The 72,089-nt window shown below is 39.3% G+C and overlaps 1 protein-coding gene across 1 annotated transcript; it reads right to left on the bottom strand.

The window, feature by feature from the left end:
* Positions 1-22,533: 22,533 nt before the first annotated feature.
* On the bottom strand, positions 22,534-52,086 carry SPRYD7 (SPRY domain containing 7). The gene is made up of 5 exons (XM_027856902.1): positions 51,968-52,086; positions 48,383-48,499; positions 42,758-42,924; positions 38,297-38,399; positions 22,534-23,670 (listed from the first exon to the last, which is right to left on the bottom strand). The coding sequence occupies exons 1-5, from the start codon at positions 52,071-52,073 to the stop codon at positions 23,573-23,575; spliced, it is 591 nt and encodes a 196-aa protein (XP_027712703.1). The 5' UTR covers positions 52,074-52,086; the 3' UTR covers positions 22,534-23,572.
* Positions 52,087-72,089: the final 20,003 nt, after the last annotated feature.

The following is a 72,089-nucleotide window of genomic DNA, read 5'->3' as shown; positions in this document are numbered from 1 at the left end:
GTAGATCAGAGGAATGTTATGTTACCACACCACGAATACAATCTGGAAAATAAATCTGCAGAGGTATTTGAGGGAGATTCTTGAAGCTCTGCTTCAAAATAGATGGATTGTTTCGGATTGAATCCTGAGGAGTAATCGTGACAACTTTCATGGTCAGATGCTGGAGAGCATCTGGAGAGCCTCAGCTCTGTATAGAGAATCAACTCTGTCACCTTACAATCCAACATTATGTTTGGATTACCAATGTTGGCCCGTGTGTGTGTGTGTGTGTGTGTGTGTGTGTGTGTGTGTGTGTGTGTGTGTGTGTTTCATTTATAATGCACTTTATCTATCTTATTTTAATATCAGTGATAATATAATTATTTAATTAAGGATTCCTCATTTAGCCAGCATCATTATTATTATGGGGAAATGTAGAAGCTGATCTATTAAGATTGCATCTGAAGTAGGAAAGAAAATAGCATAGGTCATTTAAGGATGCTTATTTTTATTTGCAGATAAGGTGATTTTGAAGGTCCATACAAAGGTAATTTACCTGGGTCAGAAGCATGTTGTCATGTCACCATACCATGAATGCAATAAATCAACGAAGGCATATTTGAAGTTCAGCTTCAAAATAAATGGATGTCGAGGATTGCATTGTGAGAGATAACTGGAGCAACTGGACATAACAGAATCTTTATCTTTCAACAGTCAAGATGCTTAACATTCTAAAGAGCCTCGGCTCTGTATCTTACTTCATGTATCATCAAGTCTAGTCCCTTTCAGCCCAATAATGTAGGCCCTCATTTTTATGTGTTTGTGTGTGTATTTGTTGGTAATATGTTCATGAATATGAGTGGTTGATACACAATGCAAAATAAATCAACATAGCTTCTTGAGGGAATTTCTTGCTGTTCAGACTTAAACTAAAGGGATATTTGCAAAGCATTATATTCTGAAAGTAATTCTGGAAATGGACATAACATAATCTTGGATGGACCTTTACAGTCAGACACTTCACATTCTAATGGACCTATGCTCTGTATATATGAAATCTGGATCTGTACTGTCTAACCAACAATGTTGAGGTGGCAATGATGTTTTCTGTGGGGGAGGGGGGTGTCTATTTGTGTGGATATTTAATGTATGAATCCCAACCACCATACTAAATAAAACATGTAGTTCCTTGAGGGAATTTCTCCATGTCCAGAACCAGAAAATGGAATACTTGGGATTAAATCCTGAGTGAACTCGGGCAATTAGACATGGCTGGCCTGAGTACTTTCCTTAAAATTGAGGTTCTGGAAGGACACTGGCCAATCTTAGAGGAAGAGGCTGCAGGGGCAGCAGATATTGCTAGTGTGAGAGAACTCAAGGGACTGAAGTGAATTTCCAGGATGTCAGGAGTAGTCTAGAGTAAAGAGATATTGACTATTTTGATTGATAGAGTTTTTATTAATAGCATTCATTTAAAAAAAATTGAGTTCCAAATTCTCTCTCTTTCTTGCCTCTCCTCCATCCATGGAGAAGGCAAGCAATATGATAGGTACCCACACAAAACATCGCCATATTAGCCATTGAACTGTAGAGTTTAAATACAACCTAGCTTGGGCTTATTCTAGGATGTTTGTTGCTAAACTTGTTCTCAAAACATTTCCAACGATCAGAGCTCATTAGGCCCAAGTGACCTAGATAATCCATGTCAGCACTCAGTGTGCTGATGATGGACTGGCCAGCATGACTTTAATGTTGGACAGGCAGACACATGAAGGATCCAAGGCCTCTCCACCAACACAAGTTGCAGCTAATCAGTGATGTAGTAGGAGAATACAAGGAGTTCCTGATGCCAAAATATGTTATTCACCGACCTGATCAGAGTCATCACATAGCCTAGTATTAAACATAAGAGACCAGGTATTCATGACTACAAATCTAGACAATTTCACTAACATATGCTCCCTCCCTCATTATGCTGCTAAGTGGGGACAACAATGATCATGCCACTATGATACATAGGAAGGGGGAGTTGGTATAGAAGCAGCTAGGTGGCACTGCAGTGGATCGAGCACTGGCTCCCCCCAGAGCCCGGGACACTTGAGTTTAAAGTAAAGCTTCAGATAACTTACCACCTGTGTGACCCTGGGCAAGTTACTTAACCCCTGTTTACCTCAGTTTCCTCATATGTAAAATAGAGATGATAATAGCACCTACCTCTCAAGGTTATGACAATCCAATGAGATAGAAATGCATGGCCCAGCAAGGACGTGAGAAGCACTATATATACATTTCTTCTTCTACTTATCATCATCATCATCATCACCATCACTATCATCATCACACCACAGTGATCTTTGAAGAGCCTTTCTGATCTTCATTCCTACAAATCGTCCCTTGAAGACATGGAGTAAATTTTGCTATTCAGAACAAAATGATTAAATTTTATCAAAAAATAAAACACCTCAAATCTCCTATTTGTTTCCATAATGAATATTTAGAACTATAGATGCCTTCATTTAAGGGCATATTAGCGTACCACCCCCAATTTGTACCTCTGTCTTAGTCATTCAACCTTGTTTTTTTTTTTTTATTTTCCCTATAATCTAAGCGACCAAACTTTGAAGAAAAAGGTACGTGGTTTGCTGCTGTTTTATATTCTTCATGGTATTTGTTAATGTTTTTATTATTATTATTATTATTGTGGCACCATTATTGGAATTATTAACTAGTCTAGCCATTCTGGAAAGCAATTTATAACTATGCCCAAAAAGCTATTAAATTAAGCATACCTTTTGACCCAGTGATACACCACTAGGTCTATACTCCCAAAAAGATCAAAGGAAAAGGAGAAGGACCCACATACACAAAGATATTTATGGCAGCTCTTTTTATGGGTCCAAAGAAGTGGAAATTAATACGGTATCTGTCGATTGGGGAATGGTTAAATCAGTTGTAGTATATGAATGTGATGTTGTTTGTTATTGTTGTTGTTTTGTCCTTTGTTCTGGAAGAGGACCAATGACATCAGGAAGGTGATGCCATGACTTGCAAGTGAATTGGATTTCAGTAAGGCAGGGCTGTGCAAGGTCACCAGCTTTACTTTCTCCTCCAGAGCCATGTGGGTCCAGAGGCAAGATATAGATTAGGATGACTAGAGATGGCCCCAGATGCAGTGACATCATTGGCCTTTTTAATGAGACATTGGCCTTTTTAAGCTAAGGTCTTTCCCAGGTTTCAGTTCATCTGAGGCCAAATGCCCATTCAGTAATTAAGGCTAGGTAAGAAATGAGGCAAAAAATGGCCTTTTTTACTTAGTCAAAAAAAAATCAATCTTAGAGGGGAAGACCCCTGAGAGTTTCTGGCCAAAACAGAAACAATTGCTATTTATGCTCACTCTGATCCATCAAGCCCAAATAACGATCTGGGACCTATTGTTGACTATCAGTGAGAGCCAGAATGATTTGGGTTTAAGGAAGGGTCCTCAAAAAGAAATTTGGCCTGAAAACCTGAAGATATCTTTGAAGTTTCAGTGATCAAAATTTATATTCCTTTGGGTGGAGCACCTGCAGATAAAGGTATGATTTTGATGGTATCCTATTGTACTGTAAGAAATGATGAAGGGAATTATTTCAGAGAAACCTGGGAAGACTTACATGACCTGATTCAGAGTGAACAGAAGCAGGAGAACAATCCTGCAATAACAACACAATTGTAAATACATACATACAAATCATATTGTACTTATATATTACATTTATAATTACAATAATATTGTAAAGACAGTTTGAAAGGTTTAGGAACTCTGAACAACACAGTGACCAATCACTATTCTGTAGGACTCAAGATGAAACATGTTGCCCAACTTCTGATAGAAGTCATGGACTCATAGTATAGGTTGAGACATTTTTTGGACACAGTAGATGTGGGAATTGGTTTTGCTTAATCATACATGTTTGTAACAGGGGTTTTGTTTTTCTTGCTTTCTCAAAGTGGGAGGAGAAAAAGGGAGGTTAGAGGGAGAGAATTTGTAATTGAAAGTATTTTTAAAAATTTAATTATAGTTACAGTATATTTAAAGAGTTAGCTCTAGAAAGGAGATTGAATAACTGGCAAAAGGTCTCTTTAAAAGATGGTGGTGTATATCAGAGAGCAGATGGACCTGAAATGGTTGTTATGGAAATAGCTAGATATAAATTTTATTTTTCACTGTACCCAGTTAAGTTACCAATCAGGATGGAAGCAGGAACCAGGTAGGAACCCCTACCCAAACAGAAGAAAACAAAAATAGGTAAAGACTTAGCTGGTGGGGAGCTATGTTTAGTTGGGAAACACTCTTGAAAAGACTTTGCATCGAAATGTGATTTTATTAGAGGTAGATAACACCATATAATTCTTCCTTCTTTCTTTATGAGGCAAGAAAGATCATAAGGAAGTGAAAGGAAATATAGGTGACAAAAAATACCAGGAAGGCCATGTTAGGCTGTCCCTTTCATTAACTTTACTAGCCTAAGCAGGATCAAATGCCAAATGGGAGAATCACACTGTGTGTGCGCTGAGGTCCTTACACCATGAAAGACCCTAGAAACCAGGGCTGACTGAGGCAGTAGCAGACTCAAGTCTCCCATCTCACAACATACACTCATGAGTAGGATGGCTGTGGAATTGCCTGCACTATTTACATTGTTCTCTACCTACTGGATTCAACTACCATCTCTGACACACTCCAGCTGCATGACTGTGGGTAAATCACTTATCTTCCTAGTACTGTATGCAGCTAAAACTCATCACTTTAGAGATGGATAATAGGGAGTTTCCTATATCAATGAAATCACACCCTATCCCTATTTAAACTGTTACCCTCTGTTTCTGTCTCTTTTCTTTCTCTCTGTCTCCTTCCCTCCCTTCTCTCTCTTTTCTCTCTTCTCCTCTCCTCTCTCTTCCCTTCCCTCCCTCCCAGATGCAAGTATGATGTGATGGCATTGTATTAGTTAAATAAAGAGATGATACTGTCATAAAGAGATTGTATTGTCAACTTGCTGATGAATAGAAACATGTAAGACAGCTCATTCTCCATATCTCTTTTTTTTTCAGCCAAAGACAAAGTTTATTAGAACATCCGCCATATTGGCCAGACTCTTAAGGAATCTGAACATTGGTGAGCTCTTGGCTAAATTATAAGAATCTGAGTCTTTGGCTAGATTCTAAGAATCTGAGCACCTTAATGGAGACCAGATGAACCTTATACACAGAGAGACTCTGGGAGGGATCTAGGAGTAGCCAAGTAGTTTGGGGTGACTGGAAGAGGAAGTCTAAGGAAGATGGGAGTGGCCAGTAAATTGGGGTGAACAGAAAGCCTGGGACCTGGATCATGTGGCCTAGGGAGAATGGAGTCTTGATAGGATTAAGGGTGGGAAGTAGCCAGGGACAACTGGGAGGTAACAGAAAAGAATTGAGATATTGGGCTTAGCCACAAAGAAAGGCCAGTTGATAGGATTATCACCCCAGGTGAACACTAGAGATTTGGCCAAGTGAGAAAGTCCAGGATTTTTCCTTTTTGGGGGTCCCGATCCCAAAGACATAGTCTTTTAGGGGTTCAGATCCCAACCCCATCATTCCCCCCTCAAAGAAATGGGACCCAAATTCTTTTGGGGTAAGGGACGAAGGTCTTGGCTTCTGAAACTGCTTCCTGCTGGCAAGGTACGTAGAGCTGTCCCTGCCTCACAAAAGTCCCAAAGAGGACCAAAAGTCCCAAAGAGGTTCACTGGAACCGAGTACAGGCTGCATCCAGGGGATGATGGGGGGACATTGGCAGGTACCCTCTGTTTGCTACCAACTGTAGGTGAATGGCCTATAGTCTGGAAGACACAAATCTGACAGAAAAGACTTCAGGGTCCAGATGTAGGGAGAAGTAAAAAGGTAAGAGACCCTTTAAAATCATTTACATCTCAAATTCAAATTTGTCCTGTGTAAAAAGTGAATCATTAGAGATTATTTCTATATACTTGCAAATTCTCAGCAAGCCATAACCCAAACAAGCTTTTTGGCAAGTTTATACATTAAAACAATAACCAACAATAGCCAAATTATTTTAGCAGAAACCAAATTTTGAAAAGTTGCTTGACATAACTGATATAAAAAGTTCACCAATTTGACACTTGAAACAAACCCATTACTAATTAGGTGACTTCAATTTTGTTAAATGCATTTCCAAATTACTTTACACAAAGAATCAACATCTCATCATTTACAGTTAACACTACAACTTTAAAAGTGCGTGCTTAGCCAAGTTCAAAGGCTAGCTTCTTTACTTGGAGCAGGATGTGCTGAACCTGGGTGATGCTTCCAGGCAAAGGTTGCCCCAGAGCCCAAGGCCATTGCCAGGGGGGCCTAAGCTGTAGCTACTGCCCCTCCCCCTTCCTTTCTTTCACCAGGTGGAGGAGGGTGAAGTCAAAGGTGGAGGGGAGGGTGAAACTCTCTTCTCCTATGAGAGAGATTAACAGATACCCTCTTGACTCAAGGGAAGGGAGTGGGAGAAGGGAGTGACCGGGGTTGTAAGGTGGTGATTCAAAACTCCTTAATGATTGATCACAAAACCTCCAGAATTTGCTAAGATGTTTTTATCTGTTCTAACATTTCCCTGTAGCCTCCTTGAAGGAGGATTCAGGGGTGTAGAGGGAAGGGAGTAAGTAAGGGAACCAAAAAGCAACTGCAGTTTTCCCAATTCCCTAGTTCTGAGAGAATAGACAGAATTGGGCATACACTTCCAGATAGGGCGTCTATCCTTGTCCTCTATTCTGTCGAAGATGTACCCAGGTCCATGGCCTCAAACCGAACCAGTGGACTGAGAGCGTCAGGCTGAGTGCGAGACAGCCTTATAACTGTCTGCCTAAAAAGCACCTCCAACCCTTCCTAGTTGCTTGGAGAGCAACCCCAACTGCAGAGCAAGAAATAAGGTGGGGGAGGCTTACATACCCTTCAATCTTGGTTGGAGAAGAACTTGGGGTTAGGTAGCTTCCCTGTATGGGCCAGCGAAATGTCACGGTTTAGGGGTGCTGGGACTCCAAAATCACGACATGCAGGTCCTGCCCGAAAGAATTCAACCCAAGCCTTCTTTCAGTCAAAGACAGAGTTTATTAAAACATCCATCATATTGGCCAGATTCTTAAGGAATCTGAACATTAGTCAGCTATTGGCTAGATTATAAGAATCTTAGCCCATATCGCTTAGAATAGTGTTTCTCAGACCAAACTATAATGCAGTACAATACCTAAAGTGTCTACCATGGATCTTGCCACCTTCTGATGTCTCAGCCCTGCTGAGTATGGAAGGAGTATGATATAGGAAGAAGGAGAAGAAGGGGAAGTCAAAAGTTAGTTTTTTATTTTTTCAATTTACAAGTAAAGATCTCTTGTGGTAAACATTTTGTAAACTTATAAAACTTTTCTGTAGGCCAAAGGTTGGGAGTTACTCTTAAGGCACTTAATCAATGCCTTTTTGTTGGTGTCATTTATGATAATTATTAGAGTGTAACAGGGGGATGGGAGCCCTATTCTTAAAGCATGCAGAACTGCTATTAGAGGGAAATACTTTGTAATTTCTGTTTTTACATCTTCTTGGCAAGTGCCTTTCTAAAAATTAATTAATGTTAATCAATTAAGCTAATTTATGTTAATTGGTTAAATGATACTGGGTATCATGGGAGGGTATTGATGATATAAGGAAGATACTAACTATAACAAGCAATTGATATTGGAGAGAACTCACCAGAATGGGGATTTGAGCTAATGGCGTTAGAGAAAGAATTCCCTCACTTTGTTTTTGTTTTATTCAAATTTATTTATTTTTAGTTTTCAACATTCACTTCCATAAGATTTTGAGTTTTAAATTTTCTCCCCCTCCCATTTCTTCTCTCCCACCCACCCCCAGACAGCGTACATCCCATATAGGCTCTACATATACATTCATATTAAGCATATTTTCCCATTAGTCATGATTGTAAAGAACAATTAGAACTAATGGGAGGAACCATGAGAATGGAGCAATAAAACAAGACAACAATGGAAAAGGAAAGCAAACAGCATGCTTCCATCTGCATTCAGACTCCATATTTCTTTCTCTGGGTGTGGATAGCAATTTCCATCATGAATCTTTTGGAGCTGTCTTAGATTCTTGTGCTGCTGTGAAGTGCCAAGTCTATCAAAGTCAGTCATCCCATGATGTGGCTGTTACTGTTGCAAAGCTCTCCTGGTTCTGCTCATTTCACTCTTCGATCAGTTCATCTAAGTTTTTCCAAGTTTTTTTGAATTCTGCCTGCTCATCATTTCTTATAGCACAATAGTATTCCATTACATTCATATACCACATCTTGTTCAGCCATTTCCCAATTGATGGACATCCCCTCAATTTCCAATTCTTTGCCACCACAAAAAGAGCAGCTATAAATATTTTTGTACATGTGGGTCCTTTTCCCATTTTTATAATCTCTTTGAGACACAGACCTAGAAGTGGTATTGCTGGGTCAAAGGGTATATACACACAATTTTATAGCCCTTTGGACATAGCCCCAAATTGCTCTCCAAAATGGTTGGGTCATTTCACAACTCTACCAGCAATGTATTAGTGTTCCAATTTTCCCATATCTCCAACATTTGTCACTGTCCTGTTTTATCATGTTAGCTAATCAGATAGGTGTGATGTGGTACCTCAGAGTCATTTTGATTTGCATTTTTCTAATCAATAGTGATTTAGAACATTTTTTCATATGACTATAGATAGCCTTAGTTTCTTCCTCTGAGAACTGCCTGTTCATACCCTTTGACCATTTATCAGCTGGGGAGAAAGAATCCTCTAACTTTTGAAGCTCAAAGACTCCGCCTGATCTAACACTTCTTTAACTAAGTACAGGAAAGAACAAACCAAAGAGGCAAAGAAGAAAGGCCCACGTTCATAGACCTGAGGCCATTCCTCACCAGGAGGATTATGGCATGCCTTCCTCACAGGAACCAGCCAGGCAGAAAAAGAAGGTTTGGGTTGCCTCAAAGAAGTCTTCAATCATCCTCTCAACAGCCAACCCCAAAGGTCACTCTTCCCCACAGAGGTAAGGAGACCAAAACCAGTCAGAATGCTCAGAATTAGGGAGTAGAGGCCTTCCACTGCGCATCATTATACCTTCCTAGAAGCGGGTTCCCCAGCTTCATCCAGGCAGGCTGACAATAAGCAGAACACATTGTGCGTACACAATACTCCAGCGACTGGGCTCCCACTAGTCAGTCTCCTTGTTACAGTAGGATCCTAGATTTAGAAGCAGAAGGGACCTTAGATTTATCTAATCCAACCCCTCATCCCTTATGTTATGAAAAAACTGAGACCTAGGAGGGGTAAGGGCCTTGTCTAAGATCATACTATTGAGGTCTACAGGTTTAGGGGTACTGGGACCCCAAAATATCGAGAGCAAGAGATGTGGGTCCTGCCCAAAAGAATTTGACCCAAGCCTTCTTTCAGCCAGAGACAAGGTTTATTAAAGATCTACCATATTGGCCAGAGTCTTAAGGAATCTGAACATTTGTGAGCTGTTGGCTAGGTTCTTAAGGAATCTGAACACCTTAATGGAGACAAGATGGATCTCACGTACAGAAAGACTGTGGGAGGGATCTAGGAAGGATCTTGATGGGAGTGACTGGGAGGATGAGAATGGGGTCTAGATAGGGTCAAGGGTGGGAAGTAGCCAGGGGCCATAGGAGGTAAAACAATGGAGGGCTAGGCTAGGTTAAGGGTAACAGAGAATTGGGAGATTGGGTATAGGCCGGTTGATAGGAATATATCTGGCAGGGGACTGCCAGAGACATCCATGATCAAGTGGGAGAATTCAAGGAGAATCCCTTAGACAAATGGGACCCAAATTCTTTTTGGGATAAGGGGCAAAGGTCTCGGCTTGGGCCCATACTCCATCAATACCAATAATAAGTATCAGAGTTAGGAATAGGACACAGGTCCACGGGTTCTAGAAACAGTGTTCTTTCCACTGTACCATGCTGGAGCCAGAGCATAAAGGGCTTTAAATGCCAAACCAAAGTGTTTACTTTATATCCTAGAGGCTGTAAGAAACTAACCCTTCCTGACCAAGTCTATCTACTACACTACATAGCCTCTCTATATTGTGATGCAGTTGATATAATATTAAAAAAAAAAACACTTAAAAATGTAAGTGCCTTATGGTAAAAGATTAGCTTATTTACTTTGATTCCAAGATAATAACAACAACAACAATAATAATAATAATAACTAACATTTATGTAGTGCTTATGTGTCAGGTACTGTTAAGTGCTTTACAATTATTATCTCATTTGATCCTCACAATAACCTTGGGATGCAGGTGTTATTGTTATCTCCATTTTATAGATGAAGAAACTGAGGCAGACCGAAGTTAAGTAACTTGCCCAGGGTCACATAACTAGTAAGTATCTGAGGACAGTTTTGAACTCAGATCTTCATAACTGCAGGCCTGGTGGCTAGGCACCTACGCTACCCCAAAGATGTCTGTATGGCTCTGATGCTTCAGTGACATAAGCATCAAGTGACTGAAAGTGTAGACTCTGATGACTGCCAAGTTGTTTAACTTGGTCTTTTGAGACTTGGGATATTGTGCTATACTGTTGTCAGATAAAAAAAACAAAACAAAAACTTTTTTCCTTTTATGTAATCAATTTTGATTTAGTTACTAAAGGAATGCTGCTTTATTCTTTTAAAAAAACCAAACTCAGTGATGGGATTTAAATACATTTCTGTGATGGCACCATGTATGACCCACTCAGTCTAATGTAGCTAATGCTATTCTATTCACAAGCCAGCCTGTGGGTGGTGATACCCAGAGCAGGGTAAGAGAGAGATGTCCTGGTAAAGAGAAACTGTCAAACTGAAGTACTTTCATTCCCATCTACACTGAAGATGGGTCTGCAAATAGTAGGTTCTTAATTAATGCTTGTTTAATTGAATAGAACTGATCTTGATGTCCTACATGATGCAATTTCTGTCCAGGAAGAAGGGAATACTTTTGAGCATTACTTGAAGGAGGAAAATGTGGACTAAGAACCTTAGAGTTTGAAGGGATTTTCTGAACTCATCTAGGCCAACCTAGATCTGAAGCATGGCTCCCCACCCTAAAATGTCAATGGGCAGATGTGTAGCCTCCACTGGATCACCTCCAGTGACAGGGAAATCATTACACCTCAAGGAAATCCATTCCATTCTTGAACAGCTCTGGTTGTTAAGAGGTTGCATGGAGCAATGGAAAGGATGCTGGATTTGGAGACAAAGCACCTGATCTGTGGTGTGACAGATGAGGCAGTGTGGTATAATATACAGAGCCCTGGCTCTGCAGTCAAAGGACCTGGGTTCAAATCCCATCTCTGAAACTGACTGCCGGTGTGACCTCAACCAAGTTACTTAACTTCCCTTGATGGGCCTCAGTCTTCTCATCCACAAGATGAGAGTAGACTGGATGAGGTACCGAGGTCCCTTCCAGCTCGAGTTCTGTGACCCTGAATTCTACTGACCCCAGATCTGCCTCGTTGGAGCTTCTAGGCTTGTTGGCCTTGGTTCACCGGCTCGAATGGGCCAGCCATTCTGTCTCTTCCCTTTCCTTTTTCTAATGCTGAGGAAGTCTTTTTAAGTCATACAAAAGGGGCCACGATTACGTGTAATCGTGGCCCCCTTTGTTCATTTTAGGACTTTTCACACTTCTAGCATTTAAGGACATGTTGAGATACTTGGACTGTGAGAAGTGGGAGAGCGAACATTCAGTCCTCCTAATCAGGCTGCGCATCTCAAAATAGCCCTTCCCCGTTCTGAACTTCTCAGCATGAAAGAGCCAGTGCTTGACGAGTCTCCCGGTAGAGATGGAAAAGCGTTTGGCACAAATTGGGAACACAAGGTTTTTATCATGCACATCAAGTTCTTGTCCCCGCTACCACTGTGAATCCTTTTTACTTACTCCTTTTTTTTAATCTTAGTTATTTGGAAGCCCTTTCTGTCAGTGAGTTGTTCAGCCAGGTTCAGTCTGTATTGATATTGTACTCACTTCTCCATAAGTTAGGCATCTTTCTTTTACTCCCTTAAGGGGGAAAACATATTCACATATTCTCATTCTCTCTCTCTTTCTCTCTCTCTGTTTCTCTGTCTCTATTTTCCCCTCTCTCATCCCTCCTCTCCTCCTTCCCCCTCTCCCTCCTCCCCTCCCCCCTCTCTCTTCCCCTCCCTCCTTCTCTCTCCCTTCCTCCTTCCCTCACCCCACTTCCCTCTCACCCTTATGAGGCAGCATGGCATAGTGGGTAGAGAACTAACATTGGAGACAACAAAACCTGGGTTCCAAGTTCCGGTCCTGCTTCTGCCTCTGGTTGTGTGACTCTAGTCAAGTCACTTAAATCTTTCAGTGCTTTGAGCAACTCTCTAAGAGAGAAAGTGTCCACGTGCATTTGGCAGAGAAAGTTTCTTCACCAAGGAGTTCCTTATACTAGTAAAGTAACAAGGTCCAGCCAGTCACTATCCTATACTCCCTTAAGGGATAGATGATAGATAGAATAAGCAAGCACATATACATCTACACATACATTAATGATTGTTAATTTAATGATCATTAAATATAATTAGTGATTGTTAATTTGAGCTTATAAAAACATAATTTATTTAAAAGGAAAAAGCATGGTATTGGGGATAGTGTATATACAAAATACACAAACACATGTATATATCACATACAGATATGTATAAACATGCATGTGTATATATCCCATATATATACTACCCCTCACTGTACATATACACATGTGAGTATATTACATATACACTATCCCAAATCCAGTACTTCTTCTTTTCAGATTTTTTTATTGTGAGCTTAAATTAACAATCATTAATGAACATAAATATTCCAATACACAAAGAACAACAAAAAAGCATTGTATATATGAAATCACGGACTTCTGATATATATAGCTTTTTTTCTAAGTATATATTAAATTGAACAAAATTCCCCTCTTTGTCTTGCCTCCTAAACCTCTTTTTGTTTTCTTCTGTACACCAAATATGTGTATATATGTATATGTGTACATACATTTGGGCATGTGTGTGCATGCATACGTACATATATAAAACAATCTGATAACCTGGGCTGGGGACAATTTCTGTTTCAAGTAATTGGATTGAATTAGGCACACTTAGCATGTATAATGGCTTGAACTTATGGTCAAATAGAAGCATTAAATCTGTAGCAAATACTGAGGTCAGTCTGGGCCATAAGAAGTGAGGTGCTTGTGGCTCTTGGCTACCACTGGTTGGCCTGCACTGACATCCATTCAATGGAAGTGAAATCTCTGTCTGCAGTTATAGGTTGACGCACTCCATTTTCTGCTGCTCCTGAAACCTCTGGGCTATGAGTGTGCAGTGTGGCTTCCCTTTTTTTTTACCTTGAGGAAAATGTACCAAAAAGATTTATTGTTTTAATAACAGTTAAAGGGCTTGAAACTCAATAAAGTAAAAACCATGTTAACAGTGATTATCCTCAGTGCTGTCCATCTGCTTTATTACCTGCACACTGACACTGTACATTGGCCATAATTGACATAGCTGTGTAATGATTTCACAGCCTCTACTTGGATTCCTTTCCCAGAGAAAAATCACAAATAATACAACAAAACCACCATCATCTACAAAACTAAATACTCTTCCAGTTGCTTTTTCTCTTGTTTTAGCCTTTCCTATTTCCCTAGAGATCAGACTAGGCTGTCTCACACAGAGGAATACAGGCAAAGATCAACTGATCAATCAGTAAACAAGCATTTGTTAACTAACAACTACAATGTGCCAGGGGACAGCTAGGTGGCGCAGTGGATAGATTGCTGGGCAGGGAGTCGGGAAGACAACTTCCTGAGTTCAAATCTGGCCTCGGACACTTACTAGCTGTGTGACCTTGGGCAAGTCATTTAACCTTGTTTGCCTCAGTTTCTTTATCTGTAAAATGAACTGGAGAAGGAAATGTCAAACCACTCTAGTATCTCTGCCAAAAAAAACCCAAATGGGGTCAGAAAGAGTCAGTCACAATTAAAATGACTGAATAACAACAATGTGCCAGGCACTGGGATACAAATACAAAGAATGAAATAATCACACAATCCCTGCTTGCAAGGAGTTTATTTACGTTCTACCAGGTGACATGATATTTGTATATGTGTGTATGTATATACATGTTTGTGTATGAATGTGTATATATACACATATGTCTCTACAAATAGTAGCTCCCCTTGGGATGGCACGAAGTGGTTTTCTATTTTTGTTTTCTTGGCAAGGCAATTGGGGTCAAGTGACTTGCCCAGGGTCACCCAGCTAGTAAGTGTCAAGTGTCGGAGGCTGGATTTGAACTCGGGTCCTCCTGACTCCACAGCCAGCGCTCTATCAATTTTGCCACCTAGCTGCCCTATGTGAAACAGTTTTCAAAAAGCTTTCTTCACAACAGCCCTGTGAGGGAGGCAATGCAAGGATTATTATTCCTATTTATAGATGAAGAGACAGAGGCCTGCACTTGAACCCAGATCTTTCTAACCTCTAGGTCAGTTTTTTCCATAATACCACAGTGTCTCCCTATATCATCCCGCTTCTGGTTTCATACCAAGGATTTTTTAAAAAATCTTGGCAAGAGAACCAAGGCAAGAGGCTTAAAGGAACGTCACAGTGTTTGAGTTCATATGTTGTCCATATCTAGCTTCTCAGTACTCTACTTACCTATCTTTGGTTTAGTCCCCATTTAAAAAAAAAGTTAGGAAATAAATCAGTTGTGAGTTATGTAGCACATGTGGATTTGAAATCAAATTTGTGTTTGCTTGCTAGGAAAAATTCCCTAGATCCACAGTTCACCTAATCAATCTTCCCTTCTTTCTTTCCTGTCCCAAGCCCACGTTCCCATCACAGCAAATCTCTGATCTTCCATGTTTGATCGAGTCTTTGCAGGGATGGGGAGGTGCGTATGTTGTCCTCACTAGCTAGTGCTATAATTTTGTAAGGTCTTACAGTCAGAGAAAGGGTTCGAGTCTAGGCTCTGACACTTTCTAGTTATGTGATCCTGGGCAAGTCACTCCAGGTATAAGTTTCTTTATTTGTAAAATGAGGGAGTTCCATCTTTTAATTTGTGATTCCAAATTACTCTACCTCTCTTCATATTACACAATGAAGTCACGTAATACATTTCTAAATCAGTCAAATTCTTTAAAAAGCAAGAAAAATAAAGGAAAAAATATGCTTTAATCCCTATTCTATATCTGTCAGTTCTCTATGTGGATAGTATTTTTCATAATGAGTTCTTTGAAGTTGTGCCCTCTTCACTAGTGATGTGGTACCCTGAAGGATAATGTACCCCATTTATGCATGGGGGTATACTGTTATTTTATTTGCTAAGATGACTAATTAAACATCTTTTTAAAAAAAAAATTACTGGATCCTCAGGTTGGCTCAGTAAAAGTAAACATATCAGTAGAAGCTTTCAAACTATGGTTTTGAGTGGATGCTTATCCACAAAGTATCTGGAACCGCAAATAGTTTTCTGGGGTGCCATTGTGAAAGGAGGCTCTGGTTGCTACGTTTCATTAGGGAAGAAAACAAGGGTGAATACAAAAATAAGTTAATCTATATGTTTGTAAGCAACTCTAGTCAAATGTTTAGGAAAGGAGGTGCTGTTGTACAAAATAAGGTTTTATATTTTCTCCAAATGTCAACTACCATAGTCTCACTAGCCCTGTTTCCCATTATTATGGCTAAACAAGAAATGGCCAGGGGCATTCTTGATGCTGGAACCCTTAAAAGTGATACCACCTAAGAACAGAGCTACTGCTCGCACAGAAATGGAGAAATCCCACATCCTTTGCCTGGAAGTAATGTACGTCAATCATGGGCTTGATCTGGTCCTCACTGGGCTTCCCTCTCCCATTCAGCTGATTCAGATCCATCTAGGTTTGGAGTCTGTCACAGGGTATGAACACTGTCATACTTGGGTGAATCTAAACTTAGGCTTAGCAATATGGCGGGAAGTATTGTCAGTTCTTTTGAAAGGTGCACTGGATATACAACATGGTGACAGGCTGAAGGCAGTATGATTCCTCAGAGGAGGAATCTACCTGGCATTTGTGGTCAAGACTTTTATTTGGATTATTTTGTCTGGAAAACAGTTCTCCTTTCATGAGACGAGTAAATTTAGCCAACAGAACTCTCACTTTGCAAGTTTTTATTGGCTCAGGAACCTGTACATATCGGAGGCACATGCATGAGCACACACACACACACACGCACAGAAGAGGAAAAAAAAGCAACTGGGGACAACTTACTGGTCATAAAAACGGTTCGGTTTTAATAATCATTCCAGACATTGAAATGGGGGAGAACAGTCTTCACACGGTGGATACGACTATATAAAGGAAAAAGGCAAAAAAATAATTCCAGACAACAGGAGGCCCTAACTGTTTCGGTTCACCAGTGGCAATGGCTTATGTAAGAGTTCTGAGGCAATCTGGACATTTCTTCAAATTAGGAGCTGTCTTCTTTGCCTGGACATGCCTGGCTTCTCTGAGAAAACGGCTTGCTGCTTACGCTATGTATTTGTTCTAGAGTCAATAACCTGCTCAGATTTTTGGTTCTAAAATTAACCAATCCAGAAACTTCAAAAAATAGGCTTTCATTTTCCTGACGCTGTCATTTAAAAACTTCGGAAATAGTTTCAGAAACGTTATATTTCTTATGAAGTTTCAGGTAGGATTGGACCAGTTGATGTGGTCTATCTGCTTCATACATCGGGCAGCTAGGTGGCGCAGTATAAAGAGCACTGGACTTGGAATCAGGAAGACTCATCTTCCTGAGTTCAAATCTGGCCTCAGATACTTACTGGCTGTAAGATCCTGAGTGAGTCACTTTACCCTATTTGCCTCAGTTTCCACATCTGTTAAATGGGCTGGAGAAGGAAAGAGCAAACTACTACAACAACAAAACACTTCAGAGATCAACTCTTCAGTCTTTCTGATTGTGGTAAGAGTATTCTCTTTCTAAGGCCTGTCCTCCCTGCTTCCCTTCCTGGGAAAAGTAGGGGAGAAACCCTGCCTCATCATATTCCTAGTGGGGGTGACATTAATTCAATGCGGATAGCTTTCATGCTCTATTTGTATCCATGCAAAGTCAAGGACCATTAGGCGTCTCCCACCTTGATGCAGCAAATTCATGGGACGACATAAATGAGAATCACACAGGACAGGTAGGTGGCTGGATTGAGATCTGTTTTCTTGAAGAGAATATTCACATTGATGAGATCCACTAGAGACCTGGAGTATGACAAAGCCCACCTTCCATGACAGAGACCCATCGTGGAAGTGCCCACAACTTGTTTGTGATGTTGGTATTTTCCAGTGGCTAGAAGTTCTGCTAGAAATGACACAGGTTACTTCCCCATTAGGGAGCTCCCCGTCTCCAATCCAGGAAGTGCCCAATCTAGGGAAGTTTTCCCCAACACGCCCACAGTAAAGTCCATGCTTGGCAAGTCACATTGGGTCATATTGGCCTACGAAGCCCCCTGGAATGAGGACAGGGAAAACAAAGGCAGCTTTGGGCACTAGAAACACTTCCTCACCAAAGGGTGCCAGCGAAGTCACCATGGTAATCTGCTGCTCCTGTTTTCACCACAACATGAGCGACCCCTCCCTGCAATTCCTGAAGCTGTTCATCTAACCTATGTGTTACTTCTTTCAGGTCCTTCTAGAATTCTGAGATGGGGAAAGACTTAGGGTCCACAGTGGAGGTATTACAGTCAGGACTCCTCTGACAAAGGCCTCTAAAACAGAACAAAGAAAGGCTAGGAAGGACCATCATAAATGCAGCTGGTGCTGACTTTATGACACAGTGACATCATCGCATAACTCTTTAAAGTGCCTAAGATCTCAAACAACTTTATCACATAGCCTGGCATACAGAACTGTTCTTACAGATGTACCTGCCACAGGGGAATAAAACCCACAGGGAAAGTCACTCAGCTGACTATGCCCCTCAGGCTGCAATGCCCAGCCACAAAGAGGTCCCATTTTCTTGTTCTCCCTCTCTCCCCCAAAACACAGGAGTAGCACCACAGCACGATGGGCCAGTCTAGAAAACTGCCCAGAAATTCTGCCTAGGTTTCTCCTTCTTTTATTTCTTGTCTATAAGCATCTTTGGCATGGAAGGAGACACTGGTGTCTCTTAGAACTGCTGGCAACAGCTACCATCTTCCCTGTCTCGCAAACCAACTGCCCTGATTTCCAAACTGTGAAAAAATTAACATCCTATTGTGTTGTCTTTCCTCAAAAGTTTTAAGTTTAAATTTTGAGTCCCTGTTTATTAACTGCAAAATAAATGTAATGCACTGGAGAAGAAACGGTTCCTTTTTTGGGTCTCCCTGTAATACAGGAGCTACTTGGGAAATATTTATAGTTTTGATCATCCTTTAATAATTATTATTCTTCAAATTTTAGGGCAAATATGAACTAAAAGGAGAGTCATATGCCATTTTGTGACATGAAGTAATCAACTTTAATAACATAATAGTCATTTATAAAGATGGAGTTACTACATTTATTTGAACTAGCAACATTAATCCTATTTTCACCCCAGGACACTAACTCTTTTTGTTTGGATCCCACTGTTAGGTTTAAATAGTAGAGAAGAAGCAGAGAAATAAAATAATTATTTAGGTAATTACCTAGGAACAGAAGCTGAATTTTTATATGAAATCTCCAGGCAATTGTGCCTGAATAGAGTTCTGTATTGTGGGCTTTAAATCCTATCATATTTCAAATAATTCAGTGGCATAAAGATTTCTGGACCATTAGTTTTCAAAATGTAATTCTGTAGTTGGAAAAAAATAATAGTCTTTCGAATTAAACTCTTAAATAAAACAAATTTCCAACACTGAATTGAGAAAAAAGTCAACCATAACTCTTCTAATGGAATTTATTATTATATGGGATTTTAATTGTATTAGAACAGACTGTGAACCTGCTTTAATTTGCTGCTCTGCTCTTTGGCTATTCATAAAGCCTCAGAGAAAAACACTATACATATATATTTGATCTCTCTTCCCCAACTCCCATATCCACCAAGGAATCATAAAACATATGGTATATAAGATTGAGACTTTGATAGGCTACTAAATTTCTTCAAGCAAAACTGTACTGTCCTTCTAACTGAATCTAAATTCACTCACCAAGATTCTCAAGTGAATCAGTGTTACAAACCCACTCACTTCTCTCTCACTCACTCACCTTCCAAGATCCAGATGTTTTCTCCAGATGTGGAGAATACTGGGGGCTCAACCATAACTCAGGTATAGCAAATTTCAGGACTATTCATTGCTCCCCAAAAGATGATATTGGGTATGGGAGGGCAGTGAAACCTAAATTCAAGACTCAAAGCCCCAGAAGAACATCCAACATCCAACCTGATGTCCACATGTCATCCACAATGTCACAAAACAAGGCTCACTCTAGGTTCAATCCTTCAGGAATCTGAACCCATATCCATTCCAAAATTACTGGGCATCCCTTATCTAGATATACCCCAAAATCACTCCCACTGAGTGACAACCATGTTATATTTCCCTCATCCATTATCTCATCACTCAAGACTCATCCTCACCTCATAATGCTCCATCACTGACCACAATGCTAACTCTCCAAACAGATGAAAACACTATCTATCCCATCCATGCTCTGTTCTCCATATATTCCATTCTATTCTTAATATGTTCAATTACAAATATGAGGGACCAGATCTCCCACTGCTATTCCACCAATTAGACTTTCCTCCAACATGTCTTATGTTTGTATGTTATGGTCACGCTTGAGAGATGCAACCACAGATAGAACATTACTCAACAATCCTCTTAAGCACTATCAGGTGTAATTCATGTCTAAGGAGGAAAGTATATGCTCAACAGAAGGTTTTGCCAAAGGGGTTTGGGGGGGAGGGGTGGTCCACCCAAAGTTAAAATGGAAGAAGAGATTCCCTGTGACATCACTGTGAAACTGCTGTCTCCAAAGTTACCAACGATCTCTTAATGGCCACAGTCACACATAGCCAGAGCTGAGACACTCAGATAATTACCATTTTGGGCACTGACTGAACTGACAACAGATTTAGTCACAGAGGGAGAGATTACATTGCATGACTATGAATCAGATCTGAGTGTGTGAGGGTGTGCTTGGGTGTGGAGCCCCAGAAGTTACTCTGGATTTGAGGGGAAGGATGAATAATTGGGAGTTGGAAGCCAGGAGTGTAGGACCCCTGAAGGAAGAGAAGGATCTTTAGAGTAGGGGGCTTGAAACTTGATCTATGAGAGCATGGAATAAGAGGGTGCAGGCTATTGTGTTCCATAAGTGCCTCAAGCCTTGAGACTGGGTGTGTTTCTGGACCTAGCGCTATCCCACACATTCTATTCGCCAGGGAGCAATGAGGAAAGAACCTGTCAGATAGCATACATCAAAACTGCATAGTTTTGTCCCATTGTTGTATCTGAATGGTAGTCTCCATGTGCAAAAAAAAAAAAAAAAGTAGAGGGCTGTGTGAATGCAGACTCAATGAGTGGCTAGGGAGCAATGGATAAAGCACTCACAGGACCTGGAATCAGACTGGAGTTCAGAATCCGGCCTCAGATATTTATCAAACCATGTCACCTTCGGGCCAGTCACTGTCTGCTTCAGTTTGCCCACACGTAAAGTGGGGATGATAACAGCACCTCTCTTACAGGGTTACTCTAAGTTTCACTAACTTCAAAGCTACTTTGCGAATCTTAAACACTATTATAAATGGTATTATTAAAGAGCACAGTCAAAATCGAAACTTAAGCCCTCTGATTCCAAGTAATGTTCTTCTCCTAAGGTCCTTTTTGCTCTAAAATGCTACACAACTGTTTAATTTCAGAGCTGGTATAGACAGCCACATTAACCTGGTAAATGGATTTTTATGAATTATCCTTTACACAATATATCAAGACAGAGTAACAAGCAACAAAAACATATTGAACGTGACATCCATACAGCTGGAACAAACTTGGGGCTTTAATTTCCCAAAATGAATGTGCACTTACATCTCCTATTACCACTAAACATTCAAGTTATGTGCTTATACCAAACTAATTTCTCTGTTCATCTAAGGGTGTGCTTCATTTTTAAGTTCTCTCAAAAGTGTTCCCAAAGAAAGAATGGGAACCTAAAAGCTGAGAAAACTCTTGATACAAAGTGTCATTTTTAGTACTGCATGTTTGGTGGAAGTTTTAAGGGAGTGAATTTTTTTTCCAAAGGTTGCTTTTTTGTAACTGAGAGTAGCATTATAAATAGAGGAACATGTAGATAGACACAAAATGGCACAGTACAAACCTAGCGTCCATGCTTGGGCAAGTCACTGCACCTCTGGGGGCCTCTTTAAGAAGCCACAACTACTTGAGCATGACCTACCTCACAAGGCTGTCAGTAGGCTCAAGTGACATGATTGCAAAGCGGCTTTCTAGTGATAAAACACTACGTAGGTGAAAGCTAAGACTACTTTCAAATGTGTGTACCTCCCTCCTCCCATCACTGCAGAGGCAGGGGATGATGGATTGCAAAAATTGTCAGATACAGTTAACATGTTGCTTAGTGTTGCTGAGCTGCTTTTTAAATTTTTGTTACAAGGCATAGCTTCACAGGATAAAAAAGAGGGGAGGGGTATATTGAAAAGTAAATGGATGTAAACAGTATAGATTAAAAATTAAAAAAAAATTAAAGTGAATATGCCCTTTATATATTAATACAAAGTCACAAACTAATATGTGAACTGAGTTCAGTTCAACTCCTTCATAAACCTTCTGAGAGCATATTTAAGATTTTAGAAAACCTCGAATTAACACTTCGGTATTGCTGCTTGATAACCATTTTGCCAGGTTTTCCCATCAAATGGATCAGTCTATCATAAACCTTCAGGAATACTTCATTAGGTTATAGTAAGTGGTGTATATATATGTGTATGTATAGAACTATCCTCTCTGCTTTGTCAGAGCAGAAGTGGGTAGCGGCACGGGTACCTTAAGAGTCCCCAAAGTTCTGCAGCCCCTTGGGATAATCAGTACTATGCAGAGAAGAGAGTGCTGCGGCTCTAGGATTCTAGAGACCTAGGTTCCAGTATTAGCTGTGCCTGAGCTCTTACAGGCCAGTGCAAACTACTTCCACCACTCTGGGTCTCATTATCTTCATTTGTGAAAGGGAGGGGACTGAAGGAGGTGACCTCTATTTTTTTTTTTAACCTACTCCGCATTTAGTTTGCCAAACTACAGTGATTTTGCCTTAGAGAGCAAAGAACAAAATCTAGGTGGCATTAGGAAGGATTCACTTCCCCCTTTTGTAAATATATAGGATTAGAGCTGGGGCAAGGGACTTTAGAGTCCTTCATAGTATAGAGGAGGAGTCTGTAGGCCAGAGAAATTAAATGACTTCATCAAAACCATCCAGCTAATCAGTAGCAGAGGCAGGATTCGAATGTGGGTCCTTTGAGTTTATTCAGTGCTCTTTCAAACTATACCAAACTCTGAGATAAATGTCTCCTAGTATACAAAGGAAAACTGGACTCATCATATATATATCTCACAAATTAAAAAGAATGTGTTTTTGGTAGTGAGTTGTGATACTGAATTTCACCTTAACCATTATTCATTTTATTGTTCATTGCAGAAAAACAAGACATTTAAATAAAATATTCCAGAAAAAGGATACTATGATTTACAGTTCAAGTGTAAAGCTTCATCATAATTTTCCACCGTGTTCTGCCAGTGTACACTACATCACTGATCAATCCATAATCACTCTGAGAGTAAAATAATATAGCATGGTGGTCTTCATAAATATTTCTTGTGTTCAGTTTTGCTTTTTCACATTCAACATAATGTTTGACAATCATTAAAAATATATAATTCTATTATTTCTTACATAAAGCAAATACAAAGCAGTGAAACATACAAATTAAACATAAATCTAACATTTATGAAAAACAGCAACTTTTATACTGAATAGACATGCTGGAAAAAAACTAGCAGTTAATTTTACACATTTGTCACTCTTCATTCTGTACACAAAAAGGATACTATAAAAGAAGATAAGAGGGCTGCAGACAAGATAGTGCTTCTTTTTTAACAAGGTACAAACTTTAGAACGAGTAAAATCAAAACTGACTTTATCCCTATAACTTAAGCAAAGTGTCTCATGTAAGAAATAAATTTCCTTTCTAAATGTCACGAGTATCCAAATTTTCATTTAATACTGTCTGTGAATTTCCATTTATACATATAGGAATCAAAATATCCAAAATACAGATTTTCACATCACAAAACACAACCTAGTATTTTAAATCACAATTCTGCTGTTGTGTTTAGCCTACTGATTCCTTAGATAACTTCACAAACATTTATTAAAAACAGAGAATGTACTTCCTATGGATCAAGTGAGGCTTTATTAAGGTGGTAGTAAATGTATTTTTGGGGATATCGCAGGGGTAGAAGTTTTCAATGCAAGTATATTCAGAAGATTTGCTGTTCAAATAATATTTTTTCAAAACCAGTTGGAGGAATATGATAAAAGTCACTGAACTGACAATCCAAAATCGCACTGTCATCAACTAAAGGAAAGAAACAGATATTAAATTAGAACAGATTATCTTAATATAGTTTAAGCATAACATAGTATAAATGACCATGAAATAAAATAATTATTTCCTATGATGACAACATTAACAGGAAACAAAAGGTATGGAATCTGTTTTGATTTGTAGAATAAATCTTTAGGAACACACAGGAGCAGAACCACAAAACCTTTGCACATATTAATATTCTAATCTATAAAATCAAATAAACTTTTTAAAACTTTTTAATTGATATCTTCTTTTCACCATCATTTCCCAAAATATAAACTTACTTTCAAAAGCGGCATTTAAACTGGCTGTAGCCAGTGATGGCTAAAAACAAAAGGGTCCTTACTTTGTGAATCGTAGCTGGGTGAGTCTAATGTTCTAACATCTGTGGTAATGAACAGACAAGACATGGATAAAGGTAAAACAGGGAAAGTGACACAAAGGTGGGCAGGAGGGATTGGCAGCATTTTCAACCACATGAAAAGGTATGTGATGTGCAAACAGGAAAATCTGCCTTCTGCATAAATTAGAACTGAACATACTGCGAAGTCATTTGCATCCTGGTGGAGCTCTAAGCCCCAGGATTACATTTTCTACATGTTCCCTTTTGATATCTTCCCACACTTCTATCACTTTCACAGACAATAAAAATGAAGGAAATGAATTTCAAGATCGTACGTGGCTTATACTACATCTATTACTCAGAATGAGATACTAGTGGTAACAACTGAGGTGAATTATATATTATATTATACATACGTGTTAAAAATACTAAGCATTCACTTATAAACCACAGATGTTTCCACAATTTAGAGGGTATTCCCCCTCTTTTTAAAAACTGAAATAATTTATAATTTTTTTTAAAATGTCTACTATTATGTAAATTACTGTCACAAGTCACAGCTGCGTCACATTCACTGAGTTGGAATGGTTTTAGAACACAAAAAGGACTTCAATCAATCAGTATATATTGTCCACTTGTCTTTGACACACATTCAAGTCTAGCTGGAGAGACTGAGAAAGTTTACTTTCAAAAGTAAAACTCTGAGTTTTATTATAGAGAGTAGTTAGGATGAAGCAATTAAAATACTTTTTTCTTGGACAGAAAAACACATTTCAGTTTACATGGATGACAGACACATAAGGAAAAGTAGCAAGGTGAAGATGCTAGAGAGCTGGCCTTCGAGTCACTTAGACCTGGGTTCAAGTCTTAACCAACATATATTGGCTATCTGGCCTGAAGGAAGTCATTGAGCCTCTCAATCAATCAATTAACCAGCATTGATTAATGTTTACTATATACCAGAGAGGAGACAGCTGGGTGGCTCAGGGGATCATAAGTGGATCAAAAGCACAGGGCCTGCAGTCAGGAAGACCTGAGTTCAAATCCGGCCTCAGACACTTCCAAGGTGTGTGACCCTGGGCAAGTCACTTACCTTCTGTTTGCCTTAATCCACTAAATAAGGAAATAGCAAACCATTCCAGTATCTTTGCCAAGAAAATCTCATGGATAGTACGGTTCACAGGGTCACAAAGAGTTGGACATGACAGAACTGAACAAAAAAATGTACCAGATACTGTGCTAAACTCAAGGGATATAAAAAAAAAATTTTTATGGCAAAAATTGTCCCTGCCCTCAAGGGATTTATATTCTAACGAAGGGACAAAGCATACATAAATAGATATATATGTGTTACATACAGAGCTGATGGAAGGTGTGTTAAGAGGGGAAGGCACCAGTACGTGGGGGACCAGGAAAGGCCTCAGGCAGAAAGTTTAGCTTAGTCTTGAAGCAAAGCAGATATTCTAAGAGGTGGAGATGAGTAGGGAGAACACTGCAAACACAAGACGGCAGGCAGCTCAAAGGCACAGGAAGGAAACGGAGCATCGTGTGTGAGGAACAGAAAGCAGGGGAGTACAGATGGAAGATAGGAGTGAGTGGCTTTCTGTTGCTGCGAGGATCAAACACAAAAGCCTGCTGGATGTTCAGAGCCCCCTCCCACCTCTCCAGTCTTCTTAAACTCTACCCGCTCTCACATACCCTGGGATCCAGTGACCTTCACTTCCTCTGGTTGATTCCCCTGCCCAAAGTCTTTCCTTCCTCGTCCCCACCTCCTGGTTTCCCTGACTTCCTCAAGTCCCAGCTAAAATCCCACCTTCTACAGGAAGTGGTTCCCGATCCCCCTTAAACCTAGAACATTCCCTCTGAGATGACTTCCACTTATTTTTTCTATAGGTTGTCTGTCCATCGCTGTTTGCACATCTTCTTTCCTACTAGACTGTGAGCTCCTTGGGAGCAGGGACCATCTTTTGTCTTTCTTCGTATCCTCAATACTTGGCACAGTTACTGGCATACTGTGGTGCTTAATAAATGCTTACTAATTGACCTGAGGAAAATAATGGGTACAAAAAGCTTGGAAAGAGAGAAAGCAGTCAGGTTGTGAAGAACTTTAAATGTCAAACAGAGGGGTTTATATATGATCCCAGTGCAAAGAAGAGGCCACTGGAATTTACTGAGAGGGGCAGGGGGGTACGTGTGTGATGCAGCCAGACCTGTACTTTTAGACAAATCATTCTGGCAACTCTGTGAAGGATAGACTAGAGTGGGGAGTGGGGAGGCAGGGAGATCAGTCACAGAGCTCCTGAAATGCATGTTCTGAGCTCGGGTAGCAGCTGCGTGAGGGGAGAAAAGGGCAAGTATCCAGGAGACATGAAGAAAGAGACAGGATTTGGTAACTGACTGGACATGTGGGTAACAGTGAAGATTCAAGGATGACACTGAAGTGACTAGGGGGATGGCAGTGCCCTTAATATTAACAAAAGTTCAGAAAGGGGGTAGGGTTTAGGGGAAAACCAATGACAAGTGTTTAATAAATACCTACTATGTGTCAGGCATTGTGCCAAGTGCTTGGGGACATAGATACAACCAATGAAACAATGCCTATTCAGGAGTTTAAACTCTAATGGAAAAGACAAGGACATATATAAGCATAAAGAGAAAAAATGTAAAGAGAAAAACTACAAAGCAGTTTTAGGGGGAGGGCAGCAATGAAGAGACCAGGAAGCAGTTCCTGTAGAAGGTGTCTGAGCTGTATCTGGAAGGAACAGAGACACCGTAAGAGGTGGAGGTACACAGGGAATGCGGCCCAAGCATCCCAAGCTGGGGACAGCCAGTATAAAGCACTGAGACAGGGCTGGAGAGCTGTGTGAGGAACAGAGACAAGGCCAGCAGACCGGGGAGTACAAGGAGGCTGGATAATTGGTCGCAGAGAGGTGTGAAGGGCTTTCTTTAAAAGCTAAACAGAGTTTATGTTTATTTCCAGAGGCAACAGGGAGCTACCAGCGTTTACTGAATAAGAGAGTGCCATGGTCAGATCTCTACTTCACAAGCAACACTGTAAAGGATGGACTAAAGTGGGAAGAAACCTGAGGCCAATTACAAGGCCACTGCACTGGTTCAGCTGAGAGACGGCAAGTGCCTGGACTAGGATGGTAACTGTATTAGTAAAAAGAGGTCAGATGAGAGATGTTGGAGAGGTAGAAACAGCAAGATCTGACAATGTCTGGATACGTGAGGACTCAAGGGTAGCACCAAGATGACAAGCGTGGCAGACTGGAAAAAAGGTGATCCCTTTAACAAAAATACAAAATTTTGGAAAAGGGGTGGATTTGGGGGAAATATAAAGAATCCATCCTGTTTGGGACACGCTGAGTCTGAGACATTTCCAAGACATACTGTTTAAGATATGCGAGAGGCAGCTGGTGATGCAGGGTTGGTGCTTCAGGCAATTGTCTAAAAAGTTGCAGAACAGTTGCCAACGTGCATTGTAGGCATTTTCTCATTAGGTTCTCCCTGTCTCAAAGAAATTATCAGTCTAGACCTCCATTCCAAAAAAAGGACACCACAAAATCTTACTTCAAAAGCTCGTGATTTCATTGGCATGGGCACTTCAATACAAACAGACCATAGTACCTTTACATCTTAGTGAATACAAATGCCTTCTGAGTTTCTGTGGCCAAAGAAATCCATCCCCTGAGGGCAGTGGCTAGTCACTTGATGAGGAGCCTCTTGGCTCCTCACAGTCACACCCAATCCAGTCTGTCATTGGACCCTTCCACTTGAAGCTTTTCCACCCTGGTAAAACTTCAGGGCTTATGCTCTTCTTACATAACTGTCAATGACACAGAGCCATCCCTACCCCAAGATGAAGCCTTGTATCAGGGCTAACGGAGGATCAAATAATTACACATTTTTATCCCAACACAGCCAACCTAAGAAGCAGAATTTACAGCAGGGAAAAATTTATTCATTGTGATTGCTTATAAAATTAATTCTAAATGAACGATATCAGGTTTGCCTTCCCAGGTTAAGCATTCTGAATCTTAAATCACTTTCCTATCATACAAGCACATGGAGCTCTTGGGATGGAATTACTTTTGTGTTTCTCCAAAAGACAAGAAAAGTATTTCACACAAATCTAGTTTAAGCTCTCATTCTTGCACTCCAAAGACAAACGCTTTTGGACTGATTTTCAGAAGTAAGTTAAATTCACTGAAAACCTTTATTGGTGAAAAAAGACCAATGATAACTCTAGCTACTGAGTAAAGTACAAATATTCACTGTTCTGACCCATATGATGAAACATTTACATGTCACTATGCTTATTTCCGGTGACCTTGTCATTAAATTAATATAACTAAAAGTGTTAACTCGATAGACACTGCTCCAAAAATCTCTTAAAATGTTGTTTTCTTTATGGCCCTAATCTAACAGACTCAAAGGAACAGGATTATACAAACCACTCTTTTTGGAATTACTAGGTCCTATGCCACAAAAGCAAAAAAAAAAAAAAAAAAAAGTATATCTGATTTAAATTAATCCCACATAAAATGAAGATAAATATATAGTCAACTCTTAATTATCCAAGATAATAGGGGAAAGCATTAGTACAGGAAAAAAAAGTTTAAGTGTAAAATCTACTTGAGACTTTCTTTGCTTCATCTGAGAGATCAGATGAGAAGAAACCAGAGACAAAAAGCTTAGAAAAGCAGTCAAGGAAGGTCAAAGTGATTAATTCTAGCATTTTTCTTATTTCCTTTGATACAGGCTTTTTCTTGAGTTAGACACCAGTTAGCAATAATGCACTGGAAAAAAGGGACCATACTTGTACACAGTTTGGCAGGAAGCTGCACTGGTTCCATAAGACAGGGAAAATCCTACCTGAGAGAACAGAGACAAACAACGAAGTCCCAAGGGGTAGGTAACCAAGCAATCTGTCAAAAATCCGTGCATGGGTTATCTGCTGTTGACTGTATATGCGGTTGCTGCCTGTATGCTTAGCTGGGCCACAACAGTAAAATATTATCAACAAAGAAGGCAGAATCACCTCGATTCCAAAACATATCTGTATCACTAACTCTGCCTCATCCTTGATAATATTTTGTGGGCTGGCCTTCTCCAATTCCACAGTTCTAATCCTGTTCCTTACCACCACACATCTGGACTACTTGCTTACATCCAAATTATCCCTTTAAATGGCACTAAAGATATTTCCAAACATTACTTGTCTATAATTCTCTGAGTACCCTATTATGGCATTTAACCAGCTATTGCCTCGAATTAAAATTCTTCTTTATGAGCTTTAGGTCTTCTAACAACTGGACACTTTCTGATTTCTCTAAGCTGTCAATAATTTGGCCAGCCGCTATGATGTAAACCCAGTTGTTGGGCTCCAGACATGTTCCCCCATTCTCCCTTGGACTCCCATCTGTGCCTTTCCACCTGGGGGCGAGCATGGGGAATCTGGGCTGTTTTTTTCTCAGCTCTGATTCTCTGCCAGTACAAGTATGCTGAACTCCCCTTCTGTAACTTCTCAGCCTGCTACATATGGTGAACTGCAGAGAGCGAGTGTTCAAACAACATCTGTCATTGCGACTGGAAAATCCCATAAGGTCATTACGGATTTCAACAACAACAAAACAGGATTTCAAATCTGAAATTCCAAGAGCCTATGACTAAACATTCCCTCTCTTTACCTCCCTGTTAGAGATACACAGATTAATAAGGCCAAGATCTGATTCAAACTTGTTTTTAATATGTTGAGAAAAGGTACAAAACAGAAAAATAACAAAAGATCAGACTCCAAAATTATCATTAACTCATTTCTTTAAGGTTCCACATGTTAAGATTTATTTTCATTTCTATGTGTGGAGAAGTTTCTTGAAAACATCAATGATATTAAAAAAATTAAAGAATTATGCCTGAGACTGGAATTTTCCTACTTTTTTGGCACTGAATAAGGGCTTAAGACATTGACTGGTCTTAACAGCATGTCCTCTCTCATATAACAGTATAGTAATAACAAAATGTTCTTAAGCTAAAAGGTTGAAGGTTACTTCAAAGTTAATAAAACTAATATAAATCGGTGCAATTTTGTTTAACTATGTTAAGATACATTTTTACCTGACACGCTTAATATGCTAGTTAATAAACTAGTAGAGAAATTTATTATGTGTTCAATAAAGAACAGTAAGTATGCCACTATGTGATTCAGCAGGTGCTTACTATGGCACATGCCAGCTACTTTTCTAGGTGCTGGGAATATAAGCACAAAAAAGCTGCTCTCCAAGAAGTAAACAATTTACTGGGTGGAAGGGAGGGCGCAACACATATCGTTGATATATGTATAACAAATAAATGCAAAATAACTTGAAGCACAAGGTGGGGCTCTGTATGAAGGCAGAGAGGTGGAAATGGAATGTCATGTCTGGTAATGTCAAGCAGGGCAGTTTGGCTGGAATATATAATGTGTGAGAGATTGTGGGAAATCTGTCTGCAAAGAGAGGCTGGAGGCGAACAATCAAGGGCTTTCATGGCCAAATAGAGGAGTTTGTATTTTGTCCTAGAGACAGAGTGCACTGAAGCTTTTTCATCAGGAAGTGACACAGTAGGACCTACACTTTAGAAATATCAATTTGCAGCCCTGGGCAAGATGGGTTTGAGGGAGGGAAGAGCCCAATTAGAGGCTAATGGATAAGACCTGATGAGGGCTTATACTAAGGTATGGCCACAGGACTGGAAAAGGGCAGGTTTGGCAGATATCCTGGAGGCAGAATCCAAAGAACTTGTCAACTCTAACAATGACCAAATTTGTTATTTGAAGAATATGCAGGGGCAGCTAGGTGGTGCAGGGGATAGAGCACCGGCCCTGGAGTCAGGAAGACCTGAGTTCAAATCCAGTCTCAGACCAGATACTTGACACTTACTAGCTGTTGGGCAAGTCACTTAACCCCAACTGCCTCACCAAACCAAACAAAACAAAAGACAGAAAACAAAAAACAAACAAAAAAAGAATATGCACTCTTTGTACTACAATCACGGCACCAAAAGCTTTAAAATAAGCCTTCTGAAAACGCAGGTGGGGCGTCTATGTGCAGTTCTGTTTTTGATGAAGGTTCCTTTTTTTCTAATAAGTGGGCAATTAAAAATTTTTTAAAAAACTGACACAACAACAAAGCACAGGGCCTAGCACATAGGGTGCTTAATAAATGCTTGCTGACTGATTTACCTACTATCCAACCTGTTAATGCAGATGTCAGCTGATATTTAATTAGTGGTATATAACTGTTTCATAGGTTTTTACACAGAATTAGAGCTGGAAGCCATAGAATACATTCCTCTCATTTTACAAATGAGGAAAGTGAGGTCCAGGGTGGCTGACTTGCCCAGTGTCACACAGCTAGTCTGAGAAAGGATTTGAATCCAGGTCTTCGTGCCTCCAATGCCAGAGCTCTATCCCTGCCACACTGTGTCTCTTCATGACCATTCTAGGTAAGATTAAGAATTCTGAAATATCACCAGGCCAATAACTTAAATGTAAACTCTGTCTTTAGGAAAAACTTTGCAAAGAGATTTTCATTTAATCTACTTCTCTCTTAAAACACCCAATGAGACTGACAATCTGTATGGGAGTCATAGAGCTGAAGTTATATCTAACACACACACACACACAAAAACTCCAAAACAAAACAAAAAAACTCTCCAGGTCTCTTTTCAAGATGAAAGAGTGGGCTAAATTACTAACAGAGTAAGCCTTTGCTCTTCAAATCAGAAGGTTCAAGGGAGGATGCTGAGTGATTATTAATCACACTAATTTAATCTAATGAAGTAAAATTCTTTGTGAAGCACTGCTTACTTACACTATGATTCTGTTTCATCGAATTAAGGTAAAGCTTTATTTTTTTCCCCCGTTAATCCACTTGGCACCCCATACTTCCTTGCCTGGAATGCTGCCCTCCCTCCCTTCCCACCTTTTCCTTCACTGTATTCCCACTCATACTTCAAAGCCCAACCTAACATCGCTCCATCCAGGAAGCCTTCTTTGAGCTTCCTTCAAACGATCACAGACCGAGAGTCCGGAAAGGGACCTCAGATGCCACTGAGGTGAACCCCCCTAGATGAGAAAGCCGAGGTCCAGTGAGGGCAAGTGATGCCCAACGTCACACATGTACTTAGGATTAGAGGTGGGATTTGAGCCCTGGTCATTTGGCCTGTTTTGTAAAGTATTATGTGTGTGTCATATGCTGCTGCTAGACTTTAAGTTCCACAAGGGCAGGGTCCAGAGGCTAAAAAGAAAACCTTTGTATCTTACTGAGCATCCAGGATAACACTGTGCATAGTTTACAGTATATAAAACTTCGTCAAGTTTCTCAAATGGAACAGCAGTATAATTCACACAAGAACATGATAATTATGATAAATTTAGAGTTCCTGAGGAAGAAAAATTCAGATTATATTTTTAACATTGATTTTACTAACACTAAGTGAGAAAGGCACCAGGCCGTCTCCTTTGGGAGTTAGAAGACGAACCAGACAGTGTGTCTGTGCTCAGGAAGTCTACGGTCCCCTCAGGAGACATGGACCAGAAGAGAGCCATGAACAAAGTGCTGGGGAGGGTCAGAGAAGACAGAGAAGTTTCCAGTGAAAGGGCCCGGGGCAAGTTTTATGGAGGAGTTAGGATTCAAGCAAGAATGAATAGGATTTAATAGGCAGAAACAAAGAGAATGACATTTCTGAGGAAAGAAGTAGGTAAAGGCAAGGGCATGGGGAAATACTGAGTGAGTTCAGGGAAGACCAAGTAATTAGCTAATGTACAAGGTGTATGAAGAATAGGGTGAAATGATGCTGAAAAGTTAAGCTGAGATTTGAATGTTACTTTAAAGAATATGGACTCAAATTAACAATTATCAATTGGAAGTCACTGATGATTTTTGAGTAGGGAAATGACTTGGCCAAAGCTGTAGATGAAGAACTTTAATGTAGCAGTGGTGTGTATGATGAGCTGAGAGGGAAAGACTAGTTAGGGGATGACAACAATGGTCCAGTGAGAGTTGATGAGGACTAAACTACAGTTCAGGCAACATAGAGAAAAGTGAGGATGGAGCAAGGGACCAAAGAGATGAATCCTAGGATGCAGGCTGTCTGGATGGAGAGACCACAGTGGTTAGTGAGTGAAAAACACTATGAGGTTCTGAGCCTGAGGACTAGGAAAATGTCTTGTCTTAGTCACTTAAATAACAATAATATTAACCTTTATTAATGATTATTATTAAAACGGCTAAGATAAGACATTAAACACTGAGGAACTTTCACGTACATGGTTTCATCTGATCCTCAATAAAGTCCTATGAGGCAAGTGGAGGGAAACATCCTGATTTTACAAAGAGTGTGTGACAATGAAGTTCAGAGAAGTCTGATGACTTGTCCAAGGTTACACAACTAGGTTGCTGCAAAACACTATGTGAAACCTGGACTCATTATCTGCTATGAATTCTACACGCAGCACATGGAAAACACATCATGTATCTTTGCTGAAAAACTGTTATATTCTTTAAAATTAAGATGAATTCATATTCATTTCAACTTGTGTAACTGACCCTGGTTTTATTAGTATTCACTGTCAGGCCTTTTTATACACTTCTTATTTTCATAACTGGCCATGAAAAAAAGTACTTAGAATCAGTCCAAGGGGTTCAAAACGGCTTCCACCTTCTGAGATAACAAATATGGTACAAAAAAATGGGATGATGTGAGGCTGACATACTAGCTGAAATTGGTTAGTAGAAGAGGCCCAGCATCCGGAAAGGGGGAAGAACAGAGCTATTTTCACAGCTGATAGTCAGAGCCCTGATGGCCATGCTTTAAATGAGGAAAGAAGCAATTTCATTCGAGCCGATGATGACAGATAAGTCAAACACAGAATTAGAGGGAGGCAAAGCTAGAAAGGACTTCAGATATCATTAAACTGAATTACTTCATTTTACAGATCAGAAAACTGAGGCCCAAAAAAATTCAGTGATTTGTCCAAGGTCAGTGGAATAGAACTCAAGTTTCAAACGAAAGCTCCTTCCACTATTCTTTATTACCTCAACTTGTAAAACAGTGACAAAAAACTAACCACCCTAATAGTTTACTCACAGCACGCTTTATTGTTTCCTCAACCAGACGGCCCACTATAATATCTGACTTGGCTTTCATAACTAAGCCAAGAATTATGGGTTCAAAATGACAGTCATCAAGACTCTTGCAATCTTAAGAACTGCCTTTCAATGCCATAAGAAATAACACATTGCTAAGACCATGGTCCATCCTTCCCAGTATTCTCATGCAGCCAATGGCACCAAAGGACATGCAGGGAATGTGAGAGGGGAAAGGTTGAGGAGCATGGTAGTTTTCTCCCATTATTTTAACCTCAGAAGTTTAGGGACTCTCAGTCCTTCTGATGTTCACTTAACCTCCTGTAACTCTAAAATCCATGGTTCTAAAACCTTTTGGAACCAATCTGTGTTTCAAGTTTCACAAGGTACAATCCCTCCAATTTCACGATAACCTCAACTGATGTTGTTTAATTAATGACTATAGTTCATTTTAAAAACATTACCCATTTAAGATTATGGTTTCTATAACAGGGTTCCACCTCTAGTGCTGAATGGAAGGAAGGAATAAGGAAGAGACAAAGAGGCCGCTTTCTTTGCTGGTGTTTAAAAAAAAAATCCTGAGGCTCATATCCATACAGTCGACTTGTATCTTCCATCAATAATTCAGAGAAAGGATTGATGTGATGCTAAAGTTTTAAACTGTAGAAGAGAAGCCTTCTCGAGAGAGAGAGAGAGATTCCTAGCAAATTGATTTCTGAAAACTCAACAATGAATTATTTCAATGAGTTCTGGGCAGCACATTTTTGGAAGGACAATGGCAAGCTGGAATGATGAGACTGATAAGAATGTATCTGTCTGGTGTCTCTCAAATCTAATAAAATAGATTTAAAATGGAAACGATAGGAGAAGGGGAAAACTAGGCCCAAGGGAAGAGATACAATGAAGGATGAAGAGTAGGTGGGACACATGAAGTTCACAAGAGATAAAGAATCCCAGAAATCAGTCAGTATTAAAACAGTTGGCTTCAAACGTCTACACAGAAATGTAATGAGAGAAAGCAGGTCTTAAAGGAGTCAAATTTTATTTCACAAGTTCCACTGAAATTCAATGGAATGAAACCCATGACTGGACTACATATTCCTCTGGGTAAACGCACCTGAAAAAAGGCAGGGGTATTGTACATTTGGAATGTATATTAAATATATATTAAAGGATATTAAATCAAACCCAGGGACCAGGAAGGGGAAAACTTGGTGGAGAGCATTTAGATGAAGCTTAACAGAGGGAGAAACAGAAGCAATTTTGTCTTCACAGTATTCTACAGACTACTAGGACATAAAAGAGAAATGAAGGAATTATTTAGGAAACAGATCACATGTCTGACACAGAGGCATGATATAATAGTGATGGGGGGGCCTCAACTATTCACACATCTGCTGGAGCTCTGTCTCTGCTAAAAGTGTTTTTATTGATATATTTTTATCTTTCAAAAAGCAGAGGAAGCAACAAAGGGTAACACTATTTTGGATCTAATGCTCCCTAAAATGGAGAAACTGGATGGCTCTCTAGGATGCAGAAGGGGAAATGAGAGAGGGGGAAGTTTAGGCCATGTGGAAACAAAAGATATTAATTTTAAAAAGAGGAAGTTGTTGCCAGTCTATAAATAATGGGAACTTTGAGGGTAATCATTTCATCCTAAAGTTTGTGATAAAGGAGAGAAAAATCAGGCAAAGTCTCCCATGGAATCAACATTTTGGGAAAATGGATTTCATAGGTTAAGAGGAAGAACAGAGAATAAATGGATTAAAATTCTACAAGAGAAATTGGTGTAGGAGGGATGGAAAACTCTCAAGAATGAAATTCTGAAGACACAATGTGAAATAATACTGAGGAGGAAAAATGGGAGCTGTCTGAAAATACAAATATGGATGTATAGCAAACTCACCAACCAAATTAGATTTTTAAAAGATATGCACACCAGATAAAAGCTAGAGCAGATAACAGAGGATGAATTCATAAAATTATGAATGACATGGCCCTATAAAAATAATGCTAGGAATGCCAAAGCTCAGAATGAAGTGAACCTGGTGGGGAAAGCTGAGAATATGAAAGGACAGGTTTTCTCTTTTTAAGCCATAATGGGATAAATGGGGAAAAGGGACAGGTCTGATGCTTGGTGTGCTGATAACAAGAGAGAAAAGGCAGAGCTGTTCAACTCCTTATTTCCCTTACGTTGTTTCCAGAGGTAGCAGCCAGAACTGGTTGAGTCCATGGCAGATGGAAGATTGGAAAGAAATGGGGATATTCCACCTGGAGAAGAGAAGACTGGGAACACACACAAGACAGCTGTCCTCAAATATTTAAAGTTATCTTGTGTTAAAGAGATTACAGTTTTTCTGTGTGGCCTCAGAGGGCGATATTAGGAAATGCGTGGAAATTTCAAAGACGCAAAATTAGGCTTGAAGTCTAACAATTTCCTAACAATCAGAGCTATCCAAAAGTAAAGTGGGCTGCTTTGGGAGATGGCAAGTTGCCTCTCATTGGAAGTCTTCGAGCAAAGACTTGATCACTTGTTTCACTGTAGAGGGGATTCCTCTGATGGGTGTAGGATCAGTTAGAAGAATTTGGGAATGCTTGAAGGACTGCCGTAAAGAAAAGGAATTTACACTTAACTGGTTCAGCCTCAGAAGACAGAATGAGGGCTAATGAATAGCACTATAGGCAGGAAGCCTTCAGCTCAATAAAAGGTTGGATATGTCCTGTTTAAAACCAAAACGGGATGCCTCAGGAGCAGTGTGCACACTGATGTTGGAAGTTTTAAGGCTGAAGCTGGATGACCACTTGTTAGTGATAGGGTTCATGCTTCAGGAACGGGGTTATGATTCTAAAGCAAAAGAATTTTGAGGTATCCTTAAGTGCCTTTTTTATTTACTCCTCTCCCCCCTCACGTGTAAGTGAGAAAAGGGAGAAGGAAAGGGAAAGGGAAAGGGGGGAGAGATGAGGAGGGCGAGAGAGAGGCAGAAGGGGAAAGGGAGGGGATGGGAAAGGCAGAGGATGAGGAAAGAATGAGGAGGGGGAAGGGAAGGAGGAAAAAAGAGGGGAAAGGAGAAAAGAAAAGAATCCTTTACTCTGAGCACATTCTGAGGTCAAAGGAAGGACCGTAAATGCCTGGAGTGATGATGATGTTCCTGAACGCATGAAGTCTAGATAAGTAAGAAAGCCACATGCAGTACAGGGACAGTCACACTTGAAGAAATAGTGAACCCTATCTCCTAATTTCACTTCTGCTTGTCACCTCATGATCTACTGCAGTGAACCAAGAATCCAACAAGCTAAGCACAAAAACCAATTTCCCCTGCTATCAAATACAGAATAACCAATGTAATCTAACATTCAATTTCTTAGTTTCTCCAAGAAAAATTTATATACAGACTGTCCCAGAAGTCCTACTGATGTGAAAGCACAAAGATTTTTGGGACACCCTGTATTTATTCTCAAGGAGACTATTTGGTAATTACAGCCTTGTCTATGTGAAAGTCCCACCCCCAGTTCCAAAAAAAATCTTTGTTCTGAAGTTGTCCCAAATTACTGTGAAAATATTTTATCATTAGGTCCTGTAAAATGGCTGCTGTATTCTTCCTAATAATTTAACAAAATGCCTTTAGACTTTAAAAATAAGAAAAGATTATGAGGTATTAAATATGGGGATCTGATTATAAATTCAAGCACAATTATTGTACTTGGCAAATATTGTAGGAGAATTATCTATTTTTAATCTACAGAGAAAACAAATTTAGAAAAAATAAAATCCTTTAAATGCTTATCAAGATGTTCTACTGAATACTCTATACAACTCATACATATTAAATACAACTGTTACGCAAATTAATACAAATGCTGAAAAAGGGCAGGTAGGTGACAACTGACAGAGCACTGGGCCTAGAGTCAGGAAGACCTGATTTCAAATCTGGCCTCATTTACTAACTGTGTGACCCTGAGCAAGTCACTTAACTCTGTCTGTCTTAGTCCTCACCTGTAAAATGAGCTGGAGAAGGAAACGGCAAACCACTGGTATAGTTACCAAGAAAACCCCAAATACGGTCATGAAGAATTGGACGTGATTGAAACGACTGAATGACAACAAAAAGCTGAACGAAAAATGAGATTCTTAGCTTACCGTATACAACAGGATACACTGTCCCTCGTATACCTGATGCTGGACAGTGCATATTCTTTCCATTCAAATAAACATTCAATTCTACATGGTCATACGTAATACCCTAGGGAGTAAAGTAGAAATTTTTAAAGTCTTTTAATGCACAATATTTAATAAACTATAGCTCTAACAAGTATATCCTTTATAATCAAATTGAAAATGGTGGGATGTATTTTTGCATCATTACCACAAAAAAATGCATCTTCCAGAAAACACACGACATCTTTTGTTGGAGGGAGGCACAGAAATACAAAAAACTAGGCAAGAAAGAGTCACGTGACCAGAGAGCCTGTCACTAATGTTTTCATTAAGGATTAAAAAGTCTGAGAATAAATTTATCTACTTGAATAAAACAAGCTGATCACATTAAAACTGGTTTAAAACACAAAACAATCATAATAGTTATATCAAATATCCAGTTTAAATTGTAGCAAAGTAGCTATGTAACATGAATTTTTAGTGCTTTGTACTCTTAAAAATAACATATAAGTAATAAAGAAGTAGAGAGATCTTTTCTAATTCAAGCTGAAAATTAATCGCTTTCCATGCTTTCCATGATTTCCAGTGGTCAATACTCATTGTGGCTGTCACCATTGCAGTTTTATCACCTCTTCATGCTTTCAAAGCATCACAAATGCTGCTGGGCCCCTCAGTTTGTCCTACTAACACACACATTGATGCTTCTTTTTGCTCAGAGGCAATGTGGCGCAGTGGAAAGTGAAGGACACTAAGAGCCAGGGGAGATAGCTAAAACTCAACTTCAGACAATTCCTGCCTGTGTAGCCCAAGGCAAATCACTGACACGATTTTCTCATATGTATAATTTGGCTGATAATAACTGTACAACTTTCCTCATAAGGTGATCATGAAGAAAGTGCTCTGCAAAGTCTAAAACATCAGATAAAAGTGAATTAAAATTATGAACACCGGATCAGAGTTTTAGAACTGGAAGGCACCTCAGAGGCCATTTAGTCCAACATTTAAGGAAACTGAGGCCAAGGGAGGTGCCCAGAGTCATACAGGTAGCAAATACAAGAGCTGGGATTTGAACTCAGGTCTTTTGAAATTAGTATTAGTTTCAAAAAGATCAGCTCTATTACAAAGCTTATGTGGTTCAAAGTAAGCTGGGAAAATTCTAAAGCTATAAAGAGAAAAAGCAAGAATTGCCTAGAAGATGAGAGGAAAAAATTAAACTTTATCTTAAATCCTGTTTCCAGAAAAACTAAAATCATAGGAGTAACTAAAAAGTATTTTCTTCTAACTAAATTCATTTAAAATGATGCACATAAAAGGGATATTTTTTATGACTACCTGATAAATGCAGATAAAGTACATTTGCTGGGAAAAAAGTCTTAGCTTTTTTCAAAATCCTTATGCTTCCTTTAAATGTTTCTTTTATTAAAAGTTTTTACAAGTTATGTTCTTATTAGCATGAATGTCTTGTAATTGGAAAGAGGTGCTGGTCCTTTTAAAAGAAAGAGGTATGGTCTCCTTTAAAAACAAGTCATTTATCTCCTCTGGAGAGAAGAACTAATTGATAAAGGACCAACTGTCTTCCGAACATAAATACCAGATGGGAGTCGGTACAGGAATGGAAATCTGCTTGGCAAACCACGAGAAAGAACCCTCACCGTGGAGCCTCATGGCCTTTCTCTCTAAATTACACATTGGCAGTTGTCTTGTGGGGCTGCCTAAGGGGAAGCCTATGGAGGGTGCCCTACAGCACCAGGAGCTGATGCCATGGCCCCACCTACCTTCTGCCTCATCCAGACCATATACCAAGGACTAGCAGCCAGAGGAAAAGTATACTGTGACTTTTGCCACCCCTGGAATTTGCTTCTGGAATCTAACTCCAAGTGAAGATGATCAAAGTATGGTAGAAAGAAGTGTTATTACTCAAATCTTAGAGCAAGCAGTGACTGCTTAGTGAAAAATGTACTTAATTGTATCTCAGTACTATACTGAGAATGTATTAAATTTTACTCTATTTTGCATATAACCTATTTAAATGTGATTAATTAGTAGTAGTAATTAGATACCCAATCACATTTAACTTTTTTTCATAAAGAATTCTACTTTTAAATAAAAAGCATAATTGAATAGAAAAGTACACTATTCTTTTCACAGGTGTAAGAAGCCTAGCTGTTTAGAATGAGGTCATAACAAAACCACTGTCCACATGGTGGCAGCACTGCCTAACTGTAGGCAAAGTAACTAAGAAGAAATAAACAGAATCTGAGGAGCTGGCCTCACAAACCCAAGTTTATAAAGTGAGAACAAATATCACAACACCAAAGGAAAATGGGGGATAAGAAGGTGAGAAATGTATTTCTGAGTCTAAGCCAATTCTTCTAAAAAACTGTTACTATGATTATTTTTCAATTAACAAGAATTTATTTACTCTCTCTCTCACTTCTCCCCCAAATAAAAACAAACCCTCTGTATTTATCTAAATCAGTTCTCGGTCTATAAGCATTTTGACACTGACACCACTGACAAAAAACAGCTCCACTCCATATGTTTCAGATTCATCATTGATTACACAGAGATTTTTGGTGAAAATTTTACATAAATGCAAATTATAAATGAAATTGAAAATGCGTTTTAAAAATAAAAAATAAATACTCTTGAAAATTATATACAAGACAGAAATCAATATACCTAAGGAACTTCACCTTGAATGGCTATAGGAGAGGTCTTAAGGATTGAACACTGTAGAAATAAATTTCTGAAATTCATTTGGCCAGATACAGAAAGCTCAGTTTTCCTGAACCTGATAAAGAACAGAGTACATAAGCTAAAACGCTGTCCACATATGAAAATGCTTTTCTGGTCCTGCAATCCATTCTACTTTTCCTACGCTACCGTCGGCAATTTGGTAAAATTTGTTCTTAACTATTACAAACGTTTAGGCTGTGAAGATGAAGTCACCCTAACATGGAAGGATAACAAGTAACAAATGTTTTACTCTAATTCCTTGACCCTTCACACACTTCATCTTCATTGGTCCTCCTTTTATCCAAACTGGCACAAAAGCTCAAGGTCTGATTTGATCATATTGATTGGCTCACTAATGGCAGGTTAAATCTGGCAGTCTGTGATGTCAGTCAGCACAGCTTCAGAACTCGACTTTTCATGGCAAGGGAGTAAAGACAGGAGGGCAAAACCAAGTTAAGGATGAGGTTCAATGAGTCAACAAAGAAAAACATTTGTTACTTATTACCCTTTCTTATGTTTTAACTTCATCTTTGTAGTCTAAACAGGTTGACAGTATCCATTTAACTTCAAGACTGTCTCCTAAAAAATAATCAATTGAGAAAGGATGTTCCATGCTGTGGACATCTGGCAATGATCTAAATAAATGAAACCCAAACACAGAACCAATTACTGTATAAGATTTAAATGGGGAAATTGGGAAAAGTAGATATTTAGAAATAGTTAAAACCTTCCATTTCTTTTTAAAAAAAAAAAATTTCTTCCACTTTTTTCTTTAAAAAAAGAATTTCAAAGCCTTTATAAGGCTTAAAAACAGCTTTCACTTAACAGCAAAATGGAGGAAACAGCATCTACCCTAAACTGGTTTCCATACTTTGCTCTTCTTAGATTTACTTTACTGTACTGCCTTTGCTGTAAACTTTGCCTCGTTTACTAAATGTTTCTATCAAGCTAATATTTATGACTGTAGTAGAGCACAAAATACAAGGATGGTCTTAAATCTTTTCTAAATACAGGTGTCCCTGCTCTAGGAAGTCTGCTCCTAATAGCTCCAAACTATAAAACAATCTATACCAAATATTAACAAGAAATAGTTGTAAAGGAGAGAAAACAGTAACAACAGTAAATAGTTTGAGTCTCTATTTGCAACAAAACAATCCTACATATAGTCAAGTTTTGAAATCACAATTCTATGTCTTTACACAATTCTGAAAGTTTGATGAAGGGAATTTTAATCCCATGAAGATCAATTTCTCTGGTAAACTAGTATGATTCTCTAAAAGATGGTAATTAAGCAAATTAAATGAAATCTTGTATGTGCAAATTAAGCAAAATCATATAAATATTTCTTAAACAAGTTCCCATTCTCAGAAGTACTTATATAACACCCTAACACAAGGGTGCATGATCTTTGTAAAATCTTATGGCAAGATTTTGCTCCTTTCCTTCTGCCACTGATCCTCCCAAACAGGGAGCAGTTTGTACCAGTGACTCATGGCCAAGAGTAATCTTAAAGGCAACAGGGTAAGGTTAGCAGGAGAAGAGTAAACAGTACAGTTACTATTTCTGGCACAGGTGCCATAGGTTGCTAGCCCCTATCATGGAGTACTGGCATTCAAATATAATCTCCTCAGAAAAAAATATGAACCATCTTAAAAGTAATCCAAATATAATTATTTTGAAAACAAATTTCTTAAGGAAACTCACCACTACATCTCCCTCCTGTGGAAGATTGTTTGCAGGCAACCTATTCTTTTCCTCATTGTTGTGGTAGAGGGCTCCGTCATTCCTCATCACAAGGCTATGAACATCTCGGCCAAGTGGAATCTGATTCAAATTAACTTTCTGAGTTGCAACTCCAATGCCCCAGATCCCTAAGAACATAATAATGGAAATAAGTCAATGAACTGAAAAATAAAAATGTGGAAATGGGTCAAATTTTCAGGTGCACTCATTCTGAAAGAAATAATATATTGAAAAATTAAACAATATATTATCTCAATAAATCTCAAGTATCAATAAACCTATTCACTAAAAAAAAAAAAATCAGAAAAAAAATCCTTGTATTGTGGTTAAAGACAATGGTTTTCAACCTTTCAGTTTAAAATAATTCTGCAGACTTCCACGATAGTACCAGCACCTACACTACATATAATATTAGAACTAAAACAAAGATCAAAATGATGATGCTCAACTTTTTATGGTAGCAAAGAACTGGAAACAGTGTTTGTCCACTGACTGAGAAATGGTTAAAAAGTTTTCTGGCATATAAATATGATAGAATAGTACAGAACTGTAAGAAATTACGAATATGAAGAATATACATGGAGAGTTATATTAATTGAAATGAAGACAGCAGAAATAAGGAAACAATATATATAATCACTCAATGAACACAATAATGTAAATGCAAAGAACAACAAAATATTTCAAATGAATGTTGTAAAATTATAATGAACAAGAAGCTTAACTCTAAAGAAGAGACAGAAGAATGCATCTCCCTTCTTTCTTCGTAAAGGCAGAGGACTGTGAGTGTCAAACACTTTATGTAATGTGGATGCTTTTATTGAACTTTTTTTCTTCTTTTCTTCTTTTTTGTTTTTAACCAGGGATAGCATTTGGGGAGATGGAAAGAAACGTACTAGGAAATGAGGTAGATGTAAAAATAAACTGTATCATTGAAAATTTGAGTTAAAACAAAAGATAATGCTGAATTCTTACATAGCTTTGAAAATTCCTCACAATAATTCTGAGGGCCCCATGGCTCCATGGCCAACAGATTCAGAACCAATGGTCTAGTAAGTGTAACCACACATTTAGACCAGTTAAAAAACAAACCTGGAATTGTTTCAAGCTCTGCCTCTCTAATCCTCAGTTCTCCTGTCTCACCTTCTCCTACTGTATATAGTAAAATAATGTTTGCCAGCCATCATATTATCATCTTACCACTGAAATCAAACCCCAATGCTTCACTGCATCAGAGAGGTAACTGAATTTTTAAACACTAAGCACATGCTCTCTTAGCCAGGTCTACCAAACTGGCATGGACCAGTAAAGGATTTTATGTCTACAATCTATGAATCAACCTCAATTTGGAGAAGCTCAAAAAGCCAGAAGGCTGGAGACAGGTTTTTTACAGCCACAGCAAGGCACAAAGGGTATCTATGGCAATTTATGGGCAGAGTTACACCTGTGTCAGGTCAGAGCACTCAGTGAACAAAACCACAAATGCTTAGAGTATTGAAATTAGTATTAATATACCAGGAGGAGGTGAATGAATAACAAAGTTTATGTGGCATGGAATTGGACCTATCACCTTGAATGTAACTGAGTTATGTGATATCTAAATACGTACTGAATATTTGCAAAATAAATCTTAACTTCAAGTAAGTAAAAGGCATTTTGGAGCTAGGTGACGCCAAGATGGTGTAAAGGCAAGGACTAGCCTGAGCTTTCCCAAATTCCCCTCTAAACAACTTTAAAATAACACCTTACAGTAGATTCTACAGTAGCAGAACCAACAAAAGGACTGGGTGAAACAATTTTCCAGCCTAAGACAACTTGGAAAGTCAGCAAGAAAGGTCTTCTCACTGGGGTGAGTGGTGAACTGTCCAGCACAGGCCACCCCTGGCAAGACAGCAGTAGGCTCTGGGGGCAACTGAGCCCTGGAGCCCTCAGCCCATAGATAGAAAGGGAGACTGACAACTGGTCAGACGGAGATTACAGGAGACCCTTTGCTGGTACTGGGTGCAGGACTGTCACACTGCCCATATGCAGTTCCAGATCATAGTCCCAGGGGGAGGAGGAACATTAGCAAAAGTGAGGACCCTCGACTCGGTCCAGAGTGAAAAGAGGACTTGTGGTTGTTCACAGACCAAAGAACAGGCCAGAAGAGCAGTAAGCACACCTCTCCTTAGATCATACTATCTTGGAAAAACCACAAAATTACAGATCCCCAGAGCTAGCTCTGAAAACAGCAGCACAAAAAACCTTAAATTTGGGATAGTGCCCCCTACATACTGGGAGCAGAGTTCAACTTTAATATAAAGCTCAAAGTCAAGAAACAGGCTGAAAAAATGAGCAAACAACAAAAAAAGAACATGACTATAGAAAGTTACTATGGTGACAAGGAAGATCAAGACACAAACTCAACAGAAAACAACGAAGTCAAAATAGCAACATGCAAAGTCTCAAAAAAAAATGTGGATTGATCATGGGCCCAAAAAGAATCTCTGAAGGCGCTCAAAAAAGATTTTAAAAATCAAATAAGAGAGCTAGAGGAAAAACTTGGAAAAGAAATGAGAGTGATGTAAGAAAATTATGAGAAGAAAGTCAAGGGGTTAGAAGAACAAGAAAATGCTGAAGAAAATAATACCTAAAAAAAACAGAATTGGCCAAATGGTGAAAGAGGTACAAAAATTCATTGAAGAAAAGAACTTAAAAAGTAGAACTGGCCAAATGGAAAAGGAGACACAAAGCTCAGTGAAGAAAATAATTCCTTAAAAAGCAGAATTGGGTAACTGGAAGCTGAAGATTCCATGAGACACCAAGAAACAACAAAACAAAATCAAAAGAATTACAAAACAGAAGAAAATGTGAACTACCCCATTGGAAAAACAAATAGAAAATAGATTGAGGAGAGATAATTTAAGAATTATTGAACTACCAGAAAGCCTAGATTAAAAAAAAAAAGCGCCTGGACCTCATCTTTCAAGAAATTGTCAAGGATAACCTGGAACCAGAGGGTAAAACAGAATTGAAAGAATCCACCAATCACCTCCTGAAAGAGATCCCAAAAGGAAAATTCTCAAGAACATTATAGTCAAATTCCAGAGCCCCCAGATCAAGGAGAAAATACTGTAAGCAGCCAGAAAGAAATAATTCAAAAACTGTGGAACCACAGTCAGGATAACACTGACTTCTACCCTAAAGGATCAGAGGGCTTGGAATATGATATTCTGGAAGGCAAAGGAGTTAGAATTACAACCAAGAATCACTTACCCAGTAAAAGGTGAAAATGTTTACATTTCTTGATGGGAAGATGATACCTGTAACACCTAAGAACTTCATAATTACTAGGGCAGTTAGGAGTACATATAGACAGAGGTCACAGATGTGAATTGACTGTGACAGGACGATATACAAAAAAACAAAATTAAGGGGTAAGAAAGAGGGATACACTAGGAGAAGAGGGAAGAGAAAGGCATAATGGGGTAAATTATTGCACATAAAGGAAGCACAAAAGAGTTTTTACAGTGGAAGAAAAGATGAGGGGGTGGGGAGGCAATGCTTGAACCTTACTGTCATTGGAATTATCTGAAAGAGGAAATAATACACACACTCACACTCAGATTTGGAAATCTTTCTTACTCTACAAGGAAGTAAAAGAGGACAGGAGAGGGAAAAAGAGAAGGAGGGGGCCTGACAAAGGGTGGACTGGGGAAGGCGGTGGTCAGAAGCAAAACACTTTTGAGGAGAGATAGGGCAAAAGGAGAAAGAGAAGCATAAAGGGAGGGAGGGGAAGGGAATAGGATAGAGGGAAATATAGTTAGTAATCATAACTGTGAAATGTGAATGGGATGAACTCACCCATAAAACAGAAGTGGACAGCAGAGCGGATTAAAAACCAGAATCCTACAACATACTATTTACAAAAAAAACCTTAAAACAGAAAGACACACACAGAGTTTAAATAAGGGGCTAGAGTAGAATCTGTTTTGCTTCAGCTTAAGTAAAAAAAAGTAGGGGTGGCGATCATAATCTCAGACAAAGCAAAAACAAAAATAGATCTAATTAAAAGAAATAAGTAAGGAGTAAAAGCCATTTTGGCACGAGCAGCCAAGTGACAAAACAAAAACTAAAAAAGAGACGATGTCTAGATTTAGATTTATTTTATACACTCTAAGAATTCCTTATTTTATCGGGACACTGTTGATGGAGTTGTGAACTGATGGAGTTGTGAACTGATTCAACCATTCTGGAGAATAATTCAGAAGTAGGCCCAGAGGGCTATAAAGCCATGCACACCCTTTGATCCAACAATACCACTACTAGGTCTGTATGACATGAAAAAAGTGAAAAGAACCTATTTGTACAAAAATATCTATAGCAGCTCTTTTTGTGGTGGCAGAGATTTGGAAATTGAGGGGATGCCCATCAACTGGGGAATGGCTCAACAAGTTTTGGTATACGATTGTGACGGAATACTATTGTGCTATAAGAAATAATGAGCAGGATGCTTTCAGAAAAACCTGGGAAGATTTACATGAACTGATGCAACGTGAAATGAGCAGAACCAGGAGAACAATCTACACAGTAATAGCAATATTGTACAATGATCAACCATGAAAGACTTAGCTATTCTCAGCAACACAAATAGCCAAGATAATCCCAAAGCACTTGTGATGAAAAATGTTATCCATGTCTAGAGAAAGAACTCGTGGAATTTAAATTCAGATCAAAGCATGCTTTTTTACTTTATTTTTTGTGTGGGGGTTTTTTTTGGGGGGGGTCTGTATTTTTTTTTCACAACATGACTAATATGGAAATATGTTTTATAAGATGTATATAACCTACATCAAATTGCTTGCCTTTTCAATAAGGTGGGATGGGAGAGAGGGAGTTTGGAAATCAAAATTTAAAAAAAAAACATTAAAAGTTGTTTTTACATGTAATTGGAAAAAAATAAAATTTTTAAAATAAAAAAAGAATTCTATATTTTAAAATAACTTTTGAAAACAAACATCAGACAAATATCTCTGAATATATATATACAATCTGTGACTGGCGGCAGAATTATATAGCACATGATCAAAGATCCAATTTAAATGTATAAGAGGTCGAAGAGAATTTAAAGACTAATAGAAAAATGTTAATCATGTTGCCCTTCTCCAAGTACAATACTGTTGTAAGTCACTATAGCCATAATGAAAGTTATTTAGGTAAAAGTAGTTTGAAATTTTAAAAAACCAAACCTTATATTGAGAGATGAGGTTGAAGTTTTCCAAATTCTGTCATAATCCTAAATTGACTGTTTTAGGGTATTTTAACAAGAGTTTCAGCAAGTTAAGTCCCACTTAGGTTCACGAGGGTCAGTGTATTCAGTGACAAAACTATGACACTACCACATCGGTAAAATGGGACTATTTCATGCCCTATGGTTGTGAGGAAAGCATTTTATAAACCTGATGTTTACCTTTACCATGTCCCTGATCAAAGAAAATGATCAATGTACTCATCCTGCAGGCCAAAAAAAAAAAAAAATCCTCTATTGCCTAAATTGCTAATTACTCTCAATATTCAGGGCTTTTCATAGAATACAACTTAACCAACCTGTGGATTGGATTTTGAATTCGAAGTAGCTTTTGTTCTGATGCAAAGGTGCATTGGCTAAACAACCTCCTGTCCCACATATCCTTCTTCCATTTTTGACAATGACAACATCTGTTCCTAAATAAAAATACAAACTTGTTAGTCATTTAAAAACATTATGCAATTATGCCTTCCATTTCAATCAGCCATTAGAAAAACAATTCTATAACGTTTTTAAAAGATAGAAAACATACCTACTTGAACTTTTATATGTGAGTCACTTGTTGACAGAAACTAAAATATTATTTAATTTTGATCACATAAAATAAATGAGATTCTCCCCAAATTATATTTAATACTTATAAAATCTTCTAGAGTAAAAATAACCCAGTTGTCAGCCAATCACTTAAATAATTTAATTTAAACTAATACACGTAGCTTAAAAAACGCTAAGGCATGTGTTGTTAATGAGCCTAATTTTTCAAGCCAATAGTTATGCTGGATAGTTTAGAGACAAATCTGCTTTAGACATCTGTGCTTGTAAACCACTAAACATTCAAAGAAAATCATATAACTTAGCAAATTTTCATTAAGACAGCTGTTAATTACAGAATATTGAAAACGAGCAGCTGAACATCCTGGCAATTCCATCACTAAATGTACTTTGCTCTTTTAAAATACATATTTTAGTTTCAATTATATTTTGTAGAAGGTTGATTTGGGAAATGTTAAATTTTGGTAATGAAACTTGTTGATTGTAAAACTATGTAAATTCTTTAAACCTTAGTTGAGAAAAGCATGTGCATCTGTGAATAAGAAGAGAACTGATAAAACTACAGGATAGTATACTTCTAAAAATGTGATGCTGCTGATGTAAGAATGAGAAAATGGTTGCTACTCAATGTCTATGGAATGTTGCCACAATTTGGGTTTGGTAATATCATTACATTATCACTAGCTTAGCAGGATTTGGACATGTCAATTCTTGATGTGACTAGGGCAAGTAGGGAACAGGATATAATCAGCTCTCTGAGTCAGTATAGAGGCAGTATGGTACATTTGAAATAATGGATTGGGAGTCAGAGAATCTGGGTTCAAATCCTGCTTCTGTAACTATTACCTTATTTTATCATGGAAAGGTCATTTAACCTCTGTAGGCCCCCAATTCCTTATTAGTAAAATCTGAGTTGGGGATTGATATATTATTTAAGAGAATTTGTCAAGGATATTGAGATTATATCATTTTTATTTGAAACAACAGCTGCTAATTGATTTCTAGCGAGCAACATTCTTAGTCTTACTTCAATAACTAGATGATCTCTTCTATTTCTTAAATCAACAAACCTATGAATATTTAGATATGTGGAACTATGATATCATCAGTGTGGGTACTTTTCCTCCAATGATGCCCACCCAAACTTTTGCATGCCTTCTCATCCTATGAACATCCTATGTGGGATCCTCCACAGATCTCAGGACACTCATCAGGCTGGGGCCCTCCCTTTAGTTCTCCTGATACTTCATGGATACCAATGGATACACAAAGGCTGTTCATGTCTCAACAAAAATGCATGGGACAGTGATGGCAAAGGTACTACTCTCTTTTAAATTACACAAAACTAAGAACAGTGTTTACTAGAGATCCATTATCACCTATTGTCTCCAATAACAATTTTTAAAATTCCAGTATCATTGACAAATTCTTTCCCCAATAACATCTAGTTGTTCTAAATGTTTCTTGTTTCAAATGAATATCTCACCCCTAACTCCCCACACCCAATATGGGATGCTACACTGGCACTTTAAAAAATACCTCAAAAGAAATGGCCTAGCATGGATCCAACAAGGACTCCATTTTATGACATTTCTTTCCTTGAAGTAACAAAGAGACCTAATTACAACATGATCTCCCCTATATATTCCAAAGCATAAACTCTAGAAAAGGTGTTAATATTGATGTTCCAGTGGCAAACATCAACAAACATTTAAGAGTGCCTATTGTGTATAGGAAGGGTAGAGGAAGATGGGGGGAGTGAGGGAGAAGAATATCACCAAGACTGGGAAATAAGCAGAAGACTGATAATTACTGCTAAGAGTAACAGAGAAAGGTTTGTTGGCAATTAAGAATTTTGGTGGATAGAGCACTGGCTCTGGAGTCAGGAGGACCTGAGTTCAAATCCAACCTCAGACACTTGACACTTACTAGCTGGGTGACTCTGGGCAAGTCACTTAACCCCATTGCCTAGCCAAAAAAAAAAAAAAAGGAAAGAAAGAAAGAAAGAAATTAAGAATTTTGTCTTTGTAATGTTTAATTTCAGGTAGCCAGATATCTCATAGATCTACCACAGATAGTGAGATATGTAGTTCTATATAAGATGGAGTAAATCTAAGACACAGAAATATATTTGGTTAAATCCACATAAAGATAACTGTATTTGAATTCGTGATAGTGGATAAACTACTTAAAGGATTAAATAGAAAATTATTAAAAAAGCTGAACATAAAGGATGGAGTCTTGAGATACAACCACAACAGCAGCTGTGGGTTGGCTTCCATTGGGAAAGGCTCACTGAATGATGTGACATTTCAAAGAGTGGATTAAGAGAAAGATGAAGTAGAGTTTAGTGGATTGAACATTATGAAAACCTTAAGAGTGGGAGAATTAAATCAAAAGGTGTGGAGAGGAAGGTTGCATGAAGACAAAGTAAACAGAGAAAGGAGAAATTATGAGAATGAGAAGGGTGGAAAATAAATGGAGGGCTCTGAAGAAGGGCCAACAGTCACAAAATCAGGTGGGGAAATGGTTTCTATTATGAATACACCTGTTTTTTCAGCTTTCCACGTTAAATCCTTAGAAGGAAAGAACAGCATCTTCTTGAATGATTCTGCATATTCCAAAAACTCTAAGTTGTCCTGTATATAACTTATTTGTACTTAGTTGTTTGTTCATGTTGTTTTCTCCATTAGACTGTGAGCTTCTTGAGGGCAGGGACTATTTACAAGCGCCTTATCTCCACTCACTACCTCCAATTTATCTTGTGTGTGTGTGTATATATACATATATATATATACATATATATATAATTTTACTTAGTTGTTTGCATGTTGTCTCCCCTTTAGACTGTGAGCTCCTTGACGGCAGGGGCTATTCACAAGCGCCTTCCCTCCACTTATCATCTCCAGCTTATCCTGTACGGATCCTGTTTGTAAGTAGTTTGCATGCTATCTCCCCCCACTGTCTCGTGTCTTTCTTAGTCCAGTGCCTAGCACACACAGTAGGCGCTTAATCGATGCTTGCTGGCTTGACTGCCTTTGGAGGCAGGTGAAAACGGCGTGAACACCAGCACGGCTCACTCCACAAACGGGTAAGGCCACCAGCCTGTTAGGACACAGATTATTAACCCTTTGAAACCAAACATCTCTGAAAACGGACGCACGGGTCTCGGTCACCTGCCACTAGAGTCAGACGCCGGGGGGTGGGGGGGCAGGAGGGCGGCGCGCTCCAGCCTCGAAAACCGAGCACCTTGGGGGGCGGGGGGAACAGGCCCAGCCCCTTTTGACCCAAAAGGAGATGGGGGGGCAGGAGTGCGGGCCGGCTTCCCTTACCCATGTGCTGCGTGTCCAGCTGCACGGCCGGCATCTCCTTCAGCGGGATGTGGCCGGTCCCGGCGTCGCCGCAGCAGCGCAGGCAGCAGAAGACCGAGGCCGCCATCGCGCCGGGGCCGCCTCCGTGGGGGGCCAGGAGCCTGGGCTGCCACCGGGGCCGCCGCCCGCCCGCGGTGCAGGCGCAGGCGCAGATTCAAGCTCAGGCTCAAGCTCGGGATCTGGCTCAGGCGCTCCCCCGACCCCTCGTGCCGCGGCACAGCGACCCCGCGGGCTCGGAGGAAGCAGCGCAGGCGGCGCTCAGAGCGGAGATTCGTCCAGCCACCTTCCCCCACAGGATCGGCCTCGCACGGCGGCGGCGTAGGAATCGGTAGCTGCAAGTCAACGCGAGGAGAGCGGGGCCGCGGAGGGATCTGGCCGCTAGTACCCCAAGAAGCAAAGGGCAGGGCGGGATGGAACGTTTGGGCGCAGCCGCCAAGTCACTGCGCGCCCTAGCGCATCAATTGTTAGGAATTGGCTGGCCGGTGGCGCACGCTCGTTAGGGGTTGGGCGGTGCGGGCGCGGGTTACGCGTTCCCCCGGACCACCTCCCCCGTCCCGTAAATGGGAGTGTTCATTTCCCGAAGAGGTATTCCTCTTGGTGTCATTATCTTGCGATAACCCCTAGGAATTCTCTTTAAAAAATTATTCGTAGGGGAAGGACGGACGGACCGACGGAGACGGGGTTTCTCTTAGAGCCTACCTGTCTTCTTACCCTTCCCACTCCTCTTCCCCGGGGGCCAGGGCTGAGGGAGCCTCCAAAGTTGAGGGGCACCCCTTCAAAAGGTGGGAGACACCTACAAGATGCTGCCCCCTCCTAAGAAAAGTTGCCCCTCCTTCCTGCCCCTCCTAACCCCCTAAAGCCCGGACCCAAGGGTAGCGAGTGGCAGAATTTAGAATGGAACCTGGAAAGGAAAGGGGTTAAAAACAAGCCTTTATTAATGAAGCTCCTGCTGTGCGCCCAGCGCCGCCCTTTACAAACATCTCCGGGATGATACGAAGCCGGGCCTTTCCCCCACTGTATCACGTTACAGCAAAGCGAAGAGATTGGTTGGAAAAATTACCAGCCAATTTGTCAAGAAATTGTAAACAAAATGAATATCCAAATATTGGGGAGTGACTGAACAAATCGTAGAATGCACTTGTGATAGAATGTTACTGCACTTTGTGAAATGAATCCGGAATTAAAAGACTTGTAGGAACTGATGAAACAGTGCAAAGCAAGCAGAATCAGAACAGTTTGCCGTGGGGTTTTTGACCCCAGCTGCTTGGAGGTGACTGGGTCTTTGCATATCAAGAGAGGCAGTCTGGTTAAGTAGAAAGAGTCGGGTACTTGGGAATGATGGCGTGGATTCGAGTCCGAACTGCTCTCTACTTTCCAGTGTGACCTAGGGCAAGTAACTTTTATAAATCTCAGCATCTTAATCGTCTGTAAAATGGAGGGCTTGGTCTAGATCTAGATGGCAGCTGAGATGATATCTTCCCTTTCAATTCTAATTCCTAGGGGCAATCAATCCCCAGATCCATATCTCAGAGTTGGAAGAGGCCTCAGTAATTGATCAGTCCAGCTCAACCCGTACAGGAACAGGACACAGCAGGAATACACAAATACCCAACAATTTTCACCCTTCGCTTAAAGATAAATCTGCAGTGAGGGACAACGACTTCCCAAGGTAACCCGAGCCAGTTTTGGAGAGTACGTTTTTCTTCGTTGTGACTTCTCCACGAGTTGCTCCTACATTTGCTTTTTGAGGCCAAGCAGTCCAAGAAGAGGATGCCTCATTCGGAGAAAAGTTCTCTCCTTAAGCCCGAGCCCCATCCAACTCTATAGAGAAAATTCCTGCTAATCAATTAGAGGGTGTTTGTGTGCCTGTGTTGAATTTTATTCTCCTGCTTTTGCAGGAGAGGACAGAACTGAAAATATACCCATCTCATGCAGGAAGTTTCAAAAATGGAGACCTTGACTGGGAAAAAGCTAAACCGGAGCAGCCAGCCGAGATTACAACACCCCGACCTCATTGGTAAGTACGGGGAGGAGAGGTGCTTGGGTTTTTTTTTTTTTAACTGCTTTTTTTTTCCTGAAAGAGATGTTTCCCTGTCTTTCCAGCTGTCTGTTTTGCAGGATGTCTGCAAGAGTAAGATAAGCAACGTAGGACTCCTCCCATCAGCACACCTGGGAGCTGACAGTTCCTGACTGCTGGGTCTGTCCGGCTTGGCAACATAGAAGAAGCAGCCGCCAAATGAGAACTCACAGTTTCCCAACTCCCATCCCCCACACCTAGAGTGCTGGTTCAGGCAGAGAGATGTGCCCACGTCTCCTTTTACTGGATGAATCGCCAAAGTCCCTGGGATCAGGGGTCTCTTGGCTACCTACTAATGTCAAAGTGGACCTTAAAGATTAATCAGGCCTAACCCCCCCCCCCAACCCTGGTAAAATTAGCTTAGGTTAAACTACATACAAACAAACAAACATTCTGAACCAGGGGAGGAGGGAGCGAGGAAGCAGAACATCTTTCCAAGGACCTATTTCCTCATATTATTTATGGGTACCAAAGGAATTTTCTTGAGAATAAGAGAATTTTTCTTAGAGTTAAGTTTAGTCTGCCTGTCCCCAGGTCTATTTTTCTCTTTTCATTCATATGGTGTGGTCCTGAAAATAATTCAAGAAAGCTTTGACTTTCTTTGCTGGCCTTTAGAGCTGTAAGATTCTATAGACTTAGTAATGGAGACAAGTAATTAGGTAAACAAGAAGTAAGAGAATTAGTCTGCCCCCAAAAAACTTCATTCAGGGTAATCAGTGCCCTTGTATTGGAGAGGTTGCTGTTACAGAAAGCCTTGAAAAAGCTTTCTTGGTATTAGATTAATTGTTCTGAATGTTTCCACCAGGGAACCTTAATACAAGGATGTGACTTTTGCAACCATTAGTGCCCTGTCTTAAAAGTGTCCTTGGCTCAAAGTGAAAGCTTACATTTTTAAACTCTCCCTCTGATTCACCCCACATCTCCAATCTGTTGCCACATTTCAATTGTTTCTATCTTCACAGCATCTCTTCTGTAAGTCATCTTCTCACTATTCAAACACAACCTTATTCCAGATTGCTCATGACTTCTCACCTGGATTTAGTCCTCTAACTGGTCCCCAGGTTTCAAGTCTCTTACCCACTCCAATACATTCTCCACTCACTGCCAATGTAGTTTTTCTAAAATATCATATCTGTCCATGGTCAAAGATGATGCAATTTAAAGAGTAATAAGAGAAAACAGATCATTATGACTACCAGTATTTTGTACTGAACAAAACCCATTCCACATTGGCTGTGTCTGAAAATTCATGTCTTACCTTTTATCTTGAGTCCATTCCCTCTCTGTCAGTAGCGTACTTTATCACCAGTCCCCTAAAATCACAGTTGGTTATTACTTTGATAAATTTTCAAGTCTTATAATTTTGTTATTATTATATAACTTGTTCTCCTGGTTCTGATCACTTTACTATGCATAAGGTCAGAAAATGCCTATTTTGTGATTTCTTATGGCAAAATAACATTCCCTTCCATTAGTATACCGTAATTTGTTAGCCATTCCCCAATAGATGCTGCTACAAAAAGAGCTGCTGTAATTATTTTGTACATAAGGGTCCTTTTCCTCTCTCTTTGATTTCCTTGGGGGTACAGACCTAGTAGTGTTATTGTGGAGGTCAAAGAAAATATAGTTTAGTGACTTTGGGGCCATAGTTCCAAATTGCTTTCCAGAATGGCTGGATCAATTCACAGTTCCACCAGTAGTGTATTAGTATTCTTGTTTTCCCACAGTCCTTCAATATTTGTTGTTATCCTTTACTGTCAATCTCTACCAATCTGATAGATATGAACTATCATAGAGTTTCATGAATTTAGACTTGGAAGAAACCTAAGAAACCTCGAAAGTAACCTAGCCAACCACTTCATTTTATAGATGTGGAAAGTGTGGTCAGAGAGATTAAGTGACTTTGCCTAATGTCACACAAGTAGCTAGAACTGGAACCTTCATCCTCTGGCTCCTAAGCCAACTGTCTTTTCCACTGTACCATGTTGTAGGGAAGTGCCATAGCCTCCCCTGGTTAGAAAAAGCAACTGGCAAATTTTTTTGGTGGCAAAGCACCATAAACAAAATGAGTATCCAAGGACTGGGGAAAGGCTGAATAAACTGTAGACTACAGTTGTGATAGAATGTTATTGCTCTGCATGAAATGACGTAGAAGAATTCAGAGAAAGATGGGAAGACTAGTATGAACTGATGCAGAACAAAATAAGCAGAAACAAGAAAGCAGCATGTATAATGACTACAATAATGGCAATAAGAACAACAACAAAAGGCAACTGAACTCAGAATAAATACATTAATCAAAAATGAATCCAGAGACCAGATACTTAGTATGCTGCATATGGCAGATGTAAACTGACAGCTGTGGAACTGGTCTGTTTTATTTGTTTTTCTTTGTTACAAGGGAGGATTGGAGTGGGGGAGGTATATAGGAAAATTGTTGTGGTGGTGGTAAAAAAAAAAGACATTAACAAAATTTTAAAAAATAATAATCATCAAGACATTACCTTCCTAAGCCCTGTCCTCACTGTAGTAACTAAGGTGTACTTCAAAAGTATGAAGCAAACAAAATAAGTTAACTTTTGATAATGGCTTCCTGATTTTTAATAGGCAAATAGTGATCTCATAAGTTTCATGTATTTACAATATGTTATTCTCTAATCCCTTTATTATTATTGTCAAAAGAATTGTCTTCTCTTATAAAAGTGCAGAGTTAAATTCAGAGTCTATCACAGCTATCACCTTCTACAACAGTAAAAAATAAGGCCAGTAAAGACTTGCTCCATAATAGTTAAGTAAGCCACTGCTTTACAGTCTGCTCATTTATGTCAGATGCAATAGCAGCCTCTGACTATTAAAATAAAGATCATAATCTTGTTTGCTTTTGTGACATGTACTAGGAACCTGAGAATGGACCAAACAACAATGTAGAGCATGCGTTTCAAAGGTTAACATCTTACTCAATGTTTTCTGTATTGCTTTTTGTATTATTTTTGGTAGATGACAAACATCTGTTGAAAAATTTTTAACAACAGTACACTTGAGTCATCCAAAAAATGGATTCTTTCTTAGAAATTCACTAATAGATTATTAAACCAAATTTATTTTTCAGAATAATCAACCAAAATTTTGATCCCACCAGAAGACATCCTGGAAATATTAATGTAGTTGTGCTTTACAGTGTGGACATCAGAAATGGCACAAGATAAGAACAAAATTCTTAGAATAAAGAATAAAATTAAAAATTTTAACTGCTTTGAAATGATTGATTACCATAGTGTTAGGAATTGCCAAATCTCATAGTTTCTACCTCCTTGATGTCTTTTGCTTCTGTTCACTCTACTCACACAGCTGTCACCCTAATTCAGGTCCTCATCACCTCTCATCTGAACTATTGCTAAGACCTTATATTTGGTCTCCCTGCCTCAAGCCTCTCCCCTGTCCAAACCATCTTCCCACACAGATGCCAAAGTAATTTTCCTTAAGTATAAGAACATTTCCCCCAATACACCCCCATACCCCCCTCAATAAGCTCTAGCATGGATCTTGTTACCTCTAGAATCAAATATGAACTCCTGTTTGGCATGTAAAGCCTTTTACAACCTGATACTAATCTACCATTCCAGACTTATTAATATTACTCTTTTTCACTTACTCTACAGTACAGCCAAATTTTTTTCCTTACTATTGTAAGAAACTCCATCTCTCATCTCATCTCATGCTGGCTGTCCCCAACACTTTTTTGTTACCTTTATCTCGTGGAATCTCTTGTTTTCTTTAAGGCTCAGCTCCAATGCCACCTTTTGCTTGAAGCCTCTCCTGATTACACCACTACAAATATCTTTGTTCTCCCAAATTATCTTGTATTTATTTTGAGTATTTATTTGTATATACAAATATATGTAAAATATATTCACACACATGTGTGTGTATGTGTGTGTGTGAGTGTTTGTGTTTGTGTGTGTGTGTGAGAGAGAGAGAGATCTCCCCTTGTAGTATATAAGCTCTTAAGGGGATGGGCTTTCACTTTTGCCTTTGTATCTCTGGCACCTAGTATAATGCCTGGTACAGTTAAGTGATTGATTGCTATTGTTTTTATTTCTTATGAATTCCTTATTCCTTTATTCCTCTATTAGTTTTTTTTTTGTTTTTCATTTTTTGTTTTTTTGTTTTTTTGCTTTTGAGATCAGAGGATAAAAGTGTAGCATCCTCTCCAGGACTACTTTCCCTACTTGCACTTGAATTGGCCAGCCTACTCCCCAGAGGGCAGCTGCTACTATAATTAGGATTTTAAGGGTAACTGTGAGGATCTGGATTTCTAGAACTGTGGCTCATGAGCCCCACCAGTATGCTTGCCACTAATAATCAGCCAGACTTTAGCAAGAACAGTAGATACAAAAATATTCCTCACAAAAGCCTGGGGCACATTCATCTACAAATATACATAGGGTCTAAGGGAAGGATAAGAACAAATAAGGTACAAAAGTAGTGAGGAACATGTCTAAAAAACATGCAACAAAAGGGTAATTCATAACTTCTTATAGAAGTTCTTTTTTCCCTTCATGAAGTTCCCCTTACATGTAATTTTCTGTCAGATTCTAGGGATTGGTGCTTTTGTAGAATTCATAGCTGGAATTTTGATTTGCCACAAGGAGTCATTCTTCCTGAAGCTGCCTTTCCTTGAATGTCTGTTGATCCTATATGGATTACTAGTTTTTTGCTGGTCCAGTCTCTGAGATGAAGTGGTCAGTAAGAGGGAGATGAAGAGGACTGTTTCTCTCTTTCTCTCTCTCTCTGTCTCTGTCTCCTTTACCTGTGTCTTTGTCTCTGTCAGTCTCCTTCTGTGGGAGGAGTAATTGAGCTAAGAGGCAACCTGAGATTTACATTTTTAATTACTGCTTCGTAAACCTAATTACTTTATTGAGTACAACGAAGCCTAGATTAACTAGAGTTCAAGAAGGAAAAGAGATACTTCAGTGAATTAAATATTTTGATTAAATTACATTTAACAAGAACACTTTTTTGTATCAGTTCTTACAATTGGAAACCTTTCTAAAATATATTAGTGTACTTTCCTGGCCTAGTAAGTAAATAATAGTTCATTCTTTCCTTCATATCTCAGGATCTTACAGTGCTTTGGGAGTAATTGCTTTATATAGACAATAATTCTTATCTCCCATATTATAAACATTGTGTAAATATGCAGTAAGGACTAAATATTCACTGCCACTACAACTTAGCTTAGTCTGCTTCTAACTAAAACACTGGTTTCTTATCATTTGTGCAGTTAGTTGAACCACAGATTTTGATCTGGGTATGACTTTAAAGGTGATCTACTCTAATACCCTCATTTTATGGATGGAGAAACAAAGGCCCAGGAAAGTTAAGATACTTGCCCAGAGTCACATAGATAGTAACTAACAGATCTAGCATTCCAACCTGGGTCTTCTGATTCCACATTCAACACTCTGCCCTCTTCACTACATTGTACTTTTACTGTATTCTAATTCAATCAATAAACAATTATTGAAAGTCTACTGTGTATAAGGCATTATATATACTCAAGGGAGTATATATTATGACCACTTTCTGCTCTAAAAGGTAGTGAACACACTTTTTGATGTGCTATATTTCATAAATTTGTCTAGAAATTTGGGGCTAGCTCTTAGATGCACATCAATTCTATCAAAGAGTGCCCTGAACATGGACATTATCCAAAATCAAGCTCTTGATCTTCTGCTCCTACTACCAAGGCTTCAACTGTCAACCTCTAAGCAGATGATTCTCAAGACTGTGTGTGTATATATAACAATTTTATGCATAGCTTGATCTGGGCAATTTCACTACCTGAATGGGCTAACTCTATTAACAGAAAATTTTACTTATTAGTAATTTACAAATATGTACTGTTGAGGAAAAGCTTTAGTGTCCTTCTGGGTAAAAGCTGAGGAGCTCCCAAAGTCTTAGTACAGTTTTAAGCTAGTAAAGCTTAAAAAAGACTTGCTAGCCAATCTTTTTTAGTAATAATGCTTAAAATGGCTAGTAATGCTTAAAGCTGCACTAAGACTTTTGAGATATTTGTATTATTCACCAGAGATCAGATCTCAGGTATTTGGCTATTAGGCAGCCTGGTGACACATTACATAGAGTACTGAACTTGGAGTCAGGAATATCTGAATCCACATTCTGCCACAGACATTTAGTGGCTGTGGGACCCTGGGCAAGTCACTTAACCTTAATGTGCCTCAGTTTTCTCATTTCTAAGATTGGATAATAATAATAGCACCTACCTCACAGAGCTATTGTGAGGATCAAATGAGATATTTTCAAAAAGCACTTTGTAAAATTTAAAGCCTATATAAATGCTACTGGGACATAAGATGTGCAGAGTCTAATGGTGTCTGTACCATACCTTCCAGTAATAGTGCCACAGAGAAGTTGGTCTCCCAGTGTTCCTAGAGGTTTCAAGCAAAGGCTGAATGACCACTTGTCAGGATGTTATGGCGGGGGGTGAGGGGGAAAGAGAGGTCCTCAGATGGCCTTTTATATCACTTCCAAAAAATATGAGATCCTGTGATTCATGTCATATGGGAGAAGCCCCATAACAAAGTAATATAGAAGTACACTAAAGTTCAACAGAAGGAAAAACTTTCTAACAATTAGAGCTGCTTATAAGTGAAATGAGTTTCCTCAGGAGGTAATGAGTTCCTCTTTGATGGAGGTCTTCAAGCAAAGTCTGAATAACAAGTCTGGATGTCCAGCATACTGTAGAAGAATTCTTTTTTCAGGTGTGTGTTGAACCAAAGAGTCAATGGAATTTCTTCCAACTCTGAGACTGCATGAGCAAGTGCTTGAGTTTATGTGGTGCTCTGAGAATATTCCTGCCAGGACTTGGACTTGGGTAGATCTGGGATATATGAGATAAAAAAATAGATGAGATATGGAAACTAAGACAGAGTTGCAGGGATGGGGAAGGTGATCAGGGAAGGTTCCAGAAGTACCACTATGAGGTGGTATCCAGATAAGCAGGTGGAACATAGTCTGGAAGCAGGCAGTAATCAGTGGCCCAGGAAGGTAATAGATCAATTTCAGGGAGTTCTGGCCATGGATAATAGGGAAATGTCACAGCGAACAGGTGGAGCACAGTATCAGAGAAGTCTGGAAGAGGACTCAGCCATTGAGGCTATAGTTCAGGGAAAGTTCTCAGTAGATTATCGTTCCCAGGACCATTATGGTGAGCTAGAAAACTAATTTGAGACCCAGTTCCTATAAGTAAGCTATAAGAAGGGGATTTGTTCACAAGGAATAAGGCAAAAACTTGGTTCCTGGAATAGGGATAGAGGGACAGAGGAGGACCAGCAATTAGGCAGATTTCAGGCTGAGCTGTCTCCTCCTATGGATCCCAGAATTCTTGCACGTCTCTCTCTTTAAGGTTATATTGGTCCCAAAGCCTGTGATAGGCTTTGATCCTGAAAGTGGCAAGTAAGCAGCTGAAATTATGAGGAGGGGGTGGAGAGAAAAAGCCAGACTAATCATTACATTTCTGTTCACTAGGGTGTTAGTGTGGTATAGAAATGATGGCCCATTTAGTCACCAAATCTCCCAGAACATGAGATCCTAACTGATTAATTTTCTCCATAGGAAGAGTTTTAATGCTCTGTGGATGAAAGACAAATTCTGTTGATCATTTAAATAGTTATATTTGTGAGTCTTTGACTTGCCTAACTCCTAGCCTCTTCTCAAATCTTGGATCCATGTTTTGCCCAGACTTCTACCAGTTTACATAAAGAAACCCTAGATGGCTGGTAAAAGCAAGGTGATGTAGTAGTGATTGGAAGATCTACTGTCTTCTCTACTGCTAGCTACCTGTATTATCCCTGGGTAAGTCACTTCACGGCAGCAGTCCTCAGTTTTCTCATCTATAAAATAAAGAGATTAGCTCACAGCGTCTCTTAAGTTTCCTGCTAATTCGAAGTTCCATGAAAATTAAAGTTTATATCTGAAATGGCTGCTCAATTGAAAAGGTGCATTAAATCAGAACTCTGCAGCTTCTACTATGTAGTACCTATGTGAAAGATTCAAGCAAATGCTATCCTAGAGTTCAACAGTTTGATAATGTCTTTGAAGTTTGAACATAGGATTGGTTTTCTGGGACTGTTTTGAAAGGCTCCTGGGAGAGAGAAATTGGATTATCCATCCTTCTGGGTCACACCACAGGAGAGGAAACACATGAGTAAGTCCTAGGAACTTTTGGATATCTGTTGCTCACCTTCCACTTTTTTCTGCAACCCCGTAAACTCATGTCAAGAAAGATGGTAAACTTAGGAGTGACCCTTTGTCCTGGCAAAGAATTGATGGTACATGGTGGTGAGACTGAAGATCAGTTGAAGAGGGTGGGGAGGGAGATTTGCTTCTTCTCTTCCTCTCCCCACTCAACTGTTAAAGTGAGTTCAATGCAAAGCTTTTATTTCCATTAAGCAGATGGACAATTTCTTCCTAGTCCCTCCTCCCTTTGGGAAAGGATGCAAAGAAGCATAGGAGAAATGGTTCTATTCCCATGGGAGACAGCTGTTTTCTTGTGAAGAACATGCTCCTCAATTGTTTATCATTATTGCTTATAAATGTTCTCCCTCCTTTATATAAAAGAAAAATCAGGTGTCCATTATGCCATTGTCGGGTATGGTTAATGATAGCAGAGGGCAGATATTTCAGGGGTTTAGATCCCTCTAGAGAGCTGGAAAATATATCCCTGCTTCAACATGGCTGGGGCATAGGGGTGGGGGTGGGGAGAGGGTAGGGGTAAAGAAAGAAGAGCAAACACTGATGCCATGGAAATTCTAAAACTTACTGTATCAAACCCCTAGGCAACAGGACAGTCTAAAACCAGAGAGAGAATAAAATACATATATGCCCTTAGACTTAACTGAGATAAGCCCTTGAGGCAAAAGGAATCTAAGCCTGGGCAGGGCAAGCCTCACTAAAAGAGTGATTGTGCTATACTTGGAGTACCCACTAATTAAACCTGGTGTTAGAGACACAAAACCCTACAAAAAGGAACCAACCAATATACTTATAAACCTTACGAGGGATGACATCTGTGATTTAGCCTACAATCGTTGCTTTAAGTTAAATTTGGTTTTGGCATACATTTCCTTTGGAAATTGGCAAATTTCTCTAAAGATATGCTAAATAGTTTATGGCAAACAGATTTTGAATAGAGAATTTGAAGCCTATATCTCTCCTCAAAATCCTTTTTTACCTCAAAAGTCGTTTTATGGAACTTTTTCATGATTTTCAATTAACATGTCATGTTATGACACATAATCTCGTGTCTGTCTCATTTTGTTAACTAAGGTGACTAATATATTCCATGTGGTGTACCACAGTGTTACACATAAATCTTTTAAAAAACTGAGCAATTTTCCAAACTGTGATTGAAACAACACTGCATAACAGTGATGGAAGCATTCTAAGACAGTATGTCAGTTATATATAGCACTAACTAAAACAGTGGCAGAAATGTTCCAAGGACTTCAGTTAAAACTATTCATTATTTTTTGTTAACTGTCGAAGATCCCTTTAGGATCCTGCCTGCTCAGCTGTTCTTGACATCATAATTAATAGCTGACAACTTCTAGCTATTTGAAATAGAGGGCTGGGATGGAATAATACCTCATTTTTTTTCACTTTCTTGGCTTCAGACTGTTAAACAAGTCTCCAGAAAGAGTAGCTCCTAAAAAGTTATGTTCATTAGATTGAGAAGGTAGCTTTCTACTGTAAATAGGGCAAGACTCCCTTGCTGGCTTTTCTTTTGGAAGTTAAGAGACTTTTACTGACTTTCAGATCTCGGAAGAGCTTGGAATGTGAAAAATAAGGTATTATTTCCTTACCTCAGTGGGGAGGACCTTAGGACCTGAATTCTAACATGTGAACTCACTTGACTGGATGTAGTATACGGACATTTAAGACACATGTTTTCTGGAACCATCACAACTAACTTTCCTCTTGGTTGGTCACAGGTATATCTTGACTTAGCTCTCATTCTCTTTTCTATTTGGTGGTTAGGAGAATAGAAGCTTTTTGGCTCATTTTCTTTCCTTCTGGGGGTTGAGGAAAGCAGAGCTTGCTTTCTTTGTCCTGCTTAGCTTCTTTTTTTTTTTTCTAGTGGGCCAAAAAGTACTCCTTGCTTCTGGCTCTTCCACACTTATTAGGTGTGATAATCACCTGATAACTATTTACCTCTCAAGAATAATTGTCTTATATTTTTATACTATTTAAAAATATTTTCTCAAGAGTCATTTCTGATCAATTTAGATATTTGTATCAAGCAGGAAATTTGAACATTTTGAGGTCCCCACTAATTCTGTTTTTGGGAATATATGCTGAAAGTAGTATCAACACCCCATCCTCCCAAAAAAGAGCTCTCTATTAAAATACTTTAATTGAATGTAGTTCTTTGAGTATTGGCATTGTTTTGCCTTTGTATTTGTGTCCCTGGTACCTAGCATAATACCCAACACATAGTAGGCACTTAATAAATGCTAAATTTATAATACTATTACCGATCATTATAAACATATGAGAGCAACTTAAATTTCCAAAACTGGGGAAAATGGTTGAATAAATTGTGGTACATTAATATAATGAAATAATAATGTAGTGGAGCTTTGGAGAACAATGACTATGGATACATATAAAGTCCCTGATACCCATGTCTATATGAGCCGCTTGGAGCTGTGGAAACTTTCTGTACCTGAAAAGGCAGAGGTCCCTTCCATTCTACAATCAACCCATCAACATACTTTTAATAAGTGTCTTATTATATGCCAGACACTGTGCTAGGAGTTAGAGATACAAATACAAAGAATGAAACAATCCATACTTTCAAGAAACTTACATTCTCCTTCAGTGGAGATAAGTAAATATATATATATATATGTGTATATATGTGAGGGATTGTCTGATGTTGGCTACATGCCACGTGGGGGTTGTGGCAAGATGGGGCAGGGACAAGATATTAGGAAGTAACCAGAGCTTACGCTCCCGAGGCAGGGGGCTGTGCCATGTGGAGTTGTGGTGAACTGGGATAGGAACTGGATACGGGGAAGTAGCCGGAGCATGTACTCCTGAGGCAGGGGGCTGTGCCACGTGGGAGTGGGACAGCAGAGAACGAGCTCCCTTTGTCTAGTCCTCTCCCTAGGTGCAGCGCTAACCCCAGACGTCTCCTTCCTGTATCCGGGCCTAGCTTCCTGTGTCATGTACTCTCCCTTTGTGCAGCGCTAACCCCAGACATCCCCTTCCGGTATCTGATCCTACAATCATTCACTGGTAGGTGGGCTGAGGAGGAGGGGCTAGGAAGGTATATAGGGGCGGTAGGAGTCGGAGCTCGCTCTCCCTTGCTCCTGCTCTCTTGCTCTTGCTTTCCTGCTTGGCCTTGCTGTGATGGCCTCTGAATAAAGTTCGAGTGCTTGCACCTCCCGATTGGCTGGTCTCTATGTTTATCCGGGTGGGCTCCGAAGACTGGTAAGTATGACCTTGGCAGCCTGCTCCTGTTAAAAGGAGAGTGCACGGCCCGACCGGCACATATATATATTTATATATATATATATATATATATATATATATACACACACACACACACACACACACACACACACACACACATATATACACACATATATATGTATATACATGTATATATATATACACACACATACATACATACATAGGTACCTACACAAAAAAATGAAGAGAAACCCCCCCACAAATATAGTTAATTGACTAGTTAAATCCAAGGCAATTAGGGAGGGAGCACAATAGCAGTTGAGAAAGGCAGGAAAGGCTCCATGTAGAAGGTGATGTGTGAGCTGTATCTTGAAGGAAGAGAGGGAATGTATGAAACAGAGGTTAGTAGGAAGAGCATACCAGACATGGAGGTTGCATATTACAAAAGGCATGGAGTTGGGAGATGGTGTGTTATATGTGAGGAACAGAAAGAATGCCAGTTTGACTGGATCACATAGTGCAAGCCTGGGTGACTGAAATTTTAATGGTGCCCTTAATAGGAGAACTGAGAACGGAAGTCACTTTGGAGTGGAAAGATAATGAAATTTTTTTTTTGGATAAGTGGAATTTAAGAAGCTCATGAAACACCCAGTGTGAAATGTCTATTAGGCAGTTGGTGATTTAGGATGTAGATTTAGAAGCTCAAGAGAGAGACTAGGGTTAAATGTATAGACCTGAGAGTTATTTATGTAGGTATGATGAATAAACCCATGGGAGCTAATGAGTTCATTAAGTGAAATCACATAGAGAGAGGAAAGATCCCAGGACGAAGCCATAGTTAGAGGGTTTGATATGGATGATGAGTAAGCAAAGGAGACTGAGGAGAGGTTAGATGAGTAGGAAGAGAATGAGAAGAGAATAGTGTCATGAAAACCCAGAAAGGAGTGAGTATCCTAAAGGAGAAGGTGATTGACATTGACAAATGCAATCGAGGTCAAGGAGCATGAGAACAGTTGAGTTGGGTAATGAGGTCAGAAATCAGATTGTACATTGTTGAGGAGTTAAGTGAGAGGAGAGTGGAGGCAGCAAGTGTAGATTGCTTTTTTCTTGGGAGTTTGGTCAAACTGGAAAGGGGAGTTAGAGGATGGTAGCTTGAGGGGAAGGTAGGTGAACTGGGGTAGGAACAGGATATGGAGAAGTAGCCGGAGCATGTGCGCCTGAGGCAGGGGGCTGTGCCATGTGGGAGTGGGACGGCAGAGAACGAGCTCCCTTTGTCTAGTCCTCTCCCTAGGTGCAGCGCTAACCCCAGCCGTCTCCTTCCTGTATCCAGGCCTAGCTTCAGAACTAGAACCCTAGAAATAGAGGGTTTCTAAGGCTGGAGGAGGCTTGGCCTTGTTTATAGGCCAACAAATCAGTATTAAAGGAGCAATTGAAAATATGAGAGATCATAGAGTCTTAGCTAGAAGGATCCTCACATATCTGCTCTTTCACCTTCATTTTACAGATGAGGAAACTGAAACAGAGAGATTAAATTACTTGCCCATAGTCAGACAGACAGGATGTAAACTGGTCTTCTGATTCCAAATCCAGAGCTCTATCTATAGTATAATGTTGCCTCTGAGATCTGGAAACCTTGAGAATATCAGCATTGTATATGAGAGGGATTATTATTTTATTTCCTAGAGTTACAAAGTGAGCCTTCCACAACGGTTTTTGAAGTAACTTTTTTTGAAGAAGCTCACGCTTTTTTGATTCATTAAAGAGAATTCCAAAATACTGAGTTTGACATGTTACAATACAAGACATTGTTTCCGAGTTACAATAATTCCCATTAACTTTACCACCATTTCAAATTTTAAACCTCAGCTCTTTGAACTTAGAGCAGCTAGGTGGTACAGTGCATAGACTGCTGGGCCTGGAGTCAGGAAGACTCATCTTCCCCAGTTCAAATTTGGCCTCTGACGCTTATTAGATGTGTGACCCTGGGCAAGTCATTTAACCGTGTTTACCTCAGCTCCTCATCTGTAAAATGATCTGGAGAAGGAAATTTCAAATCATTCCAGTATCTTTGCCAAGAAAACCCCAAAATGGGGTGACAGAGAGTTGGACATGAATAAAAAAAGACAACTCAGAACTTAACCAAGGGGCCCTGTTATTTCAGCTCTATGTCTAGATTACACTATAGATTTCACTTACTCAGAAGTCTACCTTCCTTTGACTAATTCTTTCTGGCTGTGTTAGAATATATCCAGAACTGTTAAATGTGAGGTAAGCCCAGAAGTTGGTTTCATCTGCAGATTTCATCTTTTTCTGTCCAAAATCAACACCTTCATCTGTTCACACACAGCAAGGGAGCATAAAATCAGAGTAGAGGACAAAACAGCATACTGAGGTCATAAAAATGTTTACTAGCACTAAGCTTGTTAAATCCTTCATACTTCCTTACTTTTGATGACTGGCTGACTGGCTGTCCCCCATGCCTGGAATTCTTTTCCTCATCTCTGTATCTTGGCTTCCCCCACTTCCTTCAAATCACAGGGAAAAAAAAACAAACAAACAAAAAACAACAACAACAACCCAACACAGCCCTTTCCTTGATTAGCCTTAATGCTAGTACCTCCCTCTGTTGATTACCTCCAATTTACCCAGTATATATCTTGTTTGTATGTATATATTTACGTATCATCTCTCCCATTAGTCTGTAAGATCCTTGAGAAGAGGGATTCTTCTGCCTTTCTTTGTATTTCCAGTGCCTGCCACGTAATTGGTGACTAATAAATGCTTATCGATTGACTGATCTCCTAGGCCCCAAAATATGCTTTCTTTCATGGACCTGTTTAGTTATTTTGACTGACCACTTGTAGTCCCTTGCCTTTCCAGGTCATTGTTATCTACTGTATGCGTCTAGATCAGCTAAGCTCCCTATCCAAGCCCCTCTTGCTGGTATATATTCCTATCTTTTAAGTCCCACCACATAGTGGGAATTTGATCCTTTTACAAAAAATTATAAACCACTTTAACTCAACTTTTGGCAGCAAATAATCATTTGATGACACACTGCAGCTTGCTTTTAATCTTTGTGTTATTTGTAATTTGGAGTCTTCTTGACTTGTACTCCATGATTCACAGTCATATATTGTCACTTGGTGAATATTGGTACTAAAAAAAGATGGGTTTTCATTAGTCATTTGGCAGTTTCCTAAATGTAACCCAGACACATTTCCTGTTCTTACTCAATTCTGGGCTATCTTATCATCTGTTTGAAGGACTTATACAAGTTACATTTATTGATGTGACAGCTTAGCTGTTTATCCCTGTCTATCCCTAGCCCTTCTCTCTCTCTTTTTTTTTTTTTTGGTATTATTGTACATTCTAGAATTAGTATGACAATTAGTTCTATAATTAGTATGATAATAATAGCTAGCATTTATATAGAACTTTAGAGTTTGCAAAGTATTTTACAAATATCTTATCATTTTATTTTCTCAACAATCCTGGGAGGTAGGTACTATTGTTATCCTCATTTTACAGTTGAGAAAACTGAGGCAGACAGAGTTTAAGTGACTTCCCTCGGTTTCCTCAACTGTAAAATAGGGATAACACTAGTATCTACTTCCCAGGGTTGTTGTGAGGATAAAATTTACAAAAAAAAAATTATAAAGCACAAAGTAGAGTGCCTGGTACATAGTAGAAGTTTAATGAATACTTATTTTCCTTCTTCTTTCTTTCCTTTCTCCTTCCCTCCCTTCCTCCTTGTCATTACTCAGTAGATTGTTGAACAAACTTATTTCCATGATCACACATCTTCTCATGAAGGTTTTTTATGTATTTAATGTATACATGGGCAATATCTTATCTGAGGAAAGCCTTTAAGTCTTCATTTTGCTACATATTCAGAAAGCATACTCAGTAGTCAAATGCTTGCTTATTTTGTTTTTAATATTTTCATCTATATCTTATTTTAGCAAGAGTTATCTATACTTCCTCTATTTCCTCTCTACTCCTCATCTCTTTGCAATCTGACTGTACCCACCACTCTAGTGAAACAGTTTTCTCCAAGGTCAATAACAGCTTCATTGAATAGGAAATTCAATGTCCATTTTCCTGTACTCACCCTCTTTGATCTCTCTGTAGTGTTTGATACTGTTGACCAATCCTCCTTCTTAGATATTTTTTCTTCCCTCAGGTTCTGTGAAACTATACTCCTATGAGACTGTTTCTCTTTTCTATTTGTTGGCTAATTATCTTTTTCTCATCCTTTAAATATCTATGGGCCTACAATTTATGTCATTTTCTCTTCTATCCTTCTAATTCTCACCCTTAGTAATCTCATCTACTACCATCATGATAAAGATTATCATCTTTATTTATTTATTTTACGCAATTGGGGTTAAGTGACTTGCCCAGGGTCACACAGCTGGTAGGTGTCAAGTGCTTGGTCTGAGGTCATATTTGAACTCAGGTCCTCCTGACTTCAGGGCCGGTGCTCTATGCACTGCGCCACCTAGCTGCCCCAATTATCATCTTTATGAAGTGAATCTGACATCTATATTTCTACCAACAACCTCTGCCCAGAGTTCTAATGCCGTATCTCTGTCTCCATTTCTACATGGTTGTCTTGGAGTATCTTAAATTCAACACACCTAAGACATCAACATGAACTGCTCATGTCACCCTCAAATCTTGCTACTTCCCGCAACCTCTGTTTCTGTTCATGAGCACAGCTAGTCACCCAGGATCATCTCTGGGGCTTTAATTGTTCTTTTTTCTTCAACCCACTAGATCTAACCCATTGCTTATCTTTTTATTCTACCTCATAAATATCCCCTTTTGCTTTCATTCCCATCTCCTTAATGCCAGTAACTAGATGAACCTTCAATTGGCAGTGGGATGCAGAATGGTTTCCAATAGCCTTAAAAACATTAATCTAGTGAATGACATTTAAATGTTTAGGTACAGTACAAGAGATGTGGCATGGGGTTCTGTGTTCCAATTCCAGAAGTGGTATCTGATATAATTAAAATAAAAAATTTATAATTAAATAAATCAAATTAAATTAAAGTCAAATGCTTGCCAAATGGAGACTACATCTGGCAAGATTTAAGATTTAAGGATTTTGATTACAAAATCCTTGAATTAATAATAATAACTTCAAGGTTTGCAAAGCACTTTTCCTTATATCATTTTATTCTTATAGTAACACTATAGGGATAAATAATGCAGATATTTTTGGTAACAGAAAAAATTTCAAAACCTCCGTTTTGAGGAAGGGCCCAGGGCAGCTATCCTGTATTTCTCTTCCAGTTATTCTTCTGACTCTTGAACTTCACCACCATGCCCTAAAATGGGTGCCCCTTCCCCCAACCTTTTCATCTTCATTTTAAATGTTATCTTCTCCTGTTAGAATGTAGGCTGGTTGAGGGCAGGGACTGCCTTTTTTTAGCTTATATTTGATTCCTTAGAGATCAGCACAGTGCCTAGCACCTTGTAAGTGCTTAATGTTTATTGACTGGAAGAACAGGTAAATAAAAGGGAATTTCTCTCCCCCTACCTTCCCCTGTGTCTGTAGATTTGTGAATGAGGAATAAGGTGTGGAAAGGGCTTTTGCTGGGAGCTATGCATTTAGATTTTGGTTTGAGAATAATCTGGGTGCAGGGATACATACCTAAGTAATTAATTACTTTCATGCATCAAGTCATAAACCCAAAGGAGGGCTCTTGAGAGGGAATCTGGCTAATTGTATTTTCTGAGATACTATTTACTTTCAAGCATAAGGAATGAGCTAGTCTCTTAAGTCATCTGTGTATTTCCAGCTCTCTTACTCTTGCCAATCAAAACACATCTACAGCTGTAACTCTTACTCTGTAGGTACCTGGAATTCTTATATTCACTTGTAAGCGTAGGCCCACCCACACTAAATACCAATCATAAAAGATGCCAAAGAACATGCTCCCAGGATCATCTTCATATTTAAATTGCTAGTGCTATTGTCTTGTCACAGAACCTAACAGTCCCAGTGTTGGAAAGGACCTTAGAGGCCATTTGTCCAACATGTGACTGGTGAGTCAGCCACTCTGTAACATCTAGTCATTCCAATTCCTCTTGAAGACCTAGAGTGAGGAAGAAGTTTCTCCTTCCCAAAGCAGCCCTTTCCTCTGGGAAATACTGGCATTCTTTCTAGTGAATTTAAAAGCATTTATTAAAAGCTTACCACGTACTAGGTACTAGGAATAAAAATATAGAAGTGAGACAGTCATTATGTTCAGGAAGCTTACATTCTAATGAAGGATAGAAGACAGAGAGTTCAGGGAAGGAAGTTTTAGTCTGGGGTGTCACAGGGATTTTGAGGAGAGCTCTAAGACAAAAGACAGTCATGTCCTTTCCAGTAGTGGTGGTAGTACTGACATGGTTAGTACTCAGAGCAGTAAATAAAAGGGGGGAGAGGGGAGGATTACCCAGAGCAGATGGCAAGATGTCCAGGTTGGTCCCAGTTTCAGGGTAGGT

The sequence above is a fragment of the Vombatus ursinus genome, unplaced genomic scaffold (assembly GCF_900497805.2).
Source record: "Vombatus ursinus unplaced genomic scaffold, bare-nosed wombat genome assembly UNPS02011700.1, whole genome shotgun sequence".
In the NCBI taxonomy this organism is placed as follows: domain Eukaryota; kingdom Metazoa; phylum Chordata; class Mammalia; order Diprotodontia; family Vombatidae; genus Vombatus; species Vombatus ursinus.
The sequence above is the reverse complement of the archived record's forward strand: the minus strand, read 5'-3'. Positions and strand labels throughout refer to the sequence as shown.

What these genes read in the sequence shown, in the direction of transcription:
- SPRYD7 (XM_027856902.1), bottom strand. Translation starts at nt 52,073, where the DNA reads ATGGCGGCCTCGGTCTTCTGCTGCCTGCGCTGCTGCGGCGACGCCGGG. An exon ending in CACAGGAGGGAGATGTAGTG is followed by an intron (nt 38,400 to 42,757) that starts GTGAGTTTCCTT and finishes TTTACTCCCTAG; the next exon opens with GGTATTACGTATGACCATGT. An exon ending in AGTGTATCCTGTTGTATACG is followed by an intron (nt 23,671 to 38,296) that starts GTAAGCTAAGAA and finishes TCTTTCCTTTAG; the next exon opens with TTGATGACAGTGCGATTTTG.